The 72,089-nt window shown below is 40.8% G+C and overlaps 1 protein-coding gene across 1 annotated transcript; it reads left to right on the top strand.

Moving 5' to 3' along the window:
• The first annotated feature begins 25,652 nt into the window (after positions 1-25,652).
• LOC127786806 (cathepsin B-like protease 2) lies at positions 25,653-51,565 on the top strand. The gene is made up of 11 exons (XM_052314472.1): positions 25,653-25,817; positions 49,208-49,261; positions 49,356-49,434; positions 49,585-49,743; positions 49,841-49,845; positions 49,938-50,012; positions 50,110-50,235; positions 50,422-50,640; positions 50,857-50,970; positions 51,075-51,110; positions 51,244-51,565. The coding sequence occupies exons 1-11, from the start codon at positions 25,761-25,763 to the stop codon at positions 51,376-51,378; spliced, it is 1,059 nt and encodes a 352-aa protein (XP_052170432.1). The 5' UTR covers positions 25,653-25,760; the 3' UTR covers positions 51,379-51,565.
• The last annotated feature ends 20,524 nt before the right edge of the window (positions 51,566-72,089 follow it).

The following is a 72,089-nucleotide window of genomic DNA, read 5'->3' as shown; positions in this document are numbered from 1 at the left end:
TCGTATCTGCCACAATCTTCATCTGGAACGTTTGAATATTCCAGGGGCAAAGCGCAAGTTAGATGATAAATCATCTAAGTAAGGGTACAAAAAACATATTTCGTGCATGAATGCAATGTCTTACTCATCGTAAGGGTCAACTGCACCCTTCATGCTACTCACTATTTTTGCCGCCACCTCTTTCGAAGCCGGGGTGTATGGGTGCACCCTTGGTAAAGCAGCGGTGCTAGTTCGTACTCCTTATGGCCACAATGCTCGTGATCAATGATATCAACGTGTACATATGCATTTCATAGCATGTCATGTATGCAGCCTACGTGATGGATACATATCAGAGCATGTCAATATGATGAAAGCATCCCCAGAGTTTGAAACATAAATCACCTACAATCAATCATTTTTCATAAAACTAAATTCAGTTGGGAAGTACCACTTACCTTCTCAAGCTTATCAGGCTACCTCGATATCCGTGCCTTGTCTCATGCATTACCTTGATTTGAGTGCCAACCTCAAAATTTTCACAAGTCACTTCAACTTAAGGCTCAAAGCATCCTAATCACCATAATTATTTAAATGAGCATCAAAACCTATTTTTCATAATTTTTTTGCATTTTCTTTATTTTTCTCTCTATTTTTTCCTATTTTTCTTCAATAAATCCAAACTAAATATTTCTAAAATATTTCACTATGAAAATTCATAAAATAATATTCTTGAATTTCTAGAATTTCTAAGAAATTTTACTCACCTTGATTTAGCCCCTCAAGCTTCCTTAGTATGCGTGTCACATCCTCGAAACTTGTGCCCGAACCATTTTTCTCGCCAAAACCTTCGGGATATTATCGAAACATAATTTCTTATTTTTTGGGATTTTTCTAACATTTTTTTCCTTTTCTTTTCCTTTCTTTTTCTTTTCTTTTTCTTTTTTCTTTTATTTCTTCTCTTCTTCCCCACCTTTTTCTTCCTCGCGCCTCTACTTCTTCCTCCAACAACCATGCCACCATTTCTTCTTTTCTTCTTCTCCTTCCTTCCTTCTCCTTCTTCTTCTTCTTCTTCCTTCTTCTTCTTCTTTTTCTTCTTCTTCTTCCTTCATCTTCCTCCATTGCCTTCCTCTACAACGTGAACTAGCATGCATAGTGCACCTACACACATGGCTGCCTCGCGGCCCTCGCCACCTGCCAGCCTTGCCGCCACTTGCCCGCACCACCGTGTGCCTCCGATCGTGTAGCCCAGCATCATCGCTAACTTCGCCGCGCGACCTACTACGTGCGGCCATGGCTGTCGCATGCTTGCTGCTGCATCCGGCCTCCTTGCTCCGCTTGCTTACTGGACCTCACCCCAGCCACCCTAGTTGCCACTTGTAGCCACTACGCGGCTTGATGCTTACGGCCTTGGCCGTGAGCTGGTTGCTTCCGGCTCTCTCTCTCGACCTCTCAATCTTGCTCTCTCTCTCTCTTGGATCTCTGCTTCTTTCGTCCAAGATTGTTGCCAATTTATAGGCAGTGACGGCTTGAGCTCCACACAAAACATATATGTATATATCACATCACCTAATCTCAATCATCTCTACCTTACTTGCATAAAGAAGAACCCAATTCACGCTTACAGGGCATGGCTTCAAATTGCAGAGGCATGGATTTGAAGTTACAGGGCATGGGTTTTGCAGAGAAATGCTTGCACACACTACACGCATACATATATATATAATATATATCTATATAATTATTATACAATACACTAACATAAGGGAAATTACATTTTTAATCCCCATAATTCAGCTTAATATCACTTGACAATTTCTTTATTGCAACAATGCCCTCAAACCTCAAATTAATTTGTATTTAAATACCAAAAATTCAAAATTAATAAATTTAAGGTTACTCGATAAGGACGATTCTGCCCCAGTGTCCTCACCAGGCTATTAGTTCATCCTGAAACCACTGAAGGGTTGCTCATTACAAAAAGCCGGAGCCCTCTCAGGCTTTTGTTGACTTCCCAGAAGTCCCCTACGACAATTCGATTTTGTAGCCTAAATGGCAGCTGCATTTTAGTTATACCGAAAACTGTTCCCGATCCGATTTCTCTCGACACCATAAATCCTATCTCGGGATGCTCATCAATGCCGTATCATTTTCCTTAGATAATTTCACTCCGAGACATTCTCTGCAATCGATTCGGTACTTATAACTATTATCAAACCAATTTTTCAATATTCTAAACTTATCGAAATTACGTGGTAGCCTCATACAAACATGGGGTATTACACTCTCAAACTTTGAAATTACTTTTCAGCCATTTCAAAAAAGCCCTTGAACTTTCCAAAAATTTCATTGAGATCCTCAAGTTCTAAACTCTTCATTTACACCTCGAAGATTTAGAAATTATGTCATTTCGACATGCCTATGGCAGTTTTAAGAAATTATACTTTGGCCCAAATAAACAATTTGATTGCAAATGCTTTCGTTTCAACCCAAAACCACTTAAGGGTTATTTCTTATGCAAAATTTTGACTCCTTTAAGGGTTTGTTGACTTCTCGGAAGTCCCTTACGACAATTCAGTTTTTCAACCCGAACCATAGTTGTACCACAAATTGTTCCTAATCCGATTCCTTTTGATGCTAAAAATCATGCCTCGAGACCCTTGTTAGGTGATGACGATTTTTCGTAAGTGTACGAATCGCACGAGTAACAGAGTTGTGAGTAGAATATCGTTCCCACGAGGATTGAGTGATAATTACCAAAATTATATTAACCCAAATGTTATTTAAACAATTGATTAAGAGGAATTAATTTAAGAAAAGAAAATGATAACACAAAATAAATATGGAGAGTTTCAAGATTTGGAGAGCACTAGGGCATTTTGATTTCACCTAATTAATCCAATTTAATTTAAATGGTTGATAATCCAAATTTAATTATTCATGCAATGATAATTAACCACACAAGTCAAGTTTTTACTTCTGTTCCAATTATATTCTTGTGGTATTTATTATCTAGATCAAGTTATAGATTTTTCCTTTCGGTCTAAATCTATATCAATCAAATATTGGTCAAGTATTTGATAGCATTAAGCATAATAATAAACAGTTGCATGAATAAAGAAAATCAATCCATAAAAATCAAATTATCATAATTAGGCTACATCAAAACACCATAGTTATAGAGTTTAGTTCATATTACAAATGATGTAATCCACAACAAAACAAATGAATAGAAATATAGAATTTAAAAGAAATGGAAGTAGAGAATAAAACTCTTTTGATGTGTAGGATTTCCTTCTTCAAAAATATTGCCACCAATTCTTAAAGAAATCTTCCACCAAAAGTGTTCCAATTCTCCAATCCTTTAAGCTCTCTCACCTCTAACTCCTTCAATTTTTCATCCTTCATTCTCTATTTATACTTTCATTTCTTCTTTTCCTTAATTTTCTCCTTAAAACACGGGATACCCTGCCTCCATGTTTTCCTCTTCCATATTTTTCTCTCCATGTTTTCCTTTTCCATGTTTTCCTCTCCATGTTTCATGCCACCCATGTCCACACAAAATTTTAGGTCCCATATTCAATACAAAATAATCTCTCAAAATATCAAGAATTACAATTTAGGGATTTTTGTAAGATATGGACTTAATTTAATTAAACTTTTGGGCTAGGCTTCTTAGGTCCAATTGGGCCTAATTCTTCATGAAATAGGCATCCCAAATAACCCTTAAAAGGCCTCTTAATCCATCTACAAATCAGTCTAACTTGGAGAAAATAAAATTCAAAATTCGTAGGTAATGCTGAATTTTTGACAGCTTTGACCTTCTGTCACTCCAACAACCATAACTTTCTATACAAAATTCAGATTTATGCACTGTTTAAAGCGTAGAAAATTAGACATATATAGCTCTCACATATATTTTTTCCATAATTTTTTGACATTCCAATTGGTACATATTTTATTTTTAATTGGACCCTTGAGTAGCGAACATCAATAACTTTTGTTCTTTTTTCTCACTTTTCCTTCAAATCCTATCAACATGATAAATTACCTAAAATTAATATAGAAAACATATATAAGCATAAGAATTAAGCATAAAATCAAGTAAGGACAGTATAGAAAATATGTAGAAAATATTAGCACATCATTAGGGACATACTTATTTCCTTAGCCATCTAAGCTCCCAGGCATTACCTCCAATTGATTCAGTTATTTTTTTGGGCTATTCTGATATTGATTTTCATGAAATTTTGAGTTTCTTTCTAAATACTTATTTCAAAAGCAACCCAAAACTTATTGGTGTTACAACAGGCACCTGGAAATGTCACATTCTTGACTAGAACATTAGATATCAATTGTGGTGTAGTCAAATGGAGGGATAGAGGGATCTCCAAAAAATGTCCTAACGGGCCATGCATGAATTAATCCATCAACTTATATCGCTTTAGTGCACGATGAGTTGTATAAAGGTGTTTGATCCCACAATGCGTAATGACTCATTTTCCCGGCGGTAATACCCTGTTTGCATGTACATAAGTAAATTGTCTAATATGTTGGTCTGTTATCTATATAAAAAAAAAAAAGAAAAAACAATTTATATTATAATTCAATTCAACCATAATATCACTTAAAATTGTTAAAGAAACACTATGCAACAGTGTGTGTATACATTGTGCACAATGGCATGAAGGGGACGAGTGTGACACCCCGCTTTCACTTACGGGTGCCACTCGTGAACAATCATCCGAACTGCTCACATGCCCGGCCATTTGTGAAGGGCAGACTATGTTTCAACATGAAATGCCTTAGGTGGGAACTAGGTGTAATACCCTATAGTACATGGTATTGAAAAATAAATAATTTCTAGTGATTTGAAAGGACCTCGGGTGTTTCGGGAAGCCCGAAGGTCAATTTCAAGAAATTAATTAATAAAAATTGTCGAATCGATAGTAGTGAATGCCCCGGGACATGGGTGTCCAGGGAAGAGGGCATGAGATTGGTGAGCATCTCGAGACGAGGCTAATGACTCTGAAAGCAATCAGATTGGGAATGGTTGCAGCGGCGGCTTGAAGAAGCTGCGGCCATGGTCGCGGTGCTGGAGCTCGTGGAGTGGCGAGGGAGGCCGAGGCAAAAGCTGCTGCTAGTGATCTCATAAGCAACGGATGAGGCAGTGGCTGATGACGGGTGAAGTGGCAACCTGAAGCAGCGACATCGGCCATGGCAACAGTACGTGCAAGGGAGGCCGGCGTTGGCAGCTGGTTCGCAACGGTCCTAGGTGGCGTTGTGCGGTCGGCCGTTGTCGTTGGTGGCGAAGCCGGTAGGGGCTGGCGATGTGGCTACGCGCAGGTGGTTGTGTGTCAGGAGGAAGAAGAAGCATAGGGAAGAAGATGAAGCAGGAAGAAAAAAGAAAATAAAATAAAAAAGAAAAAAAATAAGAAAAGAAAAGAAGAAATTTTGGAAAATGCTAGAAAATTCCAAAACAAATGGGAGAAAATTTTGAAAATCATTTTGGGGCTCAAGGAGCGTGCCGGAAGCTCGAAAATGGGGTTTTGAGCTGAAGGTGGCATCTCATGAGGCAACGCCAGTGTGGGCAGTTGGCTAGATTTCTCCTCCAGATCGAGTAAGATAAATTAATTAAATTCCTTTTCGAGTTAATGCATTATGTGAGATAGTGTAATGTGAAGTGATGGTTGGATTATGCTCATGATTAGGGTTGTTTGGAAGTTTTTGATGTAACGACCCATTAGAGGGTTTAGATTTTATTTAAAAATTTATGAATTTCTTAATTAGTATTGTTTGGAGGATTTTTGCCAATTAATTGTTAATATGGCAATCTAGAGATTTTAATTGAGAAAATAGCTTTTAAATAGCATTTAATTATTTATTTATTCTTGAAATTAAATGTAAGGACTTGAAGGTCATTTAAGAAGTTGTTATTTATTTAATTTAGTTAATAAGAGTTATTAAGAGATTAGTGATTCCATCCGTGAGAGGATTGGGATTAGAGTCCTGGATATAGTAGGAGAAGGAGAAGGGCATTAGGTTTCCTATAGACATATGTATATATGTATAGCCTCATTAGCCTTAGTTTCTTCACGCCGCTGAAAGAGAGAAAAATCATGAAGAACAGAGGAGCCAAGAAGCAGTAGCAGATTCAAAGTCTTGCATAAGAGTCTCTTTTGGCGATCGTTAGGGTTCGATCAGAGAGTCTAAGGCAAGTATCCTTCCCCTGTAATCCTTTCTTACAGGTCTTGATTGAGTTTGATATCAGATTTTCAGAATTGAATTAGTTCCAGTGCATGTATATATATATATGTGCGTTACAATGAGTTATATCAGTTCAGTGCATGTTATATATATATATATATATTTACATGCGTACAGTGAGTTCACAGCAGGCATGCATAATTTCTTTCAGCGATTCTCATCAATATTGTTGTTGAATCATTCTCAAGTTTGTTTGGAATTAGTTGGGATTTGTTTTCTCAAGTTTTCTTTTGGAATGGTGTAGTAATGTTAAGTTTGTAAATCAAGATATCATCTCTGTTCGTGAGTTATGTCTGATAAGATTCCAGTCATTCGAATGAGTCTTGTGTCATTCGAATGAGTTCCAAAGCATCCGAATAATTTTCAGTGTTATCGTAAGCTTTTCCCTTATAATATTCCAGTCATTCGAATGAGTTTTTTTTGGCTATTCGAATGAGTCATGTGTTATCATATCGTTCGTATGTGTTTTTGGTTTGTCATTCGAATGAGCTTCCTTGTCATTCGAATGAGTCCTTGAAGATGTGAGTAAGCTGTTGCTTTGTATAGTCTAGCATTCGAATGAGCCTTCTTGTCATTCGAATGATCCATAAATTGATTCGAATAAAGTTACTGTTGCATTCGAATGAGTCGCTTTTTGCCAGTTCAAAAGTTGGAAATTTTCAAAATTCATTCGAATGAATTTGTGAGTATTCGAATGAGTCCCCGATCAAATCCGAATAGCCTTTGAATATCATCTATCATTCGAATGAGCCTTCTGTCATTCGAATGAGTCTCTGTCATTCGAATGAGTTTTCTGTCATTCAAATGAACTTGCTGAAATCCGTTTTTTTTCATTCGAATGTGCTGCTTTTTCATTCAAATTGCTTCCTTTTGCTTCCTCAATCATCCAAATAGTAGCAAATGGCATCCGAATGGCTTCCAATAAATTCTTGATTCAAGTCTTAAATTTAATATAAATATTCAATTATTCAAATATTGAATTTTTTATGCCAAGATATGATAAAATCCAATATGCCATGCCTATACTCAGAAATTTCAGAATATTTGAATCTCAATATAGTTGATAAAAATCATATACCATGTTTAGCAGTTAATTATGACATAATCAGCATTATTTTGTGAGATTATGTGTAACACCCCCTCTCCTAGAACTGCCCGAGAAGAGGTGCTACTGGGGATAATAAAATAAACTGACTGATAACTGAATTCTGATACCAATACTGTATATATCAATTAACTGTAATAAGACTCTGAGTCAACAAAAACTGAAATCATAATTGCATCTAAGGGAAATTCCCTAAACTGGAAAATAAAATGAATCTAAACTGATCAAGCACTAACTAATAAACTAACAACTCCCATACATCTTTGGTCTTGAGCGGCTCCACGTACACACACTACTAGACACTGCTGCTAGGCCCCACATCTAGTACTCCCCCACTAGGACCTGGAATGGTGAAGAGTACAACGTGAGCTACAAAGCTCAGCAAGTAATAAACTGGAAAGAATAACTGAAGCTGAATCGAAGAGTATCGATACTGATAAAAATACTTACTGAACTTGTACTGAGAGATATAATAATCACTGGATGGCATTTATAAGATGTAATGCACATAAGCTGTAAACTAAATGCAGGTATGCAACTTTGGCCCATAGGCTCACATAACTGTAACACATACCGGACTGATCTGAGTCCTGCAAACATAAAAACTGTAAGCACATACTTTGGGCAATATGCCCCTAGCTCCCTGGTCGACATCAGGCGAGCAACTCATAACTGAGATATAATTGTACTGATACTAGTGGGATCCCCGCGGACAAGTCGCCTGGCACGCATAATGCAATGCTCATATAAATGCTGGCACACGATATGTAGTGCTCCACATAAGTCATGCTCAATACTCATACAATGTGTATGCACATAATCTCACAAAATAATGCTGACCATGTCATAATGAACTGCTAAACATGGTATATGATTTTTACTAGAAATATTGAGATTCAAATATTCTGAAATTTCTAAGTATAGGCATGGCATATTGGATTTTATCATATCTTGGCATAAAAATTCAATATTTGAATAATTGAATATTTATATTAAATTTAAGACTTGAATCAAGAATTTATTGGAAGCTATTTGGATCCCATTTGATACTATTTGGATGATTGAGAAAGTCTAAGGAAGCAATTTGAATGAAAAGGCAGCCATTTGAATGAAAGAAAAGGATTTCAGCAAGCTCATTCGAATGGCAGAAAACTCATTCGAATGATAGAGACTCATTCGAATGACAGAAGGCTCATTTGAATGATAGATGATATTCAAAGGCTATTCGGATCTGATCTGGGACTCATTCGAATGACTCTCAAATTCATTCAAATGAATTTTGAAAATTTCCAACATTTGAACTGGCAAAACTCGACTCATTCGAATGCAACAATAACCTTATTCGAATCAATTTGGAGATCATTCGAATGACAAGAAGGCTCATTCGAATGCTAAGCTATACAAAGCAACAACTTACTCACATCTTCAAGGGCTCATTCGAATGACAACAAGGCTCATTCGAATGACAGTCTAAAAACCTCAAAAATTCATACGAATGATACGATATCTCAGGACTCATTCGAATAACAAGGAACTCATTCGAATGACTGATACATTATAAGGGAAAAACATTACGACAACACTCAAACTTATTCGGATGCTTTGAAACTCATTCGAATGACACAAGACTTATTCGAATGACTGGAATCTTATCAGATATAAAGCTTACGATAACAGAGATCATAACTTGAATCAAAACTTAGCTTCACTACACCATTCCAAAAGAAATCTTGGGAGAACAATCCCAATTGATATATAAACAACTTGAGGGATGATTTACTGATCATAACTAATGTAACGTTGCAAGGAACATGTATGAACTGGCTGGTACTCACTGTACGCATGTAAATACATATATAAACATGCACTGAACTGAAATAACTCACTGTAACGCACATATATATATATACATGCACTGGAACTAATTCAATTCTGGAAATCTGATATCAAACTAAATCAAGACCTGTAAGAAATGATTACAGGGGAAGGATACTTGCCTTATGATCTTCTTAATTGACTCAATAATCTCTCGAGAGCCTTCTATGCAAAGCTTGAACTCACTATATGTGCATGAAAAATATATACATACATACTGACTGTATTAGTCTGAATTACACTAAGAATCTTGAATCAACTGAGGGTATCACTGAACTATAATCCCGTAAGAATAGATTACAGGGATGGAATACTTGCCTTAAACTCTCTGATCGAACTCGAATGCTACTAATCGAACTGTTATGCTACTCACTGTTACTGCAATAGCTCTTGACTTATTTTCTTCTTCTATGCGATCTCTAATATCCACGGCGTGAAGAAACTCAATGTTATGGGAAGATATATATATAGAGAGAGAGAGAAAGAGAGCAACCCTAGGGCATCTCATTCTCCTAATACAACTAGGAGACTCCATAAATCCAAAACCCTTTCTCGGATGGACTTCCCATTCTCATAATAACTTTTATTAATTAATTAAATTAATAACAACTTCTTAAATGACCCTCAAGTCCTTGCATTTAATTTCAACACTTAATAAATATAATTAATTGCTATTTACTCAATAAAAATCTAAATCGCCATATTAGATAATTAAATGACAAATCCTCTTAATTAATTACTTCAATAATTAATTAACTAATTTTAAATAAATACTAGGCCCTCTAACGGGTCGTTACATTATGTGCATACATATTTGTATGAGCATTGAGCATGACTTTATGTGGAGCACTACATATCGCGTGCCAGCATTTATATGAGCATTGCATTATGCGCGCCATGCGGCTTGTCCGCGGGGATCCCACTAGTATCAGTTCAATTATATCTCAATTATGAGTTACTCGCCTGATGTCGACCAGGGAGCTAGGGGCATATTGCCCAAAATATGTGCTTATAGTTTTTATGTTTGCAGGACTCAGATCAGTCAGGTATGTATTACAGTTATGTGGGCCTACGTGCCAAAGTTGCATACCTGCATTTAGTTACAGTTATGTGCATTACATCTTATAAATTCCATCAAGTGATTATTATATCTCTCAGTACAAGTTTAGTAAGTATTTTTATCAGTATCGATATTCTTCGATTCAGCTTCAGTTATTCTTTCCAGTTTATTACTTGTTGAGCTTTGTAGCTCACCTTGTACTCTTCACCATTCCAGGTCCTAGTGGGGGAGTACCAGATGTGGGGCCTAGCAACAGTGTCCAGTAGTGTGTGTACGTGGAGCCGCTCAAGACCAAAGTTGTCTGGGAGTTGTTAGTTTATTAGTTAGTGCTTGATCAGTTTAGATTTATTTTATATTCTAGTTTAGGGATTTTCCCTTAGATGTAATTTATGGTTTTCAGTTATTATCTCAAAGTTTTATTTCAGTTGATTAAGATGTTCATTTTGGTATCAGATTTCAGTTTATCAGTCAGTTTATTTTATTATCTCCAGTAGCACCTCTTCTCGGGCAGTTCTAGGAGATGGGGTGTTACATTTGATGGGTGGGTTTTTGCGGTGAATGGAAAAAACATAGGCCCTGGTTTAATTTCTTTTGTTGTTGGGTTTTGTGTCGCATCAAGATTCTACCGAGGAGGCGGTAGTCCTAAAAGAGTTCAAAGCAGGCTGGCGTTCTCACTTTTAACATATGAGACTTCGAGGTAGGTAAGGGATGACCCTAAGGGTAGTGGTCTTGCATGCATTTGTAAATGGTTGTCTTTATGAGTTGCATATAGTGGGTAACATTTGCATGGTATGAGTTCTAGTGTACTTATGGCCATATGGAGTACTAGTGTTGTGGGAAGGGTTCGTTGATGCCTTAACCTATGAAGGTTATGTGGGCATGGAAGACTACCTATTTTGCATTGCATTTTTGCATTACATGCTCTCTCATGCTTCATTTACTTATGCATTACACCCTTACTGAGTCTTTATGACTCATGAGATTTTACCTCGTGTTATAGATGTGCAAGCCCAGTTGCAAGCAGGGATGGTGCCGGGAGGCAATTGGGGTAACTAGTGATGTTGCCTGAGTTTGTGTATTGTATTGTCTATTGTATGTATTCATGTGGTGGTATGTATATATACCCTTGTGTGAATGTAAATGTTGTTAAGTGCTTGATGTATATGACTTTAGTTGGAGAAGCCGAGTTTCGGGTTAGGTAAGGATCGAAAATGTATGTTCCCATAAATCTCCAGTACTCAGCAGATGTGTAATGTATTATTATTTTGTGTCTGGGTCACCTTTAGCTTATTGTGAGACGAGATGAAAAAAGGTAAAGCTCACTCGGGTTTCGGGTCCCATTTTGTTGTGCTTCCTTTATGTTTTGGGACCGATTCCTCGAGTGGAGCAAAGGGAAGGACAAAGGCTAGTGCCCACCTAGGGAGTTTCCTATTGAAACATAGTCCAACCCTTCAGTTGTTGGTTTTTTGTGTGAGTAATATGATTGATTATTCACCGGTAGTGCCCGTAGGTGGGAGCAGGCCGTTACAGTTTGGTATCAAAGCATGGCTAGCAATATAAGTGGGGAAGCTAGTGTGTTGGTAGGTGTTATATATGGTAGATGGTGATTGATGTGAACGATTGCTAGAATTTTGAGTTGAGGATGTCTAACATAAATGGGATGTAAGTTGGAATGTCCTTACTGCTGAGTCAGGGTCGAGAACGTTTGGTTTGAAATTTTGAGATTACATATGGCCAGAGAACCCTAGGGATTGGGTCAAGGTGATGAGGCCAATGTTGATTTGAATGGTATGCTCAGATATTCCTGCTCTAGGAATGAAAAAATACCATGGGTTCAGATGATATGCCCATAAGTGGTATACAGGTCAAGTAAAGAGGAATAAAAAACCCAAGTGTAGGTGTCGGTGTCAAGAAAACCCGAATGTGGGATTTCAAGGGATATAGAGTGTTTCAAGGATGAGAATTCCTTGAGATTGAAGTGTAGAGGCTCGTGTGGGGACACGAAGTCAAATCATGACAAGAGTCATGAAGGGGCAATGGAGCCTAAGGCATAACTAATCTGGGAAGAGATTAGTGGAGCGTCCCTATGCCGGGGGATTGGCCAAGCATGTTTGAAGGAGTAAATTTTTCCCTTGGATGTGGTGCGAGGTCATCGTATTGTTATGATGATCCCGAAGGGGATATGTCTAGGGTATGAGTGGACCCTAGTTGGTTTCATGATGAGACAAGGTCTATCCTAGGGAATGATAAGTGTGTGGCAAGTAGACCCTAATGGGAATTTATATGAGATAGAAACCCCTAGTGAGTCGAGTTGAGATATAGAAGAACCCGAGTCGGGTTGAACAAGTTCGACATGTATTGATATACGTGCAAAAGCCATAGGTTAGAAGTCCATGTTGTGAAAGACCAAGAGACTGTTCATGTGATTGACAAATAAGGGGCCAGTCAAATTCTCATGGTGACGCTTGGGGTCGGGTGGGATGCCTAAGGTTGGGAGATGAGAGGTGAATAGACCCCGTTGTGATACTTGGGGTGGGGAATGACGCCTAAGGTCACGAGATCCTTGTTGGGGTGATGAGAAGGTCACCCAATGAAGGGTGTGAACAGGTTTGTGGTCTCAGTACATTGATGGGTGAGTTGTGGTAACATGACATCCATGGGCTATGCAAGCACAGGAAATGACAACTCCAGATGCCCGAGTAGGCAGGGGCATGGAGAATGATGTAGAGGCCCCGGGTGGTAATTCCAAGGTCATGGGAGCCTGAGTAAGGCGTGTTGGTAGGCCGAGCTGGGCGTAGTGATTGAATGCATACGTGGGTATGCAAGAGGAGGCGTGAGGTCTCGATTCAACTAAAGGGTGATAGTATGTGCTCCGGACAGTGGGTGTCGGAACCTGAGGTAGTCAAGCATTGGGATAAGCTTGGTGGCAAGAGATTTATGATGGACTTGGATCCAATGTCGTGGAAAGTAGGGACTTTCAGATTTTAATTGAAAAGTTGTAAGGTATGATCTCGTGGGGTAAGATCATGAGACTTTAAGAGTTGGTTTGGTTTGAGATTCTCTTAGGGTTGTAAGAGGTGTAAAGTCTTGAGGAATAAGGCTCATGGAATGAGCCTAAGGTTATCAAGGCGAGGACAGCCTGATGAGGTTGCTTCCTTTTGATGGTGGTGGAACCATCGCAGGTCGCGGAGGCTTCATCGTGGCATGAATGTGACGAGTACAAGGCTCGTAGCAACATATATGATGCTATGGATCATGTGGCAAAGGACTAATGAGTTGGCTCGCGGTAAGGACAGGTGGACCATTGGCTGGAGCAATATAGTGAACTGCATGTGACGATCAGATGCCGAAGATCTGGAGCAGCACCATAAAAATTGTGTCGGGTAAGGTTCTAGGTTTCGTAGGACCGATAATCTTCTGTGAAGGTCATGGTGACCGAGGAGCTAGGGTAGCTCGATTAGTAATCATGTCCCGTGTGTCATGGTGATTAGTCGTTTAGTGTCGAAGGCGAGCTCAGTTGAGTAGCTAAGAATTGCGAGTTGGGTAAGTGCAAGGGGGCCAAGTTGGGCGAAGTGCACAAAGGCCCAAGTGGGGGTTAAGTCCTTTATGGCAATGAAGCGGTGATGAAATGGTTTGCCGCATGTTGAGACCATGTGATGTCTTAAGATATCTAAATAGAGTGGAACCCAAGGAATGAGGAATGGCTCTAGCATGGAATAATGCTACAGGTGATGCCTACCAGTGACGGGTCTAATGCTAGGGACCATTGATGCAGAGGTAGATGGCAGGTGGCCATTGGGTTAGCTTATGACGAGGGACTAGTGCCCTCTGTGGAGAGTAACTAGTCTGCAATGAAGACGATTAGATGCCGAAAACCTGGAGCAAACTGTAGGTTATGTCCGGGCTAAGCCTAAGTTCCATGTTGAGTGAGGACTTATAGAATCATGGCAAGTCATGTGATGATACTCCTTGTTAAAGGATCTTGGCGTATTTGTGGCTAGAGTTGATCGTGGTTGATCTCGTAAATTTGGGGTAATAGACCCAATGTGATCTTGTGCGATGCGGGAATATAGAGTTGACTAGAACAGTTGGCAAGTAGCCCTGGGAGGTCATGTGAAGTAAGTGTAGTAGAGAGCGAGACTTACAAGGTGAAAGCCAACCATGAGATGGGAATACTGAAACGTGTTGGGGTTTCAAGTATGTGGATCTCTAAACCTGTGACATGAGTTGTGATAGGTTGAGCATGTGGCTATGGCATGGTTGCGAAATCTGTGAAGGGTTATAGTTGCACAGTCGAGTGTAAACCCTAAATGTGTTGATGTGATACTGAGGAGGCATCCTCATGTAGCATTGGATGGGTTTTCAGTTGATGACACGGGATGGATTATCAGGTGAGAGCACTTGTAATGGCAATGTTGGGAGTGTGAGGCTCGAGGATTGTGAACGTAAGGCCTTGTTGATTACCATGTAAGCCACTAGTATGAGGGTTCAGCGAGATCTGGTGGTCAAATTAGTTGGTTTTGAGAAAGAGATCCAAAGTCTAGAAAGTGGTTGGTCGAAGTAGGGATGAAGCTTGATTGTGTGTTACTCCATAGCGAGGGCTTTCAAGTTTGGTTTGGGATGAAACTTGAGATGTTCTCCCAAGCAAAGCTGGTGGAAGGCCGAGTTGTCAAGCCGATGGAGAGTCGAGCTTCCGAGCTGGTTGAAGGCCAAGTTGTTGAGCCGATGGAGGGCCAAGCCACCAAGCTAGTGGAAGGCCAAGTGTCAAGCTAGTAGAAGGCCGAGTTATCGAGCTGGTGGGAGGCCAAGATGCAGAGCTAATGGCCAAGCTGCTAAGGTCGAGAGTTTTCTGCAACTAGAGTAGTGCCTAGATGAATATTGTGTTGGTTGCCATCCTGACAATTCAACTAGAGCTAATCGAGTGGATTAGATGGATGTTGAGTGCGAATTGAGATTTCACCAATGGGTGTTGAAAACTCGAATGAGTATGATATGAAATGACATTGGTCCTCATAAATGAGGTTTCGGTGCTAATGAGATCACCTGAAAGTTGTGAGTGATACATCTAGGGGGATGCCCTGGTGTTTAGGCAACTGGTGAAAATTAACCTCGTGGTTAGGGTTAATGGGTGCGAAAGAAAGCAACTAGTGGAGTCAATCGATGATAGGTTAGAAAAGGCCGGTAGCGGTCGAATGCGCCAACCGGTGATAGAGGCAACGGTGAGCAGCAGCTGACCATGGTCATGCAACGTCGTGAGAGTTGTCAGTTAGTGGCACTAGTTGCTCTGGAGCCATGGTTGCGACTGGATGCGGCGGTGAGTGACGGTAGGAGGTCGTCCGGCATGCTATGGTGGCATTAGAGCCAATGTGGTTGCCAACCAAATAAGGTGAGCTCGGTAGAAGCCAGGAGAGGCCGGAAAAGCTGGCTTTTGGGGTGTGGTTAATAAGAAGAATCTGGGAGAATTTGAAGCTTCTAGGTGATTCGTAAGCTATTCAATTAAATGACAAAGTAATGAGGAAAAGGCTAATCCAAGATTGAGGTTGTGGTGGTTGAGACGATCAGTGAGATTTAAGATGCAACAACCTTGGGAAGAGTCTTGTTGTGGTCATGGTGATGACATTATGGAGGAGGACAAAGAGTACCATTGTGCATGGTAAAGTCTCAAGTCAGGTGTTAGTTGCAAACTGAGAAGTAAGTTGTTAGGGGATGGCCATGAAGTCTCGTGCCCTGTGAGGGTGAGGTTGTGTCGAGGAATTATGGAATATAGAAATGTTCGAATGGAATTGAAAATAGGTTAGTAAAATTGGCTAAAAAATCGTTACATGGGTGGTGGTGTAACCAGGATGGCTTAAGGTAGTGGAGGTGAGACCCGAAAGCTCGGAGTCATACTACGGGTGCGATGCAATCAGTGACAGACCTGGGTCATGCTGCTGAAGACTGGTGTTGGGCCCCTATGTACCTGTATGGGAGCAACATGGTCGTGGGGACTGGGTGTTGGCTTTATCATGTGGGTGGGCAGGGGTTGAAGATTTATAGCATGCACAGTAGGGGATGACAAGGGCTGTGGTTGAAAGTTCCACAATCTTAAAGCAAAATGGTAGAATCACTTACTCGTTGTAGGGTGTGACAGCCAGAGTAAGGCCTAGTATGGATCATGATGGCAGAAATATGAGGTATGGGTGCAGAGCATTTAAGAGGGGTTGCCCGACGAGAGTCCCATATGTGGGTAAGTGACCCCAGTTGGTGACTAGTATTGGCCAATAAGAAAAACCCTCAGTATCTTTATTGAGCATGGAAAGAATCCCTAGTTGGGAGAGTGTTATAATGCGTGCACCGTTAAACTAGAGGTGTGGAATCGGGCAGCGCACGTTATTGGTTGAAGCATGAAATTAGAGTTCGATTTTGTTCACCCCCTTTAACAAGGGTGAACATAACCCCCGTCACTAGGGTTAAAAAAATAACCCCTTAACTGAAAAAAAATTACAAAACTGTTTCAAAAAAAATTAACTCTGTTTCAAAAAAAAAATATTTTTAGAACTTAATTGAAAATGTGACAGAATCAAAACTAAATGGATTAGAACTTATAAAAAAAATGACAAACTTACAAAAATAATTAACATAATTAAAACTAAGTCAAAACTAGAAAGTGGTTGTTTTCAGCAATTAATTTGTTTGAGTGGCTGAAAATGATTTTTTTCAAAAAAAAAATATTTAAATTTTTTTTTTAAATATGATTATTTTTTTAACCCCCACTGACGGGGGTTACGTTCACCCCCGTTAAAGGGGGTGAACAAAATCGCACTTTGAAAATTACCCGTTATGGTGTATGAGTATGTGGGTCTTACTCAAGTCAGCAATAAGTGAAGGTCGGCTGGTCAATGTAGCAGACCATGTGATGAATGGTCGATTATGGCTAAGGGAGCCAGATGGTTACTTCCTATTTAGTGCTAGCATGGCTATAGTCGATTGGTAATGAGATGTTGCCATGAGGATTGACTCAAGCTGTGGATGTATGTGATTGATGATGAAATGCCATGGTGAATGGGTGTTAATCTGCCTGATGGGCATTGAAAGTGACATTGTTGTGATTGATCAGTGCTAAGACATTGTTGTGTTTGATCGCGTAAAATTGTGGCCATGTGTGATTGGCAAGGGAAACATTGTCGTGTGTGATCGGCGTAAAATCGTTGTTGATTGATCAGTGATGCAATGTTGTTGAGTTTGATGGGCATTGACGTGTTGGTTTTGGATTGGTGAGGAAAATGGGAAGTCGGTTGCAAAGTAATCCTTTAAGGTAGTAGAAATCCATCAAAAGATGGACATCATTGCAGTAGACGTGACCAACGACCAGTAGTGCGATTTGGTTGTAGACCATAGTGGCATCGGTTGATAAATGTCCTCGAGAGTTAAAGGACTAAAAGCCAAAGTGGAACCTCAAGATGGGGATAACTGAGGGAAAGGTGAGCAATGATTGAGCTATGAGAATCTCAAGTATGGGAATTTGAGAAATAGCTCGAGAATGTGGTTGTCTTGGGTAGAAGAGTAAGGTGAAGTGAATTTCAAGGACGAAATTCTTTTAAGGGGGATGTAATGTAATACCCTGTAGTACATGGTATTGGAAAATAAATAATTTTCAGTGATTTGAAAGGACCTCGGGTGGTCCAGGAAGCCCAAATGTCAATTTTGAGAAATTAATTAATAAAAATTATCGAATCGACGATAAGGAATGCCCCGGGACATGGGTGCCCAGGGAAGAGGGCATGAGATTGGTGAGCGTCTCGAGGCGAGGCTAATGACACTAAAAGCAATCAGATTGAGAATGGTTTTTCAGAATAATTTCTATATAAGCCCGAATGGTTGCTTGAATCGAATGGTTGGAGGGGACCTGGTCCAGTTTTGTGAGAGAGGCAACCCTAAAGTATTTTCAGGCGAAGTAAAGGTCCTGTGTGGGCACAGGGACGAAATTGATATTTTCAAGTAAAAGTTGGATATTAATTTTTGAAAAAAAATTAAGATTTTGGGTATCTTGATGGCAATTAAATTAAGGTTTGGGGATGTCTTGCAATATTTATTAGCCTAGGAGGGTCAAATTGTAATTAATAAATTCTCAAGTGGAATTAATGAGAATAAGTGGGGTTAAATGTGTAATTTAATCTACATATTATTGTTGTCAAAATACAACAATCTATTTTTATTTGGGGGCAGACGTAAAAGTCTTGGGAGTCATGCCTTCACTAATGAGAATCTTAACGAACAACTAGATCTGGTAGAGGTCCAAATCTGATAATCCAACAAAGCTGATGGTCTGAAAGGGCTGATGATCTGGTGGCTCAAGATAACCGAGTGACCTGAGGCGACAGGTGGCCTTGGATGACCGAGTGACCTGAGGCGACAAGTGGCCTACAAAACGAGAGCACCGTTAGAACACGGGTGGGGGGTCCCCGCACAAACCCTTCGATGCTTAAGTCAGATCTCGAGAGAAAATACGAAATAATGCTTCAATAACTCAAGATTGCGTACCTTGTGATGAAGGCATGGTCTCATATTTATAGCGGAGGAGAGAGAGAAGACGTGTGAGAATCGGAGCGAGAATCTTGCAGCCTATTTCGATGATTTCGCGACCCATTCGAGAGGGAAAAGATGAGAGATTAGCCCAAGCCCACTCAACCATAACCAAGTGAGGGGCCACTCGGTCATGCCTTCTTTTACCTTTTTCCTTGGCTCGGTTTTGAGTGGTTCCCGTACCACAACTTTATGCCAGATTTTCACATTTATTGAGCTCGAATCTCTCAAAACTCAAAACATCAAAGTTGTAGATAATTCTCTTAGCTTTCCATAGGACTTTTAATTAGCTCAATCGGAGTTCGTATAAGAAAGTTGTGGCCAAAAAACCAAAATAGTGTCATACCCACTCGACATAACCGAGTGGGTCATGAAAAGTGAGGGAAAATTGGTCTCCCCATGACCAAGTGGGGGGCCACTCGTTCATGCCTTCTTTTTGGCTTTTGTCTTGGTTCGAGTCCATCTTCCTTCAATACTTGACTCTGAGCCTTAATAGTACAGGTGCATCAATTTTATACCCAATTTACACCTTGATTCAGCTCGAATTTCTTAAAACTTAAAACATAAAAGTTGTAGATAATTATCTTATCTTTCCATAGGACTTTGAATCACCTCAATATGAGCTCATATGAGAAAGTTATACCCAAAAATCCAAAGTAGTGTCGTACCCACTCGGCATAACCGAGTGGGTCCTCTCCACTTGGTCTCGGCTCGACCTCTTGCTCCATCGGCTTGTTTCCTTGATCTCCTACAACCTGTTGGGCCTTTAGGCTTCATGTCCATGTCTCGCGACTCTTTTAGGTCTTGTGATTCTCCAAGTTTACATACGCGTGGATTGGGCGGAAGCTTGCTAAAATTTTGAAATTCAAAATGCAATGAGAATTAAAGAGAGAGCTCGTGAGAGCTCATGGCCGAGAGCCAGAGCTCGGGAGATCGAGAGAATGAGAGAGATCGTGAGAGAGAGAAATAAGGAGAGAGAGCTCGCTGGCCGATTGCAGCGACGGCCTCATTAGGCATTGATGGGCTTCGTCTACTAACAACATCGGGTGACGAAGCCCGACATTAGGCTTCGTCGCCCATCAATGCCCAATGAGGCCCGACGTCTGGCTTCGTCACTTGACAATCGAGGGAGCCCGACATCTGGCGACAAGGGGGTCTGACGGTCAGGGGATGCCTGATGTCGGGCTTCCCTCGACAGTCAGGTCACCACCGTTATGTGGGAGCGCTACGACGAAGCCCAATGACCAGGTTTCACCTTCGGCGACGAAAGCTTCGTCGTCGGCGACCATGTCCGCTAGCACCAGATTTCGACACACAAATTTACACCAAAATCACACCAAAAAATCTAACCTCATTCAGCGATTATAAGATCGACGTCGGTGGTAACAATGGCGGTGGCGACGGCGGTAACGACAGTTGTCACAACGATAGTCAGACGGCCCTAGTGAGAGAGATAACCAGGTGAGTGAGTTTGTGAATAGTTTGTGAGATAGGTAAGGGTATTTTAGTATTTGCATAGTATTGTGGGTCTAAAGTGTATAAGGATATTTTGGTATTTAATTATTTTTTTTATTTTTTAAATAAAATAATGGTCAAATTTGGTAAAGTGGGTAAATCTTGCAATTAGTTTGTTTGAAATGTTAAAAATATGGTTAAAAACGAATTTTGTTTTTGAGAGGTGGTTAATTTTCGTAATTTCCAAGTTTTTGTGTCATTGGGGGAATTAGTATTAGTTGTGTCATGTTTTGTAATTTTGCCCGATGACGTGCAAAAGTTAAGTGTGGGAGAATTTGATAAACTTATAATTTTATATTTTTATTCTCCTAACATTTAGTCTATTTAGCATGTTTTATGTTTTAAGATATTCATTTGTGATGATCTTTTATGTATAAGAAATTAATGGCAAAGTTTAATAAATTATGTTAAAAAAATAAAAATAAATAAATAATTTTTGTTTGTTTATATATATTTTTATTTAATTTTTATTATTTTTTATTGTGATTATATGAATTTTATATATTAAATATTTTTTTTGTAGAAAAGGCAACCATGAAATCCATATGGGGATTGGAAGTGGAGAGTGACATGTGCATATATGTTATTAAATTGGAGGACATGCCATATTGATAGTCCAATTGAAAGTCAGAGGAAACCGCATGCAATACACGCGCTCATTTAACCACTTAACCCCCTCAACTTAAAAAGAGACCTATTAGGTCGCTTAACTTTTAATTTAGAGCCTCTTTAACACTTCAGTAGAGGAATCTATCTGCGTGCAATACACGCGCTCATATTTCTATCAGACAAACCTAAGTAAAAATTTCTTTCCCTAAAAAGAACTCTTGCCTTGCTGTTACTCTCGCCCATGCCATTGATATCGCGTTTAACTTAGCCTACTCCACTACTTTTAACTCCCCACTAGAGAGTTGGACCACTAGCCTAGCGCGCCGAGGATAAGCAGCAGCGACGACGGTTTCTTCATGGGTAAGAAGAGGGCGACGGAAGCAAGTAAGCGGTTGGGCCATCAGTTGAAGATGTCTTGAAGGCGTTCAGGATTAAGCCGTCAAATAGTATACCGATAGGGTCTCAAGCATTTGGTAAGGATATAGAACCTCAGGAAACTCTGCTTCCTCAAGCGAAGAAGTTGAAGGAGAAATAGATGAAGCAAATGATGACAAGAGGCTCTGTAAGGGAGTCCAAGAGTGCTCTTCAGCAAGACGGAGATGGGTCCAAGACACTAAGATCTAAGGCGAAGGGTAAGGAAACTAGTTCACGGCCCTCTATTTCCATCAAAAACTCAGCTCGAGAGATTGACAGTAAAATCGAGGACTCTCTAGCACATATCATGGATGATTCCTTAAACCCGACCATCATCTCGAGCATGACAAGGGAGAATATGAGCAAAGATGACAATTTGGTGGCATCGGATGACAGTTTGGTGGAGTCAGATACACGAGATGCAGCGCTGGAAACAGGGGAGAAGAAAATAGGGGGTGCAGAAGTCCCTCTTTTCTCACCTATTGAGGCCCAAGACATGAGCTTACAAGACAAGGGGATAAGCATTCGTGAGTCCCATGATCAAATGACACCTGGTTTAAATGGCAATCCAGTGGAGGGGATTTTGGTTTGTGTGGCAAAAACAAGGAAGAAGAAAACAGGGTCCTTGAATTTATGTGGTAGACTGGGCGACCCGGCTACTGTGGTGATGACCCAAAAGCATGCTTCAGTTCAGGTCCCTAAGGCGCATCTCTGGTCCTCAAATCCACTCCAATTAATGGGTGTATGTCAAGGGGATGTTGAAAAGAAGCTGATGTCGGATGTTGTTACAGGCGATGAAAATCAGAAAATAGGGCTTCTGGAAAGAGAAGAGGCATGGATTGATTTTTTCTTAATAATCTAATATGAATAAGTTGATCTTCACGTTTATAATATAAAATTAAATTAAAGTTTCTTTAACATATAATTTTACACTTGACTTGAAAGGATATAACACTTACATTTTTTAAATATTGACATTCTAAAAAATTAAAATTACAGTAAATAGTAAAAAAATAATAAGTATAAAAGAAAATTACAGCAAACAGCAAGAATATAAACTATTAGTTCCTATTTCTCTCATTCACATGTTTCTAAGTAATGTTTACTTCACGCGCCTGTTGACTGGACTATGAGGGGGTTGATGGATTTTAAATTATAAGTTAGAGTGTTTAAGAGGTTTTAAATTAAAAGTTGAGGGATAGGTCCTCTTATTTTTAAGTTGAGGGGGTTAAGTGGTTAAATGAGAAAAGGTAAGGGGGCTGCCTATGACTTTAGCCTAAATGAAATGAGCCACGGCAACATAGAATGATGAATATAATAATAATGCAAAGAGGGAGATGAAGCAGCCACGTACAAAATTGAAGTGGACTTGAAAGCCCAATTACAATATTAGAATATTGGAAGTCCAATTGAAGTGGGCCCATGAAAATTGCAGGGCTTGCCATGCGCTGCACTTAGTATATATATATATATATATATATATAATATATTAGGGCCATTTAGGAGCGGCAAGGAAAATTGGACAACAGAAGCATGAGGCACATTGGAGATTCAGAGAGGAAGAAAATTGCAGAACAGAAAGGAAGAGGCAAATCGGACAAAAACATAATGGAAGATATGTTAGATTTTTGTATTTTTATTTTATTATGTCTGGCTAAATTTTTTTAATTAATTTAAAAATAGTTAGTAAAATTGTGAGATTTTGTTTTTAATCTTATTTATTTTTCTACTCAAATATATGTATTTTTTTATTTTACATTTTAATGATTGCATGATTTGATTAATTAAAAAGGCCTATTAATTGATTTAATTGTGTGATCTATATTCAAACTGAATTCATAATCTGTAATTGTTACTAGGTTCAATTAAAGTGGCAATTAAGCAAAACAATTATAATACCAATTTTTGTTTCTTACTTAAGGCAAACATAAAATGAATTAAATAATTTGACGTTTGTTGATTATTATTCATCTTTAACTTTTTTTTAGTTCGTAATGCTATCAATAAATTTATGAGAATTATTTAATACCAATTGGTTTATTAATAAAGATTAATTTGGGTGTTGGGTCAAGATTAATTAAATTAGAGAAGGTAAAATTTGTTTCATTTGTTGACAATCTTTGGTTAAATATTTGATTATAAAAAATATATCTATTAAAGATCAGTGATCAATTTGTAGCCATGCGTAATTTTCCTTGAATCAATATTGTCTCTAATTAAATTTAATTATTCAAGTCTATTTTTTTTAAATTATTCTTTTGTCAATTAATTTATAACATTAAACCCCCCATATTTTATTTTATTTTTATTGATTTATTATCGTGATATTAAGTTTGATTAACTAGTCTATGTGAATCGACCTTTATTTGTTAATATTATTAATTGTAAGTAGAGTAAATTTATTATTTGGTGCATTTAACACGCATTAGCTATACTATATGATTGTTCTAGTTAAGAACGATTATATATATCTATGCGCCCAATTCAATAATGCACAAGATATGTGTGCATCAAATGTGAAATCTATTATCTCGAGGTTTGCAAAAAAAGATATCTTATGCGATCCAATAATCACTGGATAAAAAAATTCTTAGCAAAGGTAATATGACAATGGAATATGTGTTCCATATATCATATTAGTTAATATTGACTTTGGATTTGACTTGCTGTCCGTGATCTTGTATCTTTTCAAGATATAGGATGATGGAAGAACCGTATTGTAAGGTATCATAGTAAAAAGTTCACTATACCTGCTTTACATTAAATTGGGTAATCATGACATATTATTAGATATCACTTATGATTTATGATTGATTAATTCTCATTGACAATTTAATTATAAAAGCAGAAACTCTAACCTAATAAGAAATCACTTTTAAAAAGAAAAAAAATAAATTCATAATTTTAGAAATTACTAATATCAGTGCATTTATTTAATAGATAAATAAAAATAATAAAATAATTATATGATGAATGAAATTATTTAACTTTTAATAATTGGATCGAGCTTAATGCTAGCATATTAAGCTTGACCTATGAGCACTTAGAGTTTCATATGGTCTCCTATAACTAGGACCATAAATCTAAATCACAGTATGTGAATTCAGATTTAGTCTTAAATTTTTCAAAAAAATTATACTTCTTCTCTTGAGACACTATTGGATCAAAATTGATTTCGGTTGGACTGGCTCAACATTCTATAAGTGGAGGATTTAATGGTGGGTGACTCAAGACAAAAATTGAATTTCGTCAATAAGTATTCTTCTGTTTATTATTCGTTATTGTAAATCGTAAATTATGAAAATTGTAATACCTGGAAAATTAATTTTATTCAACTACATATGATTAGATCTAAGTTTTCTAACAAAAGTTATCCAATTTTGCGCGTTGCATGAGACCTCATCTGTATTTGGGAAAGTTTTGCGGATAAGCCGTCATTTCCTTGACGCTTAGCCCTAAGGCTATGATCCAGGCACAACAGTTCTAACCTTGGGAAGTTTACGGCTTTAAAGGTCCTGGCAGTCTTGTAAGGGTTGGCCTCTCGCAGCTACATGGTTGGGCTGTGGGGGTTGTCCCTTGAATGGTTACCTTTAACGGCCGCATGGATTACTTTCTTTGCGGCTGCCATAATAAAACAACCCAAGGTCGTAGAGGTATCTTATACGATTACTATGGTTAGCCCATGGGGGTTGTTTCTAGGGCCTAATGTGGTTGGGCCACGAGAATGCCTTTTGCAGGGTCTTTCAACGGTATTTTTTTGCTCATCTGCGAGCTGTGTTGGTTACTTGTTGTAGATCTCATGTGACCTTTTGTTATTGGGTTATCTCAGTTGAGTTAGGTTGATCAATTTATTAATTAATTTATTTTTTAATCTTTTTTTTTCATGATACACCATTTTCAAAGAATTACAAAAAATAAAAGACAATGATTGTCATCGACAATTGTCGACTAATTAACACCGAGTTCTCAAAAAGCTTAGGCTTTACTTGGATTCTTTAGCCGAACGAATCCATGTATCTTACACGAGTACTATTTAAATTTTCTTAATTTATGAGATACTATTAAGAGTGAAAAAAAAATAAAAATACTAGTAATATTGTCCCTATTAGAGAGATGAAAAGAGATATATTTATTGTAAAATATTGTGAATATTTTAAAAAATAATCACCAATAGAAGTATTTGTCTCATACCAATTTGAAAATTTTGGGGGAGGTTATTGTAATTTTATAAATTAGGGCAGAGTTGGGTCAAAGCTCCATTTACACTGAAAATTATCGTCGTTGCCGATATTATCATTAATCAATTGCCATTCAAAACCGGTCGCCCCCGTTAGTGTCTCTTTGTTTTCCCGATCAATTTGGCGTGGAAGACGAATGGCGACGGCCCAGCTGTACGTGATCTCTCTCTCTCTGCTACTTCAGCTGCTGCAGGTGACGTCCTTATCCTCTTTGCTGAACTAACCTAACTCTTAACGATTTGGATTTGTCATGAAGCTTTTCATCGTCTTCGGATACAACCCGGGTTGAGATTAAGATATTTTTTCCTTTCCTTTGCTACTTTTCATTCATTTTGTCTTTTGCAGCCAGCTTTAATTGGATCCGGTCTGGTCGTTGTTTTTTGGGCGTTAGTTTAATAATCTTATTGATGGCCTATTTAGGATCGTAATCGTTGACTACGAACCGAACCTAATTCATAAGAAATTAAATAAATGATTTTATTAGCAGACAGACAAAGATTTTACGCTGCAAAACGTTAAGTTCACCACTCTTTGTGCTACATGTTTCCGGTAGATCGCCTTGTTCATGCATTCATAGCACCAATTGTATTGCTTATATGATCCTGTGATTCTGGCATCTTCTATTGGGGAAAGTTCCATATGCGTTACTTTGTGTTTATGTGCTTCAGGAAAAAGAAAAATATAAAAGTAACAAGTGCGGAAAGCTTGTCCCTTGGTGCCTTGATGTGACATGAGGATGAAAGAGGTTCAAGAATCCGTTTGCTTTTCATAAGGGCCAAAATCAGTTATTTTGGCTTTTTACCCATATTGTAGGGTGGATCTCAAAAGATACGAAAGATCTCCCTCCAAGCTATACATATGACTTTCATCCAATACGACTTTCAGCCACAATGGGAGGTGCCCCCTTCAACTCAATTTGCCCAGAATCAACCTTCCTTGCCACAAGGCTGGTGCATTCATTCCTTTGCACTAATACCACTTGCATACTCTTCATGGCTTCGGATTGTTGGGGTTGGAATTGGACCTTCACTTCTTTGTCTTCTTAACAAGTAGTCATTCTCCACTTTTTACGTGTTTGCCTCTTCCTCCTTAAAGGCTTGTAAAGAAGCAACCTGACCATCCTACCACTCTAGGACTTGCTTGTAGGACCTTATCTAATCCCCATAGACTTGGGAACTGATGCCTCTTGCCTCCTTGCATGTGGCTATCAACTAATGTGGCAATGAGCCAAGCTTAGTTCATCAACACTCCTTGCTACTAGGATTGCTTAGCTTCAGCCTTAGCTTCCTCCTCTTGCTTAGCTGGTGCCATCCTTGATGACTCTGGTACCTCAAATCAATTGCCTTGACACACATGTGCCCTTTGCTTGCCATCTCCACTATTGTTGACTCAACCCTCATTGCATCGATTTATTGTATGAAGTCCTGTTAGGATTTGCATTAGTTAAGTTGTTAAGTCTCGGTAGAGGGCTTTGTATGGTGCTGGAAATAATTTGTATGTTTATATTTTATGTGTTTAAAATATAATGGAAATAACTTGTTTTAAGTTATTTTCGGTAGTCCTTTTATTTCTTTCTATTTGCATCTAAGTCCATGTTTTGTAACCGCCTCTATCTCTTATAAATAGAGGCGGATAGGTTCTGGGGTAGGGCAATTCAACATTCATTCTTTTTAGATTTTCTTGCACGGTCTCTAGAGAGAATTAAGAGAGAGCTTTGCTCGGTCCTTGTATTCTCGGGAGGGGAGGCTATTGTTCATAGCCAAGAGTGTGTGAGAAGGAGTGTTGTATCCTATTGTCTTTCTAGTGGATTCTGTCTCGGTCATCGGTAGTTTGGATGTAGGGCATTTCATGCCTGAACCAGGATAAGATTCTTGTCTCTTTACTTTTCTGCTATTGCTTTGATTTACTTAACTTCTGTTATTCTATTCTTGTTCCTATCGAGTGAGAGTTGGCTGTGAGATAGTGAGTTTTCTTGTGTGATAATCGGTCATAGATTAAACAAGTCCATTTGCATAATGCGCCTTGCTTTCCTTCTTTGATGTAGTAGACTTTGCCCTCATGTTATCAAGTTATTGTAGAGAGCCCATTTGCACCACCCTTTGCCTTTGGCTCTTGTTACTCTCCTTTCACCTATTGTCAATGAGTTCATTGCTTTGTCTATGGCACGACATATTATACCCTTACTTGCTAAGGTGTTGGTGATATGCCCTAATGCTATATTTGGATGACATCTATTAGGCATATGATTAATCTTTACAAATATGAAATTTTCATATCTTTATTCATAGCTCTTCAATTATATATGAATGAGTTCCTAGATATTCTGATAATCTTATTTTTAAGTTGTTAAGAATATGTGACAAAGATCTGTAATATAGGATTTCTTAAAGTGATTCTTAGCCTTAAGATTTCTCAAAAAGAGACTGTGACTAATCGATTATGAGCTAGCACATGGACTACTACCTTTGATTAGTATGAGATACTAATGATAAATGTTGGTGAATCACATGCCATTGTCATGACTCTAGGGTTTAGCTAGGGTCTAGGAAGGAATTGGGAAGGATTCAAGAGGGAAATGAGAAGAATTGGAGGGAGATATAGAGCAGAAATCAAGAGAAATAAGAGAGAATTAGGAAGAATGAGAGGGAGAAAGTAAGGAGAGAAAATGTGAATTCACTATATTATTTCAGCATACATTTCTCTACATGCTATGGCCTATTTATAGGCTGTTCAACTGATAGAACATTGTAGAACAACACCCATGTGTACTTTAACAGAATGAATAGCATCTCCTAACCAACAATTGTAACTAATGGCAGCATTGCCCCTCTAATTCCTCTTGGGTCATGACAGTTTCCCCTCCTTGAAAGGTTTCTTGTCCCTAAGAAACTTATTATCATTAAGTTGTTGTTGTTCATCCGATGCCCATCTTCACCAACTGGTTTCTTCTTCGCCATTTCTTGTTCTCCTCTTGTATTACCCTTTTATTTTGCTTTCTCTTTCCTTCTTCCTTAACAGAACTATGACTAGCGGCAAGCCTAAGTCTAGCCATCCACCTCTTCTTTATTGCCATTGAAAATGGTTCCAATGGAGTTGTCAATCCTGTAACCATCTCATTTCCAGTCATAAGAAGAAATTTAAACTTCTCTTTAAGCAAATCAACCCATTTTGTAGCTGCTGTCCTGTTTTGTGTGGCTGTGCCAACGACATACGTATGAGATGTTCCAAAATAGGTGCTCGGTGCAATCCTTTCCTCCTTCTCCTCAAGTACTTGGTAAAGAGGCTTTTTTAGGCTCCTTCCTCAGCTGCTTCCAAAGATTAATGAGATCAACAAGGTTGTCCTCCTTCCTTGCAGCTACCATTCTCGTTCTTCGTACCTCATCAGCCTCATACTCCTCCTTAGTTGCATGAACACCACCTTCCTCTTCCATGGCTACTATATCAGCCCCCTGCACTTCTTGATGAGTAGCCTTAGGAACTCCTATGATAACATTAGTTTTGGGCCTTTCTCCAAACCGAGTACACAAGGCATTTACAAACTGTGGCCAACTCCATTCTACCCTTCCCTAGCTCCAATTCTGGAACCAAACGCATGGAATTCCCCTCAGATTAGCTGCAACCATTTTTACCTTCTCCTTTTCAGCTACTCGGTGTTGGTAGAACACCTGTTCACATTGCCGGATCTACCATTTTGGCCTATCCCTGTCAAACACCAGAATAGCCAATAGAGCAAAAGTAGGCAAATCGGCACTTGGAATTGAGGTCGACAAAGTCCAATTAGCAGTCTGAAATTTATGTGAACATAGGATCAAAAAATCGTCCAGTTGCCTACGGAGGTTCTTAACTTCTTTTGTTGTAGCAAATTAGCAATTAGTCCTTCAGCCATCTCCTCAGTTCAATTCCTTGAAATTACACCCTATAACAGCTTATTGATCAGCCTCTAAGGATCCCTTTGAAAGCTCCTCCTTGTATTAAAATTCAGCAATCCTTAATTCCCAAAATCTAATTCAGCCCTGCAATGGTTGCTTCCAGTTCAACAACCTCAATTCTTGCTGCTGAACAAGATCCAACTCAGATTCTCCAAAATCCAACAGTGATTGCAATGGCTCTAATTGCTCAATTTCACTTCTCACCACTTCCCAATCTGCGTTGAGAATCACAACTGAAATCAAAGTGATTCAAGGGTCACCCCAGTCTCACCCACTCACCGAAGTGGCAGCCACACCAGATTTGAATCTCAACACCTTTAATCTGAGTCCTCTCCCTGGATCACCTGAATAGCTTGGCCTTGCTTGCTACCCAAAACTCACCACACCAGCCAGCAACCTAGGGTTGGTTGCTCTTGAAGAATCACTTCGGATTGCCCAGATAGCAGTCGCCTACAAATCTGCTTCCCAATTCGCAATTGGCTGCTTTGGATCCACCTCCTATGTTGATCGATTTGATGTAGCCAATAAAATCTGCTGGAATCTAGTCAGAAATAACCTGGAACTCGCCTCCCTCAGCTTCCAGAGAACCAAGCAGATCCACTTCGCTAGGATTACTTCTGATCAGCAATTCGCTGATGTTCCACAATCACACAAGAGATTGTTTCCTACCGTTGCCTTCCTCAAAATCCAAATTCAGCAGTATTAAGCTCACCTCAATCAACTGCACATGATCGCGTATGTTTACAATCACCGTCGGAATTGCCTTCCAAGTTTCGAACACAATTTACCAGAATTCACAGTCGGAATCAACTCCTAACTTCGCCTTCTAGATCCGTTTCCGATCCAAAACCCGCTACGCCACTCTGATAACAACGTTTCTGCTATGCACATACTTCTGGAACTTGATTGAATCGGTTCAGCCTCTAGATTCACGTCACGAAATCCACTGCACATGCACCGATTAGACCTGGAATCACACAATTGGAATCACTAGTCTATTTCACCTTTAAAATCGCGACAACCATATATTGATCGGTTCTGCTTCAATTCGCCTTAGGCCTGCGTACTTGCTTACCCAATCACCGACCAAGCTCCGTAACCACTAAAATTCCTTATCTCTGCCTTGGCTCAAATCGCAAAACAACGCTTCCAGATTACAGCTAAGATCAAGGTCGGTTGCGTTAGATTCCTCTTTGAGGAACATCGCCTCCAATTTCAAGTCAGATCAAATTACGGAACCAGCTCCGCCTACGCAATTCAAATATGAGACGAAATTTACAACCGCAAGACTGCCTTACCTCTCGACTGAATCAAGTCAGAGATCACCTGGCTACAATTCGCCCTTCCACCTTGAGCAAGACTTATCGAAATTCGCGGCTGGACGTCCTCCTCTTGCTTCGCCTTTCAAGATTGACCGATAGTTGCTTGCTCGCTTGGTTACAATCGGCCCTTGGTTCCTTCTCCCCTTAACTTCAATTCCGCAACCGAAGATTGAATTTGGGTGGCCTTCAAGTTTGCCTACTCATAGCTTTCAACTTCACTAAAATTTTCGTCACTAAACCTCATGAAGCAGCCTCGATCAGCCCTATCCTAATTCGCTTTTATCCTGATTCGCTTAACTCACAAGCAGCAACCGAGATCTGAATTTCTGCTCCCGATCGCACCTGCCTTCTCCACCCAATCACCGTCCAATGTCTTCGGGATCCCTAGAATTTACTGCTCCTTGAATTGCCTGACTAAATTACTGTTAGAATCGGATCGAAAATGTTGGCCGATCTGATCCATTGAAGCTTCTTGAGAGTTCGACAGTATCGCTGAAAATTCATGGCTAAGGATTGATCGGCCTTCTTCGCCTTCAGTTCCGAGCCAACACTCACCTCCTCGTGCGTCGGAATCAAATTCCGAGATTCAACCGAAAGTCGGAATTGCCTAGCCAAGACGCCTTCAATTCCCGAACTAGAATTACAGCCAATAGTCGATCGGAATTCACCAGCGAATCTCGGTTTCGATCAATCATTGTTTCCTTCCTACTTAGATTTGAAATGCAGACAAAATCACTGCTCGAACTCGCTTGAACTACTGGTTTCTATAATCACCTCTGCCTCGTCTTTGCGTCTAGATTGATTGAAATCACAACCGAGGAACGACGTCTCTGATACCAAATGTCACGACCCTAGGATTTAGCTAGGGTCTAGGAAGGAATTGGGAAGGATTCGGGAGGGAAATGGAGAAGAATTGGAGGGAGATATAGAGCAGAAATCAAGAGAAATAAGAGAGAATTAGGAAGAATGAGAGGGAGAAAGTAAGGAGGGAAAATATGAATTCACTATATTATTTCAGCATACATTTCTCTACATGCTATGGCCTATTTATAGGCTGGTTAACTGATAGAACATTGTAGAACAGCACCCATGTGCACTTTAACAGAATGAATAGCATCTCCTAACCAACAATTGTAACTAATGGCAGCATTGCCCCTATAATTCCTCTTGGGTCATGACAGCCATATTGCATGAAATGCAGATAGTAGACATATGGGTAGGTGTTGATTGAACATCTACTAAATGTGACACATGTAATAATAGATCACATGGCTGAGATGACTAATGATATGTTACTAGCTTTTGATTGTGTAACTGGTTCTCGGGTTAGAGGCAACCAATGTTCTAAAACACGTTAAACGCTAGTCGGGCGCCAGGCTGGGGCCTAGAAAAATTGCTATTTTTTAAATTAAAATTCATATTATTCTAAATGTACATACAAATTAAAATTCATATTATCCCAAATACATATATAAATTAAACAAAGATTATGAAATATTAATATAGATTATTAAATTTAGAGTTTAGACTCTTGACTTTGTGAAACACAATTTATAGGCATTAGAAATAATAGAATCAAATAAAGACATAATAACAAAATACAACAATAACAAAATACAACACTTACGGAGGAAGAACAACGCAACAAAACTTGGCGGAGGAAGAACAACACTTGGCGAGAGAGGCAATAGCTGCTGCTTGTTGACTGCTTACCAGAGGAGGCGCAGGGTAAGTGAGGAAGATGTGCGAGCAAGCACGAGAGAGGCGACGACGACGGTGTGCGAGCACGAGACGGCGATGGCGACTCTGCAATTGCAATAGACGGTGGCGGTGTGCGAGCACGAGAGAGGCGACGACGACTTTGCAACAGATTGTCGGTGGCGGTGCGTGCGAGAGAGAAGTGGAAATCGACGAGAGAGAAGGGGTAACGGGTAAGGGGAAACAAAACCCTAATAAATTTATACTAATCCATTCACGCGACAGATTAGGCCATAATCGGCCAGGCGGTTCACGCGGCTAGGCGTCAGCCTTGGCCGCCTAGGCGCTGCCCGGTACCGATTAGCCGGGCTGGCGCCTAAGGTGGCCAATTTGGCCATAATCGCGGTGGCCAGCGGCCGCTTAGCGCCTCGACGCCGCCTAGGCTGCGTTTTAGTTCATTGGAGGCAACACAACTGTCTTGTATACTAGTGGTAGAGATTTACCATTGAGCGAAACCATCCAGTGTGAGAAATGGGAATGCTTTTGTGGGGTCTTTGTTCAATATAGTGTTATTTAAGTCCTAAGGCGCATTAAGGTGCAAAAGGTGTTGGAGCCCAAGGTACAAGGTGAGGCACATGCCTGATAGAACTAGGTGTTTCAAAAAAAAAAAGAAAAAAGAAAAATATATATCCTAGTTGAAGAATAAGGTATAAGATGTCATAACTCCTAATAAAACATGTTATCAATGAAATTTAATATATACTAATGAAAAGAACAATAAAAAATGCCAAAAGATGCAATTTAAAAGTCTTTAAGTCAACTTAAATTAAATTTTAAAACAATTTATAGGTCTTGTTCCTACCTGACAAAAGGATGGTCGGAGGTGAGCCTACAGCGGCGAGGGACGAGCCCCGGTGATCAGTCCGTCGGGGGGCGGCTGGCACCTGCAAGCACTCCGACGCTTGAGTAAGGAGTGAAAAGTAGCAGAGTATCAGTGAGTCAGAGAGATGAACATGCCTTGGCTCTGAAGAGAACTAGTTCATATAGGAGGAGGAGAGGTCCTCCTGCATGCATGCATCGTGTGTTTGCAGGTGATGAGACTGAGTATCTGGCGTTGGTGGAGGTTCTCAGGTGGTAGCATGGTGTCGACGGGACCCTCATTAATGTGGATGAGATCCGCCATTAATGAGGATGAGATCTGCCATAAATGAGGATGGGATTTGAGCGGGCGCGTGGATACCCAGTATGGGGTTGCAATGATGTTGCTGCAGGCTGGCGTAGGCTAGGGTCAGGCTGAGATTGGGCCATGAGAGCTGGGTCGAGATTGGGCTGGGAGAGCCGGGTCGAGATTGGGCTGTGAGAGACGGGCCGAGATTGGGCCATGAGAGACGGGCCGAGATTGGGCCGGGAGAGCTAGGCCGAGATTGGGCCGTGAGAGATGAGTCGAGATTGGGCCATGAGAGATGAGTCGAGATTGGGCCATGAGAGACGGGTCGAGATTGGGCCATGAGAGACGGGCCGAGATTGGGCCATGAGAGATGGGCCGAGATTGGGTCGTGACGGTCCACAGCCACCTAGGTCGGATGCTCGAGAAATGAGCGTTCGAGCTAGAGGAGGGGAAGTTTGGACGAGTTTTGCTGTATATGTCAGTTTTTGAGAGTCGGATTGTTGTTAGGACCCGACTGAGATAGATGGCCGAGTTGACGCATGATCTTGTGTGGACGGATGTTGGTTCTAAGGACACCTAAAGCCAGCTTAGCCTCTGAGGTGAAGCAATTCTCTTTGCGCTTTGATTCGTGGTGTGCGTGGTTTCGAGATTCGAGGTATTATGTCTGGGAGGTGGGGTGTTAGCTCTTTAAATGCGTGACAAGTGGCGGTTTCATAGGGGTAGATCAGTGACAAATGGCTTTCGTCCGTTGGATGTCATAAGCGCTGCTCAATGACCCTTATAAAGATCCCTTTCAAGCTAGGGTTTCTGCCACTCACTACCTTTAGTCTTCAAGCCCGTGATTTTTCGAGCTCTCGGTGCCTTCGAGGACTCTGGTTGGGATTGTGCTTCCTGCTTGCGCTCTTCAAGCTGCTTAGTTCAGGTAACTCCCCGAATTTTGAAATCCCTTTGCTATCATAGATTCTTGATAAGGGGGGTGCGGGGGTTTTACAAACCTTGTGAGCGGTTATTTCTTTGCTCGTTCTCATGTCTATGTACTGTTTTTTTGTAGGGCAAATGGTATTCACATTTCACAAGAAAGATATTAGGGAAGAGCCTACCATTTTTGAGGAACTGGCTCTGCACAAAAAGCGGCATAAGCGTTCCAAAGGGGAGACGTGATCGTCTGGCAGTTTGAGTCCTGCTGGTCCCGGGAACTACTCGATTTCATTTCGGGACCCTGAATTCCGAAGCGACCTTTTTATCCATGCTTATCTCGATCTGCTGTCGGATCGGAGGCTGCTGGATCTGGGGCAACCAGCTGCGTTCCATCAGGTCGTGCGTCAAATGCTCCAGGTTGCTATAGATTATCGATTGCTTGAGGCGAGTACCGCGACCTGTCTTACCAAATGAAGGCGGATTATGAGGAGAAACTAAATCGGGCTCATGAGTCAATATAGGGGGAAATCAGGAAGGCTGTAGAGGTAGCCACCACTGAGGCTAAGAAATGGGCTGACGAGGCTGAACGTATAGTTGGTGTTCTTCAAAACCAGTTTGACGCTGCTGGCGCGGAGTCGAGAAGGCTGGAGGTAGAGGTGGCAGTTTCTAGGGTTGAGGTGACCGAGAAGGAGATGATGGCGAAGGCTGAGGTAGCGGTTGCTCGGTCTGAGATGGTTAGGGCGAAGGTTGAGGTGGAAGAGTCTAAAAGGGAGGGGTACGAAGTGACCCTGTCCCACATCCGAGCTACTTTCCCAGAGCTGGATCTCTCGGCCTTTAGTCTTCTTAAGGAAGTCAAGGAAGGCCCCCTCGCGGACCTAGAGGAGGAGAGCCGAGCTGAGCCGAGTCATGATTTGTGTCGTAGCGTAGGCTTTTCCGTCGAATCCTATAACCTTGTTGGATTTCTCTTGTTTTATAAGAAATTATTTCTTTTCCCCTTTTTTCGCAATGCTCTACTTATGTTGTCTTTTCTTGCTTTTGTCTTGCTTTGCCCATGTGGTTTTAATGCTTTGGTGGGCTTGCTATGCCCGGGATTTGGTATCTGTGTGGCGGGGTTGAGTTGGCCGGTGCCTTGCCGAGATGTTTTCGAGGAATTTGGCATGGGGCTCGGCGGCCTGTCGAGTTATCTGATCGGGTCTTTGATTTTGAGTTTGTAGTGTCATTTTGGCGCCTTTATTTGATTGCGCCCGAGCTCTGCAAGCTCCGGGAATTGAGGCGTCTATCCGAGAATGTGAGGCGCAGGCATGGAGTTGCCTGCTACCCTAGGTGGGGCAGGTTTGTCAGGGCATTCATTGTGGGACACATGGCGGAATCGCACTGGCTGTTGCTTGCTCGCTGGGCGTCTCGCATGACGCTTATTAATATGCACCTCTTCCATGCGTGCATTTTCCTCGCATTCGTCTTTGAACTACTCGCTTGTCTTGCCTTCTCTTGCTTGTGAATCTTCCTGACCGACTGGGCATTGTGCTAGTCTGCTTATCGATGGCTGTCTTGACCTTGAACTCCGCTCGCATGTATGACTGGGTAAATGAGGAGGTTGCACGGATTGCGTCGAAGTTTTCTACCAATTTGTCTTTGGAGGCGATGAGGAGGAAGTTTGCCTCCTGGACCAGGGATGGGGAGGAGAAATTCGTCTACCGCCCCTGTGGGGGAGAGGAGCGCGTTTGCCACTCGATTCCGGACTTTGAGTCTGTTTACATGTACGAGGTGATTTTTTCAAAACATCATCTTCGACTCCCCCTGATCGAGTTTCAGAGCTTGGTTTTACAGGCGATGAATGTTGCTTCGACGCAACTTCATCCAGATGGTTGGGGCTTCATGTGTGGTTTCGAGGTGTTGGTTGAGTTTCTTGGCTGCAGACCTACTATGACGGTCTTTTTTTCTCTATTATCATTGGAAGGGGGTTAGCCGAGGTAGCTGGATTTCCCTAACCGGATGCACTGGGAAGTCGTAGTTGAAGCCTTCACCTCCTCCCTTAAGCATTTTAAGGACAACTTCTTCAAGTTGGCCTCGACAGAGAAAGAGCTTAGCTTTTTCTTAGATGAATATGGCCATCCAAAGTTTCCCTTGTGTTGGCAGTCGAAACCAAGCCCTCCTATAGAGTCGGAATATGAGACCTTAGGTCTGGAGGGCCAAGCCCTAGCGGATGCCTTTACGTTCCTCCCCCCCCCCCCCCCCCCAGCTTGAGTTTGCAAAGCTCGTGGAGTTCGGGGCAGATCCTCAGGCTTTATCCAAATACATGAGTACGCTGTTGCTACGTGTCTATGTTTGGTTTTCACTAACCATGGTTCTTATTGGGGCTTCATGTTTTAGGGCAAATGGCGTCGGAGTTAATGACAAAGGCGGTGGCGAGGCGCGTGGTGGAGAAGAGCGCCGAGGTGCCCCCCGAGGTGACTGTAAGCAAGGGAAAGGCCGCTGTTGCAAAGTCAATGGGTCTTATTCGCGCCCAACCAATTTCTGCAGTTGTCGCTGGTACTCCCTCCTCGTCAGAGGTCGAAGAGGCTCCTCTTCAATGGAAGAGGCGTCGGGTGGCCGACGAACCGGGGCCTTCGAGTTCGAGTCAAGCTCTTGATGTGCCAGGCTTTTCGAGCTCTTGGCCGGCTACCGATGTTGTTGGTCCCTCAGGCTCAAATCTGATTGCCGATGCTCCAAGCCCCTCGAGCTCGGGCTGGGCTGGTGGTGAGCTGGCACCCTCTCGATTGATGCGTGGTCTGAGGTTGAGCTTGTGGGGTTGTGACGACGCCGAGGCCAATCCCTGAAGCCTTTGAAGCCACGCCTTCTGGCCGGGGGAGTTTGTCAAGGATCATCTCCTCCTGGATGTTGATCAGAAGAGGCTTGCCTCCCTAGGAGAGGAGGGGCTGTATCGATGGGTGGAGATGCTACAACTGCGCGTTGCTAGTGCCACCCATTTGTTATTCATGGAGTCAAAGCTGCAAAGGGCTGAGGCTGAGGAGGCCAAATCGGAATTGAGGGTGGAGAGCCAACGAGCTGATAAGGCTTGGGATACCATAGAAGAGTGGGTTGAGGCACAGTTAAGGGTTGAGTTGGGCGGCCTTTATGGGTGGACTGCATCGGCCGAGTTAGAGGCTACGAGGGCGGAGTCTAGTCTTCTAAGAGTGATCGACTAGAGAAATGCAACTCGACAGAGATCGAGCGAGCTAAGTGAAAGAGTTGGGGCGCTAGAGGCTGAATGGGATGCAGCTCGTCATGGAGCTGCCCGCCTGGAGGCCTTGTTGAAGCATGCGAGGAGGGAAGCCCTTGGGTACTATCTTGAAGGTTTTAATGCTGCGCTGGTGCAAGTGCAGCTACTATGCCCTGAGGCGAATCTTACCGATTGTGACCTCGCTAAGGAGGTCGTGGGCGGCCGTCTTGTGGACGTGGGTTCCGGGGATCCGGTCGTCGAAGGCGAAACCTTAGAGGGGGCACAAGAGGCGGAGAGTCAGCTAGGAGAAACCGCCGAGCAACCTGGCAAGGTCTCGGTTTCCACCCAGCCAGATCAACCTGTCATCGACCCTTAGAGTGGCTCTCACTTCTTTTGCTTTTTGTGCTATGTAAATGTTCGGGCATCGTAACTCCATTTATTGAATAAAGAGAGATTTTTGGATATGGTCTGGCTTTTATATTTCTCTCCTTTTGTCTTGCTTTCCCTTGCTGTTGATTCACCAAGATCGGGATAGACCCGAGGTTGGGGCGCTGGGGTTGATCGGCACCAATGGGTTAATGAGGTGTGAAGTGGCCGTGATTTATGCCCGGCCTTTCTTGGGTTGCTTGAAAGTGGCGGTCCAGGTGATGTGTTTTGAGGGTGCGTACGACACGGAGTCTGAAGCGCGTGGTTACGAAGGTGAAATGATGTTTCCAAACGTAGGGCATGCTGCTTTCCTAGGGGGTGCATTTGCGGAGGTGAGGAAACGTTTTCCCACGCGTGGTGCGCCGCTTTCCTAGGCTAGGGTATTAACTACTTGGGTATGTGGCCCAATTTCAACAATGGCTCTTTGGCTATCAAATACGAGGCATTAATGCCGGGACAGGTGGCACGATCATAGATGGGGGTGGATGACGCTAGATGTTTCCCACTATGCCTATAAAAATGGGCTCCTTCCTTTATTCTGTGCATCTTGCAATTTGTTCTTGGGTGCCTTTTTGCGGGAAACTTTAGGGTTTGAGGGTCGATATTGTGGAATCGAGTTGAGGTTATGCCGGTTCACGGGAGTGCCTCCGACGGCGATGTTAGGCATGATTGGTGGTTTTGGGTGAGTGCGGTACGAGGGTTGGGTGTTTTGGGTGGGTGCGGTACGAGGGTTGGCTTACTCCTCAGCCTTGAGGAGTTCACCTTTTACCGTCCTTGCCCTCATTCCTTCCCCGGAATTCTAGGTTCCCTAGGGTCTGCGACCATCATGCTGGTGTTCTTGCATTTCTTGGACCTTAGCTTGGAGTTCTTGCTTGTCTTTGCTCACATGGATTTGCATTAGTATGATGTGATCTACGGGGGTGCCTTTGGCCGGGGCATAGCCAAGAAGGCTTCCAATCGATATGTGCCTCGAGTTATCGGTCCTAGTGTTGCCCATGTTGTTAATTTCGACTTTGGCGGCTTTTGTTGGGAAGCCGACTTGTTGAAAGATGCTGCAAGGGGCTCTATGGAGGGTGAATGTTCAACAGTTGTGTCCGCCGCTGCCTCAACGCTGTCGGCTCGCCAGTACTCACCGCCATCACTGCCTCTAGCTCCATCATTGCTGTCAAGCTTCATCAACACCGCCTCTACCTTTTTGTTGCCTGAACGTTGTCATCGCCGCCATGTCCTCACCGTCAAGCTCCATCTTCACCGCCAGCGAGCTCCATCTCCTTCATAACCTCTCTCTCTCTCTGAGTTTCTGGTTATTGGTTTCTCTTTCTCTCTGTTACATTGTTTCTGTTTTTATTTTTAATTTATTTTTCTATTCTATTTATATATTAGATATATATTTAGTTTTAATTATTATTAATTATATATAATATATGTGTTTTTACATGATGAAGAAGATTGAAAACAAAAAATTATGAGGTTATTGGTTATTTTGCAGAAAATAATTCCTGTTTTCATTATATTATAAAACAAAAGCTATTTTGCTGTTTTATTGTTTTAATTTGATTATTTTGTAGTTATGGCATGATATGTTATTGTTATTTTGAATATTAAGCGAGGTTATTGGTTATATATATATAGGTTTCTATTGCAAGTTGTAGTTATGGCATGATATGTTATTGTGTTTTCGATATATGATGTATCTTGTAATAATGAGATGAATTAATGAAACGAATAATTTTTCGAGTACCTTGTAGCTTCGTTCTTCCTTTTCTTCAGTGTTTGGATACTTAGGATTGTGAGTACTCAGCGAGCCGAGGTTGTCGAACTTGCCTATTCTGGGGTGTGGCTCGATGAGACCGAGATGGCTCCTAGTTTGCTAACACTTGTATGTAAACACCTAATAATAAAATGAGGAAATTCTCAAGTATCTTGTAACTCCTGTTGCCTTTTTGTTTTATAGTATCCGTTCAAATGTCGGACATCTTGGTTGGTGTATCGGGCGAGCTGAGGTAACTCGAGGTTTGTTTGTGCCTATCTGATACAAGGCTTTGCTTAAGATGAGATCGAGGGGATTTGAGGTCTGCTAAGGCCTGTCTGATACAAGGCTTGATTTGAAGGGGGCCAAGGTAACTCGAGGTTCGTTGAGGCGAGACTGAGAAGATTCAGGGTCTGCTGATGCTTGTCTGATACAAGGCGTAGTTTGAACAAGGGAATTCCCTGAGGTTCGCCTACTGGGATAGAGCCGGGCGCTTGGGGGCGGATTGACCACGTCGGTTTCTTCTAGCAACACGGCTTGGCAAGATCGAGGTGACTCGAGGTCTGCTGGCCTGTTTGATACAAGGATGGGGATCATGATGTGAATGAGATTGATCTTTTCCCTCCACTTTCTGTTATCCTCTCTCCTCTCTCTCTCCCTTTCTCGATCATTCCTCCTCCCTCTCATTTCTTCCCTCCCTTAATTCAAATCTTCCCTCCAAATTTCCTAAAAACACTATTGAAATTACCTTGCCAGATCCTACAGATTTGACAATTGGTATCAAAGTGAGGTAGTCTCAGGCTAGTGTTTCAGACACTAATTGCGATCAGCAGTTGCAAACCAATTTCGATCAACAATTGGAATCGGCTCCTAAGGGCGTTAGAGGAAGTTGAGAATGGCAGAAGGAACAAGTACAGAGCAATTGGATACGAGATTAGAGGCAATGGGGTAGGGAGGGATATGCCAAAACCAGGAGGAAATGAAGGATCGACTGGAGACAATGGAAATGGGAATTTGGCAGACGCGGGAGGAGGTGAGCCATAGCCGATCTAAAAATGTGACGACTTGCTGGCGTTGTTGACGTTGGAGAGAGCAGTGATAGGCATTAGGGACGAATTCTCTGGTTTGGGCCAGCAATTGAGTGTTGCCTTGGGCATGTTCTCCAAGTAGTCGAACACGAGCCTATCGATAGATTTTCTCCCTAGGACCACCACAGCATCGATCCTATCGATGCCAAGAAACTGACAGAGTTTTCGATCCTCTGGAAATCGAGAGTCGTCTGGAGTTGGATGGGGAGATGCCGACAAGGGGAGCTTACAGAGGCTATATAAATCCCTAATGTTGAGGATGGAGATTTTGGCATTCGAATGCATTAAGCCTCAACGGTGGATCAGAAGGTGCGAGAGATTCTTTTACCAATATCGGGTGGTAGAAGGGCAGAAGGTTAACATAGCGGCCGCATACCTCAATGATATGGCAGACGCTTGATTTCAGGGGTGGAGTCAGAGTAGTATGGAGTGGAGTTGGCCACAGTTTGTAACCGATCTATACACTTGATTCGGAGAAAGATAAAAAACGAATGTCATCGAGGAGTTCAACAAATTGAGGCAGGATGGCACAGTGGATGAATACCATATCAAGTTTGAGGAATTGAGGTCCTTACTCTTAACTTCTCACCCTACATTGGATGAGTCTTGCTTCATGTCTAGCTTTATCAGTGGGTTGGATGAGCAACTCAGGCCAACGATCAAAATGCCACAACCAGCTATTGTCAAGCAAGCCGTGGAGGAAGCTCAACTTTTAGGAGATGGGCTTAGAGGCATTCACCAAGAAGCACTAACGATCAACGAAAAGCTACCAAGAGTATAGTTCTCAAAGCAGTGGACCGATGAATCCTAAAGGAAGTAATCAAATGGCTCAGAAGGGAAGGCTAGTCCCTAGAAATTCCCCTAATATGGCTCCAATGAAATCACTATCGGTGGAACAAAAGTGTCAACTAGGATTGTGTTTCCACTGTGGTGAGAAGTACACCCTTGATCACCAATCTAGAAGGCAATTATTGCAGATGGAGGGACAAGAAGAAGATGATGAGGGGGGAATGGAAGAGGTCGGAGAGCCGGCAATCATAGGAAGTGGGACAGTAGGGGAAGATGACTGGAAAATATCCATGCATGCCCTATAGGGTTGCCCCACGGGCATAATACTTAAGGTGAAACGATTGGTGGGCAAGAAGGTGGTGATTCTAATTGATAGTGGAAGTATTCATAGCTTTCTTGATGAGGAGACTGCCACAGATTTATAGTGTATAACCCAAGAAACCCCTCCCATGTCCGTTGTAATTGCAAATGGCAACAAGATGATTAGTAGGTACAAGTGCCATGGATGGCTAGGAGTTCACTGCAAACCTTCGAATCCTGAAGTTAGGAGGCTGCCACATTGTTCTATGAGTTGATTGGATGAAGGTGGTTAGTCCCTTGGTGTTTGATTTCGATGCATTGGAGGTCACTTTTGAGATTGAGGGGAAGATCACGTTGACTGGGTGGATGGAGACGGGGGAATGCAAGCTGATATTTGGTTGGAAAATGCAGAAGTTGTTAGATCAAGGGGGAACTACGATAGCTCCCTTCCACTCTATACATGCAGTGGAACTAGAGGGGAGCATAGAAGAAGGAAGCCAAGAAGTAATAACAACCCCAAATTGTTGCCAGAGTGGCCCTACTTCCACCTTGCAAGCGATCATAGAGGTAAACTCTTGCGATCCCTTATTGATTGAATTTGGGGACCTCTTTGCAAAGCCATCAACCCTACTCCCACATCAATTCCTAGACCACTCCATACACCTAAAACCAAACACAAAATTGGTTAATATTCGATTTTATAGATATTCACCCTTACAGAAGGCTGAAATCGAGAAGTTAGTAAAAGAAATGCTGTCTAAAGCCATAATTCAACCAAGCCAAAGTCCTTTTGCCTCTCCTGTTCTTTTAGTTAAGAACAAGGATGGAACCTAGCAATTTTGCGTTGATTATTGCCAATTGAACTCTTATTACAGTCAAAAACAAATTCCCCATAAGGACCTATTGGATGAACTAATTGGAGCCACAATCTTTCCCAAATTGGACCTGACCTCAAGATACCATCAAATCCGGATGAATCCCACAGATAGCCCCAAGACGGCCTTTCGAACCCATCAATGGCATTACAAGTTCCTAGTCATGCCATTTGTCTTGACTAATGCCTAGCCACATTCCAAGCTCTGATCAATCACATTTTTGAACCCTATGTGAGGAAATTTATTCTTGTATTTTTTGACGGCATCCTCATATATAGCCCAAACTTGGGCTAACATATAACCCACCTCAGAATAGCCTTTGAGATCCTCAAATCAAATCAAATATTTGTGAAGAGGTCCAAGTGTACCTTTGTTGAAACCCATGTGGAGTACTTAGGCCATATCATCACAGGTGGATGATGTGAATCAGGTTGCTAAAGCCTCACAAGATCTGTTGAGCATTCATGGAGGCCCAAGATCTGTTGAGCATTAATGGAGGCCCAATTTGAGCATTAATGGAGGCCCAATATCTGTTGAGCATTTATGGAGGCCCAATAACAAGATATGGGATTGATAGATTTGATTGATTGAGAAGATTTGCAAGGTTGCAAGATTTAGGGTTGATTGATTGATTAGTTGATTGATTGACAAGATTGCAAGATTTAGGATTGATTGATTGATTGGTTGATTGATTGACAAGATGTGGGGATGATTGATTGATAAGATCCAAGCTTCCCTTATTTCCTCCTTTGTTCTAAATCTTTTCTATTTTAGATAATTCTTGTTTCTTTATCAGATTATGTTATTTCCTTCTTGTAATCAATTCCTACTATGCCTAGGATTTGGTTTATTTCCTTCTAATTTAGAATTTGAGTTCGGCTATATAAGCCAATGTAACCCAAGAGGAATGCAGTTTTTGATCAATATTATTTTGTGAGAGTTTTCTCTTTGGTTCTTCAACGAACTATTTTGAACTTATCAAGATTTTATCTTGTGGCGTTCATCCTTGACTTATCACTCACAAATCTTCTCATCTATCTTGAGTGTGGCGTCAACCCTACCTTCTTATACCTTTGGTTCTTATCTCTTTATAGATAACGGGTCAAGGTCCTTTGTTTTCTTTATTATGAATCTGTTTTAGAACGATCCTTGGCAAAGGAACCATTTTTGATCGTCGGGTCTCACCTTCCTTCGTGGGGTTCACATCAGTGGAGTACTCAGACCTCAATGAATCAAGGAGCTAGGGGGCTTCCTAGGCTTGATCGGGTATTATAGAAGGTTTATCAGAAGATACGAGATTATCAACAAGCCATTAACTAATCTGCTTAAGAAGAATAGTTTCAGTTGGAACACTAGGGCAGAAGAAGCATTCCAGACACTAAAAGCAACCATGACACAAGCCCCCTTATACTAGTTCTGCCCAAATTTTCAAAACCCTTTACCTTAGAAACATATGCTTGTGAGACAAGGGTAGTAACTATACTAGTTCAAGAAGGCAGACTGGTGGCATTCCTCAGCCAAGGCTTAGCCCCAAAACACTTGGGACTAAGCATATATGATAAAGAACTAATTACAATGTTGCTTGCTATTGACAAATGGAAATACTACCTAGAGGGTAATCAATTTGTGATCAAAATAGACCATTAGAGTCTCAAATTCTTAACACAACAAAGAATCCACACCTAGTTGCAAAGGAAGGGGGTTAGCAAACTGTTGGGACTAGACTACACAATACAATATAGGAAGGTGAAGGAAAACAAAACGACTGATGCTTTATCTAGGAAGGAGGAATTGGGGAGTTGCCAGGCTATTTCAATTGCAATTCCTGAGTGGGTGCAAGACATATCAACCAATTATGCACAATCAGCACGGATCAAAGATTTATTAGCTTAATTAGCTATGCAACCACAAGGTAGTAGGAATTATACCTTGACAATCGGGCTTCTCAGATGTAAGGGGAGATTGGTGATTGGGGAGGATGCCTAGCTTAAGGAGAGGATCCTACATTCAATGCATGACTCACCATTAGGGGGACACTCGGGTTGGAACGTGACCTATCACCGAGTGAGACAATTGTTCTATTGGCCCAGGCTTAAAAAAGAAGTGGCACTGTATGTATTGAAGTGTGCTACTTGCCAATGATGCAAGTGTGCTACTTGCCAATGATGCAAACATAAACAGGTACCTTACTCAAGCTTGCTACAACCCCCGATATGGGAGCAAATTTTAGTGGATTTCGTGGAAGGGTTGCTAAAATCAGAGAGCCATGACACTATCTTGGGGTAGTGGTTAAGTTAACTAGATTTAGTTACTTCATTAGCTTGGCACACCTGTTCACAGCCTCTAAAGTGGCACGGTAATGGACTCAGTGTTTAAGGTACATGGCTTACCCCAATCCATAATCTCTAACCGGGACAAAATATTTACTAGCCAATTTTGGAGGGAATTGTTCAAGATCTTGAGAGTCGAATTACATATGTCATAGGCTATCACCTGAAGATCGATGGACAGACGAAGAGGGTGAGCCAATGCCTAGAAGCTTATCTTAGATGTCTTTGCTTCTCTAGGCCGAAAAGCTTGAATAAATGGTTGCCTCTAGTACAGTGGTGGTACAATTCAAACTTCTACACCTCCCTTAAGAGATCTTCTTTTGAAGCTCTTTTTGGATACAAACCCCATATACTCTCTGCAGTCATGCACTATACTCCAACAGAGACCTCAGTGGATCAATACTTAAGGAAAAGGCTGGAAACCCTATAGGTGATCAAGAGGGAGCTTACCCTGGCACAACAAAGAATGAAATAGCTGGCAGATTGAAATAGAATTGAATGAACTTTTGAAGTCGGTGATAAGGTCTACCTGAAGGTAAAGAGATTCCAATTGCATCTTTTCTCCACAGTTCCTACCACTAAGCTCAACCCTAAGTACTATGGGCCTTTTCCAATAACAACTAAAGTTGGGGAAGTGGCATATAGGCTACAATTACCTGATGGAGTGAGACTAGACCCAGTCTTCCATGTATCACTACTAAGGAAAGCAATCGGCCCTACTGATATCATCAGCGCAGATCTTCCTTCTACTATGGAAGATTTACAGGTCGTAGTGGAACCCCCTAACAATACTGGAGAAGAGGGCGACCTATCAAAATTCAACGCCCCTGATACAAATACTAGTACAATGGACTCGCCTGCACCCAGACCACACGTCTTGGGAGTACTTGCCAGACCTACTCAAGTAGTTCCCATAGGTTGCTCAACTTTTGTGACTTCTTGAGGACAAGAAGTTGTTTAAGGGAGGGGGAAGAATTGTCACAGTCCTAAGGGCAATCTTGTAATTGTGTATTTTTTTTTAGCTATTGTTGCTTGTACTTATTAGTTATGGCAGTTAGGCTATTCCGGGTTGTACATTCTGGAACAGTGTAGGGATGGCTATAAATAAGCCATATTAGAGGATGAGATCATGATGTTAATGGGATTGATCTTTTCCCTCCACTTTCTATTATCCTCTCTCAATCATTCCTCCTTCCTCGTTTCTTTCCCTCCCTTAATTTAAATCTTCCCTCCAAATTTCCTAAAAACACTATTGAAATTACCTTGCCAGATCCTATGGATTTGACAAACATTTGTGGATTCTAATGATTAGTTAGTTGAATTATTTACCAAATGACTTAAAGGCCCGTGTGTGAGTTACATATTTGTACCAAATTAGGCATGTTCAATATAGATGCTCTAGCTTGAGGAGGAGTCTTAGGCTATTACAGTAATTTATGTATATATACCATACCACTTATATATGTGTTATACATAAATAATACAATACAATATTTTTTGAAGTATACACTAGCGAGAGCAAGAGAGAAAAATAAGAGATTTAAGCCAAGTGAAATGCATGAAAGATGAAAACCAAATAGTATTTGAAAATTAGGGGGCGATTAAGGAGAGCTGGAAGGAGTATTTCTTGAAGTTGTTAAATGAAGGTAGAGAAGAAACAAGTTTTATGTTGAGCTAGCAACTCTTAAGGAGATAGAAATTACATGTTTTATAGATGTGTATGTCCAGATGAAATAAAGCAAGAATTGAAAAAGATGAAGAATAGTAAAGTAGTTGAACTAGATAATATACTGATAGAAGTGTGGAAATGCATGGGAGAAGGGGGTGTTTTTTGGTTAATGAAATTATTTATATGATCCTTAAATAAAAAAGGATGTTGGATGACTGAAGGAAGAGCACTTTAGTTCTTATTTACAAGAATAAAGGAGATGTTCAAAATTATGGAAAGTATAGTAGAATCAGGTTAATAAGCCACTATATGAAACTTTGGGAGGGAGTGATTGAGCAAAGATTGGGAAAAAAAAATCAAGGTATCTGAAAACCAATTTAGTTTCATGTAAGCAATTTAGGTCAACAATGTAAGCAATGTATTGGTTGGGATGCCTAATGGAAAAGGTACAGTGATAAACAAACAGATCTAGCTATGGTCTCTGTAGAAGATCTAGAAAAAACTTATGACAAAATTCTAGTGAAATCTCATGGAGGGTTTTAGAGAAGAAAGGAGTCGACAAAATTCTAGTGAAATCTTATGGAGGGTTTTAGAGAAGAAATGAGTCTTCAAATTGTGTATATACAAGTTAGTAAAGACAAGGTTCAGCTTTTTATGTATAAAAAATTTCTTCATTTTAATCAAGTGTGTATTTATAGAAGCTTCAAAGGGTGATCTTTTTGAACTTTGACAAAGTGGACAAGGAACCTTCCTGGCAGTACTTAGATGTTTGAGTTTAACTCAGTCAGGCGAGTTGCTTGATTTTCGTAAGCCTATTGCATTTTGTCCATCCTCTCTAGTCTAAGTAATAAACTCATTCGGTTGGTACATTTTATTATATTTTGAGTTCAGCCTTCAGCAAACTAACCCTTTTCTCAGAGGCATCCAAGCAAAAACTCAGTTGGCCAAGTTTTGTAAATCAGTTTGCTGAATTACCTTAGTTTGACATTGTTTGGACAGTTTCAAAACTTGTTGCCTGAGTTCAAACGCAGTAGGTTGAGTTTCTTGTTTTTGAAAAATTTGTTTTCTTTAAATCCTTAAAACAAGAATAAAATTGTATTGAAGAAAAATTCATTGTTCCATGGATTTTTTTTGAAGATCATTGAATTTTCCATCGAGTGACAAGGCAATTTTTGTTTCGAAGAATTTGTCATTTAAGTTCATAATGCAATGATGTATTTGAAAAGACTTTTCCGCTTGTCCCTTGCAATCCTCAACTTGAGTACGCCAATGTGACTTGAAATTTTTATCCTTGAGCTGGTTAACCTCTCAAGTAGAATTGTTTTGTTATCATCAAAACCTCAGGTTGTACCTTTGGGGCTAATAAAATCCTAAGGGGGATTTCAAGTTGCTTCTTTCCTTTTTGGTTACTTAGGTTCTTGTTGCAATTAATCAATCATCCACTTTGCTATGTTATTGAACAAAAAAGGCGATTTATTCGCAACAGACTGGAGGCCCTTCATAAGTGTGACTTCCCTCTTGAGAGTCTTGCCCATGTTGAGACTAGCTTTACCATGTGGCATTTAGGATCCCTACTCTAACTGCATATCGGATTCTGCAATATGCCTCTAATTGTGCCTTGATTTTAAAGGATGTCATAACAATTCGTTATTGAATTTCTTCAGGATGTTTTAGGAGCCCTCCTTCATAGCCTATAAATATGTAGGTGGATGTGGGGTCATTCCCTCTAGCCATCACTCTATTGGAATTCTACACCTCAACATAGCCTTTAATTCTTTTCTTATTTTTATGCTATAATTATGATTTTTCTTTTATTTCCTTGTTTTTATACCATATGAATATATAGTTATGCGTGCATTGTGGTTTTAAGGCATAATTTATCTGTGAATTTTCCCACCAATAAGCTCCATTTCTTTCCCTTCGCATTCTTTTCCATCTCTCGTCTCCTCCTCCTCCCTTTTCCTCTTTTTCCAATTCTAGTGTTGCTTCAGTAACTTCACAATTCTTTATTTTGCTTGATTAATTTTGTTGGAAAGCCGAGTTCAGTTGACTATACAAGTTGCACCTTCTTTCTGTTCATTGATAAATATAAATATTAAGTTTTAGGATTTCTTATATCCAGGTTGTTGCAGCTGAACCAGCACCTGTCCTTAAGTCGAACTCTAAGATTCTTCAGGTAATATGCTTTTGTGACATGTTGAAGCTTTCTGATTGAAATTTGGGCTTAATTCTAGAGTATGAAAATTCTGATTATCCCTTGGGATATGCAGGAGTCAATCATTGAGATCATAAATGGAAACCCCAGATCTGGATGGGAAGCTGTTATGAGCCCCCGATTCTCTATTTACACTGCAAGTCTTCTTAACCAGCTAACCTTTTCTATGTTAAATTATTCATGTCCTCTTACAAAACATGCTAACTTCCAGATTTCTTCCATCAGCTGTTTCCTCAGATTGACCTTTCTGCAATCTCCCCTGCTCCCCTCCCCTCCCACTTTACAGGTTGGGCAATTCAAGCGCCTACTTGGGGTCAAACCAACACCACAACATGATTTAAAAAGTATCCCTGTTGTTGTCCATCCAAAAACCTTGAAATTGCCGGATCAATTTGATGCCAGGACAGCTTGGTCTCAATGTAGAACTATTGGGAAAATACTTGGTTGGTTACTTGTATTATCTGTCTTTGTTTTTCGATTTTTTCATGAAGGTACTAATATGTTTTTCTGTGTTAACCTCTGATATACTGTGCCTTAAAGACCAGGTGATCCCCTTTGCCATTTTTATGCATTTGGATTTTTTCCCTTCAAATGATTCTTCTGGGTTTCTCAGCTGATTCATCTTTCTACAAATCAGGGCCATTGTGGTTCTTGTTGGGCTTTTGGTGCCGTTGAGTCCCTTTCTGACCGTTTCTGTATCCATTTTAACATGGTTGGTTCTCCTTTTTAATGACATTGAACTAAGAAGTCCTAAGTTTTGTTATAAGCATATATAAATGCAGATTAAAATCCATTACTTTTTATTGCAGAATATATCTCTATCAGTTAATGATCTCTTGGCGTGCTGTGGCTTTATGTGCGGTGATGGTTGTGATGGTGGTTATCCTATTTATGCATGGCAATACTTTGTAGACAAGGGTGTTGTCACTGAGGAGGTAGGGTTTTCTTCAATGTTTGTACAATAAATTATGAATTGCGACATTGGACCTGTCTCTTGTTGATTATTGTTAGACCACTTCAATCTGATTTAATTTTCCTTTCAAAGATGTAGTTTCTTTTCCTGCCAATTTGACATTAATGGCCAATTTTATGACTGGATGTCTGAAAATATCTTCTGGCAGTGTGACCCGTATTTTGATCAGACCGGATGTTCTCACCCAGGTTGTGAACCTGCATATCCGACACCAAAGTGTACGAGGAAGTGTGCAAACAACAAGCTCCCCTGGAACAATTCGAAACACTTCAGTGTCAGTGCATATAGAATAAACTCAGATCCCCAGAATATCATGGCAGAAGTTTATAAGAATGGACCAGTTGAAGTATCTTTCACTGTTTATGAGGTAAAAGAAAACTCCTGCCAACTGATGCGGATTATTTGCAAAAGTAATACCTATTTGGCTCTCCAACCTATTGTTGTAAAGATGTGCCACATCCATTAATTTATATGAGTTTGTCGTTTCGTTATGTTATATCTTGATTATTATGTATATGTGTTTTTCTTTTTTGGGTTTGGGTGGGGGGGGGGGGGGGGGGGTGGTGTTGGGGGTTACAAACAGGATTTTGCTCACTACAAGTCTGGAGTTTACAAACACATTACAGGCGATGTCATGGGAGGTCATGCTGTAAAGCTAATTGGATGGGGAACTAGTGAGGATGGGGAGGACTACTGGGTACGTACCTTTTGCCCCCGCCCATCCTGATATATATATATATATATATACATATATGAATGGTCTCTGACACTCAACTCTCATCATTCCTTGTTAATTTGCAGCTTCTTGCGAATCAGTGGAATAGAAGCTGGGGTGACGTGCGTTTTAAATATTATACCTCTTTTCCAAATGTGTATAATAGTCTTTAATAGTCTTTTCCAGCCTGCCTCTCTTAACTAGCGTTTAGAATTTGAATTTGAACTGAATGGATGTGGCTGCACTTCACTGCAGGAGGGATACTTCAAGATCTTAAGAGGTAGTAACGAGTGTGGCATTGAAGAGGATGTGGTTGCTGGCTTGCCTTCAACCAGAAATTTGATCAAACAATTGCCCAACACCCATACAATTCTCGATGTGTTATTCTGATGATAGCAGCAGCAGTAGCAGCAGCATTATTCTATTCTATGTTATGTAAGCATGACGCGCGCGCGCGTGTTGGAGTCAATGCTTAACCTAATAATTATATATACTAATTAACTTATGTACTATTAAATATTATGTAAGTACAATAATTAAGATGAAATAGAGGGAGATGCAATCTGCGCTTCTTGTTTGTTTGGCATTAAAAGATGCCATAATCTACTCTATTGATTGTTCAAAACTTAGCAAGTATATTACTTCCTACTAAGTAATTAAAATGTACTCTATTGATTGTTCAAAACTTAGCAAGTATATTACTTCCTACTAAGTAATTAAAATGATTCAAACGACAATTCAAACAAGAGAGATTAATAGATTTTGATAACTAAAGCACATGTATTAACTTAGTTATGAAGTACAACTTGTGGATTTTATAGGAATTAATTGGTGAATTAAGTATGCAATGGCAAAATCTTTTAATGCATTTGTTATTCTATTTTTAGGTTATAATGAGTTTATTTTTATGTAATAACTTTATATATCATAAATCTTTATGAAAGTTAATTAAATGAAAATGCATTACGATTTTTGAAATTCTTAGTTTTCGATGAAACTTGTGAATCACTTTATCACTAAAAGTTGCACAAAGAAGTAAAATTTTATCAATAATCGATTTTACTTTGTGGTATATGGTACATATGATGCATTTTTTAACTTATTGAAAGGTGTGCTAACTTAACAGCGGATGCAAGATAATAAATTAGTTTTTAATTTTTTTTTCAAAAATTAAACATAAACAATTAGTAAAAATCGATGGATTTCTTGCAAGACACGGTAATAACAGTCATATGTATATAACAAAATCATACAGTATGAAAATGCCTTATACTGATGGTTGCTTCTGTTGTGCATCTCAAATTTGAACCTTTCGATCTTTTTTCACTCTCCCATAAACAACTTCACGAACAACTACCCAAACTAGCTTCTTTACCTATTCTTGACTGATCAAGCCACCTCCACAAGTGTAGGGGGCCAAGTTAGTCTACACCTAGGCAGGCACTGGAACCCTTCGCCAAGTTCAGGCTAATCAAGTCTCGACAAAGGTGACTGAGAGCTAGAACCGTTCTTCACGGACAGTTCATCTCATGAACTAATGAAGCAAGATCCAATGAAAAGGGGTAAGGGACTATAAAACAACCACCAACAACTCTTACTAGAATAGGCGTCGAAAAACTCGTCGTTGTCACTATCATCAACTCTTACCTACGTGATAAGTGATTATGCACAATTAATTCAGGCGATTGTACCTTAGTCAAATATGCATTGTAGCGCCCCCTCTGCTAGAATAGTCGGGGAAGAGGTGCTACTAGAAAAGAGATAAAATAAAAACTCACGATAAATTTAAAAATCTGGAATCATCAATAAATTGACTAACCTAAACACATCATGATAAACATCTCAAACCGTACTGTAACAAAATTCTGAACTGTGAGAGTTCAATATAAACTAAAATTGTAATACTTGAGAATTTTGTAAAACATATGCACTTAAAATTTATTTTGAATGTTGTGAAATACACTGGGGTAAAAGTGCTGTTGACACACATTTTTGTAACACCCTGCATCGAGGGATAGAAAGGTCCGGGACAACTTATCCTGATGGGCCTACGCGAACTTTCTAGGGGGGTCACCCATCCTTGAGCTTCCCCAAGTCAAGCACGCTTAACTCTGGAGTTCTTTGCCTGCATTCAGCTCAAAAGGTATCCAGCTGATGTTGTTTCCCTCCTTACTTATCTTCGATGTATACTACCATTTCTCTGGGCTCTTGGGGTGTTACGCACATCATGTCATCATGGGCCCACAGCCATAGGTCAGCTTATAGCTCTCGCCCTTCAACGGCCAAGAGCCCCATGTCACTTATGAACCTCTCAGTTGCCCTTTGGGCGACCGAGGTGGGACGAACCCGGTACAACCACACCATCCCCCCTGTAGGTGTGGTGGGGCTTTATCGGCCCCTTCCTTATCAGGGGTTGTAGGGACCATTAGGGGTTTTCCCACAGACGACGTTAAATGTTGACACACATTTTTGTAACACCTCGCATTAAGCAATAGGAAGGTCCGTGACAACTTACCCTGATGGGCCTACGTGAACTTCCCAAGGGGGTCACCCATCCTTGGGCTTTCACAGGTCAAGCACACTTAACCATGAAGTTCTTTGTCTGCATTCAGTCCAAAAGGTATCCAACTAGTGTTGTTTCCTTATTTACTTATCTTCGATGTATACTACCCTTTCTCTGGGCTCTTGGGGTGTTCTGCACATCATGTCATCATGGGCCCATAACCACGGGTCAACTCATAGCTCTCGCCCTTCGACGGCCAAGAGCCCCACGTCACTTGTGAGCCTTTCAGTTGCCAGCGACCGAGGTGGGACAAACCCGGTGCATCCACAAGTACAATTTCCAAAACACTTGGGAGAGTAAGTGCAATTAACCAGAAGTATTGGGGGTCGATTTGCAACATATATACTTCCTAAGGGCATTTGGGAAATTCAAGAATAGCCTAGGGACCTAAATGTTATGGATTTCAAATTCTTATTAAATATAGTTTTGGATTTCAAAAATTTATTCAATATAGCTTTGGATTTCAAATTTAGTTTTGAATTTCAAATCTTATTAAATCTAGGTTTGGATTCCAAATTACATTTCAATATAACTTTGGATTCCAAATATTATTTCAATCTAGTTTGGGACAAGTGGCACAAAGTGATAAGCCACAATTTGGAATGTAATTATGAGTCATGATGAGGGTGCTTGGGTGGCAAGACACGTGGTGAAATATGATTGGCCGAAGGTGTTTATAAAATGAGAGTTTGGGTTGTAGAATTGAATGTTCAAGCATTCAAGGGAAACTTTGAGGAAATTTTGGTGGGATTGAGAGAGAAGAAAGTAAGGAGTGTGTTTTTGAAAGTGAGGGGAAAATTTTGCAAGAAAAATGAGTAAATTTGGTAAAGAAACGAGGAAGAAAACAACCTCGTCGGAGTTTTCAAGTTATCACAGGAGTTCGTGCCAAAATAGCAAAAAAATAGCAAGGTAAGTTCCTGTTGTAGTCTGAAAACTACGATAATAGAATTTGTTTGGAGTGGAGGAAACTGTCGTCCGATGCCGTACTCGATGTCAACGACCGAAGGAATAGCCACTAGATGAGTTCTTCCTGAGTGAGGGAATCATCTTGGAGAGAACTGGGCCTGTCGGAGAGAGGATCTACCAGAAAGGGTTCTTGCGGAGTGAATGACCAGCCTCGCGGAGTGACGTCTATCCTGAAGAGAAGGATTGATCTCGGAGGGATGGTCGCCTGGCTCGACAGTAGCTCTCGGAGAGGGTCTAATACACCATTCGGAGATGAGTAATCGTCTTCTGGAGATAGTAGAGGCTCTTTCAGGAAGGTGCTTCGAAGGACCCGAAGAGAACAGATGCTCTCTCGGAGAGGATGGGGAGACTCGGGCTCGTCTTCCAGAAGGGCTGCTACCTGAGATGAAGGTTAGAAGGCTTGCGAGAAGGATATCTCGCAAGACCCTCCGACGAGTAAGTCAATAGACCGAAAGAGAAATAGCCACGTAAAGGAACTCAAATACTTTATAAAGAAGTCTAGTATTTTCTCGATCATGTTATGCTTCGCCTTTTATAGAAGTCTAGTATAGGGGAGGGTGATTCATCTCTCGAGGAGCAACTCTCCGAGAGAGCTCCCTTCCTTGAAAGGATCTCTCTGAGAAAACTTCCATCTGTCGAATGAACTATCTCGGACAGAGCTACCCTCTCGGAGGGGACACCTCCTAGAGAGTGTAACACCCGGTGTTACCGGTGTTAAGAGAATGAGAATAGAAGTGAGAAAATTCCAAAAATGCCTTTGAGAATGTGAAAGATTTTGAGAATGATGGTGCCCTATGAGAGAGGGGCATTTTGGTAATTTGGATAGTAAAGTCCAATATAAAGGGTATTTTGGTAAATTGGAAATAATTCCTATGTAGAATTAGGTAAGTAAATGAATTAAATCCCAATTTTGTATTTATGTGGAGATATATGGGATTAATAATTCATAAAAAGGTATTTTGGTAATTTTGGAACTAATTCCATAAAAGAATTTAATTATGGAAAATAGGGAAAATGGTGGATATTAAATTATTTGAGAAAATAATTATGTTTTTCCTAAATTGGTGAATTAATGTGGTAATGCCACATGGAGGGATGAGATTAAAATTTGGAAGCCAAGGTTAGTGTCTTATTGTGACACTTGGCATTTTGTGGTTCAAGTATAAATGGGGTGATTTAATTAAATGCAAAAGAAATGCTAATTGGTCTTTCAAGCATTTAATGAGAGGCATGATTATATGGATTAAAGAAAATCCAAAAGAAAATGGTAAATGATCACCATTAATGCCTTGGAAAATATGAGATTTACTTAAATACATAAGAAAGTATTTATGTCTCTCAAATGTGATGGATATGAAAATAGTCTCATTAATTTAAATGGGAAAGAAATAAAAATTCAAGGGATGAGATTAATTCTTGGATTTGGAAAGTGATCAAAGGGCCACCATTAAATCTTAGAAGTTGGCATAGATTGCCAAAAGGGGTGGAGAGATTTTAAAGAGAGATGATTGGAAGGTGGAGATTTAATCTCCAAATTAAATCAAAGGCTAGGATTAAAACCTAGCAAAGCACATGGATTGTGCTTCCTTTGGATGGCTAAGATTTTGTTTTGTAAAGTGAGAAAAGATCCAATGGTAGATTTTAAGCAAGACTTAATGCCATGGATTGTGTTAGTTTGGAGGGTGAGGATTTATTCTCACCAAATAAATCCAATGGCTAGGATTTATTCTTGAAATATGGAAAACTAGTATATAATGGCAAGTGAGGAGGTCTTGGTTTCCTTTGGCCATTTGGAGAAAGAAATGAAGAAGGAAAGAAAGAAAGAAAAAGAGATAAGGAACTCTCTCATGGAAGAAAAGTGAAGAAGAAGAAGTAAGGAATTCAAGGTAAGCTTTGTTCCTTCTTCTCTTTATTTTAAGTATGCTTGAATGTAAAGTAAGTTTCTTTTGGGATGCCATCTTAGATGGGAGAAAATGAAGATGGAAGCTCTCTTGAAATAAAGATTTAAAGATTCAAGAAGAGATAAGGGATGGTCCCATGGGAGGGTGGCCTTACAATGTGTTGTAAGTATGTTTCATAAATGGGTATGTTGCATTTGGCATGTTCTTTTATGTTCATGAGACTTATGGCCATAGGTTAGTTTGGGAACATGGTTGAAATGGTGGGTTGATGCCTCTAACCTTGGAGGGTTGTGAGGGCAAAGAAACCTAGCCACATTTGCATGCATTTGGCATCATATAACCTTGTTATGTTCATATTTATTTTGCATTGCACCCTTATTGAGCTTAATAGCTCTTGAGGTTTTTACCCTCACATGTAGGTTGTGAAAGCATGGTAAAGTAAAGGCAATGGTGGAATGGCATGTGGAAGCATCGAAAAAAGATCCAAGAATAGTGTGTAGCATATGAAAGGCTTATGTTGTTGTGATTAGTTCATGCCTTGTAATGTGTTTGGTTATTAATGGCTTGTTAAAGCCTAAGATCATGTGTGTATTTGTAACACCCCGCCTCACCGAGCGTGTCACTATAAGGGTATTTCTGGGAATCTTTTTTTTTTTTAAATAACATCATTACGCACAGTGCTTCATGAACAACCTTCACATGCACACACAAGATCCCGAAAACTCCATTCTTGCCCGTTTAACTAACAAGATCAATAATCTTAACAATTATACGAGAGATATCATAATGCAGCGGATACATTAACATTAAACACCGTGATTCTTACATAACATTTCCATAATGAAATACATATTACAGATAACCAAATGATAACAATGTTATCGTACAACTATTTATACACACGCTGGAATACATACCAAAACTCCACAGTTTACAACGACTATCAATCTAAGCACCGTTGACCTTCAACCGGCCATGTCCTTGTCCTCGCAACAGTCCCTGACTGGAACATTGAACGTTCCAAGGGCATAACCCAGGTTAGATGACAAAATATCTAAGTGACGGCATGAAACACTTTACATAATGCATGAAAAATATACGAGCATGGCATACACAGACAAACGACACGTGCAAACATGTCTACCTTGAGAAATCTCCCTGACATACTCAACCTCCCATGAAAAATCCATTCCACACACCGTTGGGGTTGACCTTGCCGCGACATACTTAATCTCTCGAGTGCCTTACCGTGTCACTCGTTCACCATGATTAACCTTGTCCCATTCTCAAGAAGATCCCATCCCGTCCCATATGGACCCAATAACGACACGAAAATCAATACCCCGATGATATGAAAATCACACGCCATGCACCAACTCTTTTGAAAGTAAAAACAGTTGATGCAATATACCACATGATTAATATGTAAATGATGCCATATATACATGAATAAAACGAATAAACATAGCATTTCGAGTTCTGGTCTCGAGTGCCCTACCGTGTCACTCGTTCATCTGAACTCACACCAAGACATATCCAAAATAAAGGTAAAACTAGAGTCAAACCACTCACCTGAATATATTCGGATCACCTTGATCCTCATGCAACGCCTTGATTTGAGTGCCAAATCATGAACACCTGAACTTGCGGTCAACCTCGAACAACAACATTTCCTAAACACCATATTTAATTAAGGAGGCATTAAAATCCATTTTCCTCAATTTTTTCATAATTTCTTCTATTTTTTCTCCCAATTTCCACCTTGATAATTCTAAAATAATTATCTCCTCAAATATTTTCCCAAATATTTAAATATGATAAATCCTAAAATAAATCAATAAAAATACTGGAAGAAAAATTACCGGAATTGCCTTTCTCACGCGCCCTCATGCGCCTAGCACGTGGGTGAGGGTGGTGTGTGGCGCATACAGCCACGTACCACCTTCTTCCCCAATTTTTCGGTCACCGCCGACGTCTCCGATGCCCAAACAAAAGGTACCCCCTTGAAGCCCTTGGAGAATCGATCCTAGTGGCATGATTTTGGTGCCGAAAAGTCACCAGAAAACCCCCGAAACGGGTAGTTGCAGGTGGCGGAAGGCGGTCCGCCACCCTTGTTCGGCCAAGCTCCAAATAGCTTCAAATGTGCTCATTTCGACCCAAAATTCTCCAGAAAGAAAGCCCACACACCAAAGAGAAAAACCCCTCTATCCACTCTCCTCGATTCATACCAAAACACGGCCTATTTTTTGTGCAAAGTTTCGGTCGAAACCCTTGCCCCTTTTATAGACGATTTCCAGCCAAAAATCGGCCAATCAGTGGCTAATCCTTGGCCACCAAGCATCCTTCAGCCGTATATGACCTCCCCTAGGTCCTCCCCGGCCGTCCCATCACTGAGATCGGCCTCCATGTGCGTGGATTTGCGGCGGCCGACTTTGGCTTTGTGTTCACACTGTTGAAGTTTTGCTAAATTGCACTATAGCCCCCTTGCTTCTTCCATTGGCATTTTGGCCCTTTTCCTTGTGCCCCCGAACTATCCAGTTATACCACTAAGTCCCACAAGTTTAGTATTTCTCATTTGACCCTTGAAACTTCCGAAAAATTACCGTTTTGACCTCCCTCAGGCAAATTTAGAAATTTGCACTTAGGCCCAGCTGATCGATTTGATCTCAAATCCATTCATTTCAACCCAAAATCACTTAAGGGTTGTTATATGCATAAAATATTAGTCCTTGACGCGCTCCATTGAGTTTTTTGATGATCCCTACGTTGATTCGATTTTCTCATCCCGATCAACAGCTGTACCGAAAATTATTCCCGATTTAATTTCTTTCACCACTAAAAATCATAACTCATATTACTCGTCGATGCTACACCATTTTCCTTGGCTATCTAAGGTCCGGGGTACTCCCTCCAACTAATTCGATCGTCCAAAGCTGCGATAGTGTACCTTATAGCCTCATTTTTCCAAAAATTCCATTTATGCCCTTCATTAAATATTATTTATGACCTCAAATCATTCCCGGGTATTACAGTATTTCATATCTTGGGAGTATTTGATTTTATTTTAAAATGAGATGTTGGCTTATGGCATGTTGAAGCCTAAGTTGTGGTGTAAGTCTCATTGTTGGGTGTGTTGTGGGAAGCAATCAAGATGTAAAACAAAATGATTTTTGTGGAGAAATGAGGCTTTGGGAGGTGAAATGTGAAGATTTTTAATACTTTTATTTGGGGTGTGAAAACTGTAAAAATTTGGGTTTTAAAGGCCCAAGAAAAAAAAGAAAAAGAAAAAGAAGTGAAGGAGCAGCAGGGGGGCAGCCAGCAGCGGCAGCTAGCAGCAGGGCCGCAGGGCGGCCGCGCGCTTGGGTTGGCGCTTTCGCGCGCAGGCGGGCCCATGGGCGTATGCGCGCGGCAAGCCCTCGCGGCTAACACCTAGCGGGGCCTCGGGGAGCGCCGTGGGCCCCGTCAGTCATTTTTTTTTTAAATTTCAAAAAAATTGGGGAATTAGGGGAATTTTTTAATTGAATTTGGGTCCCGGAGGAATTTTCAAAATAAAGGGATTTTTCGGGCATTTTTGGAGAAAATGCCGAAATTCTGGAAAATTGAAAATTTGATTTTTCCTCTAAAATTGGTAATCAATCAATGGATTGATTTTAATGGTGATTTATGGAGCCCGGTAAAATTCTTGGATGAAAAAGAATTAAATATAAATAAGAAAATCCGGGTTGGGCACCTTCATGAGTTTTCTTTTAACTGAATGCGACGTGGTTGAAATCCAATTCTACTAGTGAATCCTGGGGTTGAGGGAAGGGAAGGACGAGCCTAGTTCCCACCTAGGACATTTCTTCTTGAAAGATGGTCCACCCTTCACCAAAGGCTGGGCAGGTGGACAATTCGGGTAATTGTTCACGAGTAACACCTGTAAGTGGGAGCGGGGTGTTACAGAGAGCCTTTCTGAGAGAGTCTCTCCAAAAGGGTATCTCGGGGAGGTAGGGTACCACAATTGCCCCCCACTCTCTGCTTTTACCTTCAAGTAAAAGCGGGGAGTATATATTTTTTCTGAAAGACATCTTTTTGAGACTTGTGCTGAATGGTGTTCCTGAGGGCCTATTTATAAATAGGTCGCTATCGCACCACCTTCTGCTTAACGCGTATGTTAGGCAGACTCTTTGCTCTCTGTGATTTTCTCTTCGAAAGGTCCCCCGCCTTCTCTTGAAAGGACTACCTTCTTTCAGGTAGAGCGTTTCCTTCTTCCCGAGAGAGATTTCTTAATCTCTGAGAGACACTTATCCCTCTTCGAGGAATTCTCGCCTTTTTCCCAAGATATTTTCTTCTGTCTGAGAGATTTTAACCTCTTTCCGAGGGAATCTCTCATTCTCTTTGAGAGATCTCTTTTCTCTCCAAGAGAATTTCATACCTCCCTTGAGAGATATCGTCTTTCCGAGACATTCCCTTATGTGAGCTACCTCTCCGAGAGAAAACTTTGCTTCCCTCATCTTGCCTTAGACTGTTAAATCTCAATTTTGGATAATGGCTAGCATAAAAGTCTATCATAGGGAGACTGATGAGAACGGGGTAGTGTGAGCTTATTTTAAGGGCACGCGTTCTCGTATGTCGGAGGACGATATGGCTCTTTTCTGCGCTAACCATGGGATACTGCCTCAATACCAAACTAGGATCCCCAACCTAGCCTTGAATTGCATAGCTAATGCTGAGGAGGGCTGGGTGAGCATCTTCGAGGCTAGCTTCCATCACGGCTTTAGCCTTCCCCTACACAACTTTGGCCTTAGGTTTATGAGAATAAGCGGCTTGGCCCCGGCCCAACTGCATCCTAACGGTTGGGCCCAACTGGTTGCCTTTTTTGTATGCTACCAAGAAAAAGAGATAGTCCCTTCGATTGAACTTCTATACTGCTTCTTTTATCTTTGCTTAGTGAAGAATAGGTATCACCTATATACCTTGCATCGCCTTCGCCTCGAGGATCGCATATTCCTTGACTCCCCGGCTAAAACTAAATCCTTTGACACTAAGTAGTTTTTGTTCCAACCACCTATCGGCATGTGGAATGCTCCCTGTAAGTGGGTCACTGACCCCGAAAGGGTGGTGAAGCCACCCTTCGGCAGTCTGTCCGCCCTCTAGGAGTGATACTGCAAGGAGTATCGCGCTGTTCTTCAGGGCGGCTCATCGTATCTCTATGACTACCTTGTGGTTGACAGATTAAAACTGGCTGGGTGGATTCATGGGTTCGCTGGACCGCCCCATCATTGGGCTCCTAGAGCCATACCATACCGCCAGCCTACCGCTCACATGAACACAGAGGAAGGGGACATCCCTCTAGGGGAGGAGCATTCCCCAAAGGGTGTGAACCACCTGACTACTTTTTCCTCTTTGGCTCTTTCTTTTCACACTTTTTTATGCTTTTCATGCATGAATCATTACTCTTTTCTCTGCCTAAATGTTAATCACTCATTTTTTCCTTTGCAGGGATGAGGCGAATGGCGCTGGGCTCGCAAAGGAGAGTAGGCACTGCCACCGCCCCCGAGGGTCAATTCCTTGAGTCGACGACCCCTCTTCCCCACCGAGCAGAAGAGATTGGTGAGACGGCGACAGCTCTTCGTCATATGAAGAAAAGAAGGAGCTAGAGGGAAGCTAAAGGAGATGCCACTACCTTTCTTCCCATTACGAACATGACTATCCTTGAGGAGGGAGAGAGCCCAGCCGCCGATGAACCTTTCCCTCGGGCGTACGCGTCTCCAACTTAGGCTTCTTCTGGTGAGGAAAGTCACAGAGATCCCATCCCATGGTACCAAGGAGCCGCTGGGACTGGAGTGGGCACCAGTCGACGCCATATCGAGGTAGTGGATGTCGAAGTGGATTCCAGGCTAGACCAGCCAGTGAGCAATGTTGCCCAGAAGTGAGGGCCCGATCTCTTTAGATGAGCCGTGATTAACCCCTAACAACCAAGTCGACGTGTAAAAACTCATATTTTCATGAGCTTGCCACGTAATTTAAATAAGTTTAAAATACCAAAAAATTGGCTTGATAACAGTTATAAGTACTGAATCGACTGCAGGGAATGCCTCAGAATGTAATTATCTAAGGAAAATGATATGGTCTTGATAAGTATCCCGAGATAGGATTTATGGTATTAAAAGAAATTGGAATTGAGACGATTTTTGGTACAGCTAAAATAAACCTTCGATTCAGGTTGAAAAATCAAATCATCATAGGGGATTCCCAAGAAGTCAACGGGACTTTGAAAGGGCTCCAATTTTTCGTAAGGATCAACCCTTAAAATTGATTTGGGGAAAAACAAAAGGATTCGTGATTTAATATAAATTCGGGGTTTAAGTATAATTTTTTGAGGGTAAAAGTGTAATTTTTCATAAGTCAAGGGGATGAGGATGATTTTCAAAAAACCAAGGACTTGAGGGCAAGGGGCCAAAGTGATAGGAGGTGAAAGAGGAATGACCAAATAGCAAATTTGAAGCTCAAATCATGGCAGACAACCGAAAGGATAGTCAGCCACGGGTGGGTGGCGTCTCATCGCCACTTTCGGTGGTGTGATGATCATCATGACCTTAGTGGTTGGTCGGGCAACTCGGGGCGACCTAATTGGTAAAAAAATCAATGGAAATAGCTATAAATAGCCAAGTGTAACACTCGGTGTAACCGGTGTTAAGAGAATGAGAAAAGGGAGTAAGAAAACTTCCAAAAATGCCCTTGAGGATATGCTAGATCCTTGAGATTGAGGGTGCCCAATGAGAAGGGTATTTTGGTAATTTGGATAGTAAAATCCAATAAAAGGGTATTTTGATAAATCGAAAATAATTCCTATGTGGAATTAGGTGAATAAGTGAATAAAATCCCAAATTGATATTTATGTGGAGATATGGGATTAATAATTCATGAAATGAGAATTTTGGTAATTTGGAGTGATTCCATAAAGAAATTTAATTTTTGAAATAGGGAAAATGGTGGATATTAAATTATTTGAGGAGAATAATTATATTTTCCCTAAGTTGGTGAATTAATGTGGTAATGCCACATGGAGAGATGAGATTAAACTTGGAAGCCAAGGTTAGTGTCTTGTTGTGACAGTTGGCATATTGTGGTTCAAGTATAATTGGGTGAATTAATTAAATGCAAAAGAAATGTTAAATGGTCTTTCAAGCATTTAATGAGAGGCATGATTATATGGATTAAAGAAAATCCAAAAGAAAATGGTAAATGGTCACCATTAATGCCTTGGAAAATATGGAGATTTTATTAAATGAAAAAGAAATTAATTATGTCTCTCAAGTGTGATGGTTATGAAAATAGTCCCATTAATTTAAATGGGAAAGAATTGAGAAATTGGGAGATGGTGGCTAGGGACACGTGGCATGATCTTGTGAATTAAGAATAGGCATTTAAAAGAAATTTAAATTGGTGAATAAATGGTCTTTCAAGTGTTAAATGCAAGCCATGATGTTGTTGCCTAAAAAGAAAATGCAAAAGAAATGGAAATTAGTCACTCATTTATGAGTGAAAATGGGAGGATTTATTTAAATGAGAAATAAATGGAAATTTCAAGAATCCAAGGGATGAGATGAATTCTTGAGAAAGAGAATTAATCCAAGGGTGGAGATTTAAAGAGAGTGAATGGCATGGATTGCCAACATATTTAAGAATGTGTTTTCTCCAAGAGAGAAATCTTGTTCATTTGAAATGGAGGGTTGAGATTTAGTTTTCCCCTAAGCACATGGATTGCGCTTTTTGTGAGTGGCTAGGATGCATTCTTGAAATACGGGGGAACTAGTATAAAATGGCAAGAAGGGAAGTCTTGGTTTCCTTTGGCCATTTGGAGAATGAAATGAAGAAGGAAGGAAAGAAAGGGAGATAAGAAAGTCTCCCATGGAAGAAAAATTAAAGAAGAAGAGAATAAATCAAGGTAAGTATATTTCTTCTTCTCTTTAATTAGTGTTCTAGTATGCAAAGGAAATAAATTTCTTTTGGAATGCCATTTTAGATGGGAGAAAATGAAGATGGAAGCGCTCTTGAAATGGAGATTTAATATTCAAGAATGAGGTAAGGGATGGCCCCAAGTGCTGGAGGCCTTGCATTGCATTGTAAGTAGGTTGTATAAATTTTTATGTATCTCTTTGCATGCTTTACTTGTACATGAGACCTATGGCCATGGGGGTGGGAAAGAAATGATAGGTTGATGCCTCAAACCATGTTGGGTTGTGAGGATGGAATGACCTAACCATGCTTGCATGCATTTGTCATTACATAGACTTGTTACGCTTTTATTTACCTTGCATATGCACCCTTACTGAGCTTTTGAGCTCACGAGGTTTTATCCTCTCCTTGTAGGTTATTCTTATGTTAAAGAAGAAAAGGGAAAGTGCAAGCTTGTGGTCGGAAGCTCTTGGTGTATTTTTCCTTTGTTTGATGTAATTTATGGCTTAAAGAAGCCTAGACTTGTGGTATTTAATTTGTGGCATTATTGCTTAGGGAAGCCTATTTGTTGTTGTTAATCATGTGTGGTATTTATATATGAATGTTGTTATGCGAGCAACAATAAGATGTGTAAGGCTTATGTGTGAAATGGAAGCAAATTTTGGTGTATGTTGTGTAATATTCAAGAGGTGGTTTAAACCTTAATTATGGAGAAATAAAGGCAAATTTGAAGGAAGGTGAGGTATTTTATTTATTTATATTTCTAGAAATTTTTGGGTTAGAAGGCCCAAGGAGAAAGGTGAACAAAAAAAAAAAAAAATTTTTTTTGGAAGCAGGCAGCAGCCTACGCGTGGGCAAGGCCGCATGGGCGAGCGCGCGCGCGGCATGCGCGGTCAGCCCGCGCAGCCAGCGCCCAGCGCCCAGCGGGGCCCTGGGCGTGCCAGCGGGCCTCGCTACCCAATTTTTTAAAAATTTGGATTTTTTTGGGGATATTGGGCCATTTCTTAATTGATTTTGGGCCCCGGAGGAATTTTCAAAATAAAGGGATATTTCGGGCATTTTTGGGAATAATGCCGAAATTTTGAAAAATTGAAAATGATGAGTTTTTCCTCCAAAATGGGTAATAAATCAATGGATTGATTTAAATGGTGATTTTATGGAGCCCAGTAAAAATTCTTGAATGGGAAAAGAATTAAATATAATTGAGAAAATGACGATTGGGCATCTGAATGAGATTTTCTTTATAGCCAATGCGGTGTGGCTAAAGCCCAATTCTGCTAGTGAATCCTGGGGTTCAGGGAAGGGAAGGACGAGCCTAGTTCTCACCTAGGGCGTTTCGTCTTGAAACATGGTCCACCCTTCACCAAAGGCCGGGCAGGTGGACAATTCAGGTGATTGTTCACGAGTAACACCCGTAAGGGTGTAAATATAATTTGATAATTATCCAAACGAAATAAGGATAAAATTAAGAGCTTATGTGGTAAAATATTAAAGTTGAGGACTTGAAATAAGGGCCAAAATGTTATTTGGGAGAAGTTGGGGGAATTAGCTTGGATTTCAAAAGTTAAATTCATTCTAGCTTTGGATTTCAAAAGCCATTCATTTATATCTTCAAGTCTTTGGAGTCCATGGCTTAGATTGTGACAAGTGGCATAATGTGATTGGTTGACGAAATCTATAAATAGGCACCATGGGTTGTTCTCAAATCATTCGAAGCAAGCTTGAGAGTTGAGGCACTCTAAGAGGAGGAGCTTGCTCTAGAGAGAGAGGAGAAAGTTTGGCAAGAAGCCGAGAAGAAATTGAAGGAGAAGCCGGGGAAGAGAGGGTTGGTAGGTTCAAACGGGGGTCGAATCGGAGTTAAAACGAGAGAGATATGGCTGAAATACGAAAACGACTCAATGCTATCCGAATTCTACTGTGCAGCGCGTGAGATACACGCGCCGGAAGTGGCTGCGCGTGAAGGCACATGGGCCACCTTTCCAGGGCACGTGAGGGCGCGTGATGGGCCTATTTTTCTCCAAATTTTCTAGTTTTGTCCCTACTTTAATACTCCTCAACCCTATATAAAAATATTTGAGGTTAGGTTTACCAAAACATGTGTTTTCTGCAGAAACCTAGGCCGTTTACTGTGAAATTATACCGTCGAAGAGATAAACCAACAAGGTGAGACTCTTATACTCCAAATCCTATTTTTATTCTCTTATGAGAGACTTCTATTGCATGAGACGTGTTTCGGGAGGTTCTTATACGCAAACTCTTGTTATTCTCTTACGTGAAATCATGTTGCATATATGAAATGTTTTTTTTTTTGAAAATTATATGCTATTGGCTTTTTAACTGTTGTATTTATAAAATTCGTGTGGCCATACTGTTGTACCTATTTGTTGTTGGCCGAGGGCAAAAGTCAAATATCCCCCGAGAGGCGCTATGCGTGCGCCATCGAGAAAGCTCTCGTGGGGAAGACTGTGAGTCTAAGGAACAACAGATGTGGTGCTTGCATGAGTTCTATAAGATTGGGCCAAAGTGACATGGTTAGGGACCTCCCGAGAGGCGCTATACGTGCGCCATTGAGAAAACTCTCATTGGAGGAGGCTGATGTGTTCACAAGACACTTTAGAGTAGTTCTCGTTGTCTTCTCATACATTTTATACCTGATCATGCATCAATATAAACTGTTTTTGGAGTTTCTCACTAGAAGATTCATCTTTTAATTGGACTATGTTCTTAGAATATTCAAATGTTCCAGGTTCGATGAGTGGCTCTAAGGGAAATGAGGTAGCGGAAGAATTAGCTTAAATTACTATCTGTAGCATGATTAACATATTTTTCTTTGTGCGAGCCTATGTAATTTTGGATATGTTTAAGATGTTCAGTTATCACTTGTTGATGTCCATGTAATATATTTTGTAGACGTCTTGAACAATTTTATGATAAATAAAGTATTATGGTTGTGAACCATATCAGGTTCGATCTAGCTTCCACATTCGAGATTTTAACGCCTGTCTTAGTTATTCGATTATTGGGTTTGTTAAGCCGAGAATGTGAAAATTAGGGTTTTTGGAATATTGTGTGATGTATGATAGCTATTGTGATGTGAAAAAATTTTATATTCCCGAAATCCTAAGTTATAACATGCTCGAGAAATTTGGGGTGTTATAGTTGGTATCAGAGCGAACCTAAGGAAAAGTTCGCATATGGCTAGATGAGTAAAGCTACCGTAAGTTTTGGGAATTAGGTTAGGATTTTTGAAATATTTAGTGGCATGCTCTTGTTGCTTATTCAAATTGAATTGTGCCATGCCGTGATAAATTAATAGATCGCCCTGTCTTCTTGCCAGATGGTGAATACAAGAAGGAACAGGCGTGAGAGAGGCAATGGCGAAGAAAGCAACACCAACCCGCACCTAGGAGGCGGTGTGGAAGGTGAAAGAGATGCAAGAGCTGACCTCGGTGAAGGCAGAATTGATTGGATCGACAGTGTAACGCCCCACTTTTCTTTTTCCAAGGTACACATACAAAGGTGCATGATGACGCTAGCAACCACATGGTAATCAAAGGGAGTTTATGGAAGCCTTTTCCAACGGAAGCAAATGATCGAACTTGAAAGCTTTATAAAACCATAAGCTAGATATTTAAGGCTTCCACTATATGCTTTTAACACAAAAAATCACATGAAAAACCATAATACAACTTGAAAATCTAGGGATTATCTAGGCTCCCTTTTACAACAAGTAAAACTCACACTAAAGTCACAGTACAACGCTTTTACAATTAAAACGTAGAATAACTAGCTATCCGAGAACCACTTCCTTTCCTTTCCTCTGACTTGATTCCGGGGCATCTGTCACGATTAACCCACCTGGAACGTTGAATGTTTCAAGGGTATGAGACACCCAAGTTTGATAGTTATATCTAAGTGAGTGCAACAAGAAGAGATAGCATGCATGTAAATGAGATATGTAAAATGATATGAAACCGCCTGTGTGGTAGTGAGGCCGAGGTGTTGCAATCACCCCCGCTGATCAATCATGTTCTCACATCTCCAAGACTTTTCACCAGTCTAACACGAGATCCTGACTTCAGTTAGCCACACACACCAAGTGATGCATGACAAAGAAAGAGAAAATGCTTGGTTTAAAGGAAAGTCATGCTTATGCAAGTAATCACCCTTACGCACATGAAGACAAAATATTCGGTATGTATCATAAAGATGCAAGAAGCACTCACCTTGCTGGTTCAGAAGCTCTAAGGTATTGTTCACAGGGTTCGAGGAAGCTTTTCTGCAAAAATAACATAACTTCGAAACTCAAACATAAAATATTTTTATATGGGGTCCTAGGGAAAAATTTAAGGACCAAGTATACAAAAGTTGGGCCCAAGAGAGCCTCTCACGTGCCTCATGCGCTGGGGGAAGGATCCCCACGCGCTCTACTCACGGCAGTCAGGTGGCGCGTGAACTGCACGCGCCGCCCCTCCAGCTTTGACGTCTTGAGGTTTTTCGGCCCGTTCTCCCTCATCTGGACTCCGATTTGACTTCCGTTTGAACCCACATGATCCTTATTCAATTATCTATCGAACTACAGAAATAAATTAGAATTAAATTTCTGTTTTTTTGCTGTTTAACTCCTTTTACGGTGGTGGTCCAACTTTTCCGACGAAGTGTTTTACCACTCTATTTTTGGGCAAAGCTTCTCCTCTCAACTCACCTCCCATTTTCCTCTTGATTAATGGTGAGAATTTACCTTCCAAGGCCTTGGTATTTATAGGCATTTATCGCCAATCCAAGAGTGCCATGTGTCACTTGCTATGTGTCACTTAGATAAGGTTGTAATCATCACTTTCGTAGGATTGCACCAAGTGTCCCTTGAGATTTGAGCCATTTCTCCCCCTTGTCACATGTGTCCTTTTAAACATGTGCCACCACATGTTAATTTGATTTTTCAAGATTCCTCATGATTATGTCTCCTAACTAAGTTAGCTTACTTGGTTCCTTTAACTAACTAGTCACAAGATATTTTAACTTCTTACAAATAACTCTTTAACCCAAAAACTTCTTTTCACTTATATCCCTTGAGCCCTATAACTCCTTAAACTTCTCCAAAATATCTTAGATGATGTCCCCTTGCGATAGTTTCCATGATTTTTTAGAAAACCCTTCATTCGTTCCTCGGCGATTACCTCGAAACTTCACGTGTATCCTTCGATTTCCAAGGAAATGTTTTATTTCTTAAACAACAATGCCTAGGAAAACTTCGGGTATTACAGAGAGAATCCTAGAAGGCATGGCTGGGCGAATTTTGGAGTTGCAGCCCAAGCAAAGAAGAGTAGATGCTTTGGAGAGGTATCTATAACAAAACCCGCCAGTGTTTCGAGGAAAACTGGCAAATGACCCCGCAATCAGTGAATACTGGTTGGACCAAACAGAGAAGATCCTACAAAGATTCAGAATCTTGAATGAGGACAAGGTCGAGTGTGCAACCTATATGCTAGAAGAGGAAGCTGCCCAATGGTGGAGGTCTATGCAGCGAGCGATACCTAATTGGATAGGATCTCAGGGGTCAGCAATAGATGTAGAATTAGGGGAGGCACCCCAGATGTCGTGGGAATGGTTTAAGGAACTGTTCAATGGGAAATTCTTTCCCACTTGCTGGAAGTTAGCTAGAGCTCGAGAGTTTATGAACTTATGCCAAGGGCCAAATATGTCTGTGGCCCAATACGAGGTTGAATTTTTATGGTTAATCAAGTATATGTCGTTGTACGGGATGGGTGATGTGGAGAAGGGACGAAAATTCTTATAAGGCTTGCGAATTGAATTTTAACAACTGATGAGCTTGGTTCACGTGGAGTCTTACGCGGATATAGTTTTCAAAGTTATGGCGACCGAGGAGAATATGACGCAGGTGGCAGAACTAAAGCCCACAATTGTTCAAACTAAAGGACAATAAGAGAAATCCTACTCGACTATGGGATCTCGGGATGGGAAGATCATGAAAAAGGGTAAGGCGTGCTTTAAATGCAAGAAGAGGCACCCGGGCAAGAGGTGCGATGGTCAAAGCATTGTCTGTTCACCTGTGGATAACCCGGGCATACTTCTAGAAATTGCTCGAAGGGAATGGTCCAAGAAGGCAAAGCTATAACAACAACACCAGTGAGCGTGATCTGCTACAATTGCAACCAACACGGGCACATCTCGAGGAATTGCCCAAAGAAGAAAGAGCAACCGCTAAAGATTGAAGAGGGAAAAGGGACTAGACAGGGGCGAGTCTATAATTTGACCAAGGAGGACGTAGAGGTGAATCCTGCAACTATCCAAGGTACTCCTTTCATTTTGGATACTCCTGTGCATGCATTGATAGATCCAAAGTCTACTCATTCTTTTATATCGAATGCTTTGGTTGGGAGTTTGAGAGTATAAACCGAGTCTATGGGGTGTCTTATGGTGATTTTGACACCTATGGGTAAGAGTATGAAGTCCTCAGAAATGGTGAGGGGATGCAAAATTAGCCTGAGTAATGTTCGGTTCCAGGCTGATCTGATTCTGTTAGAAGTATATGACTTCGATGTAATCTTGGGGATGGACTTCTTGTCCAAGTATGACGCTAATATAGACTGTCGTAGGAAGATAATGACCATAAGAAAACCCGAGGGAGGGTGGGTCAAATTTCAGGGGCAAGGCAACCCTGAGATTGAAAAGATGATTTCAGCAATAAAGGCAGCGAAGTTGTTGAGCCGAGAAGCTCATGGATTCATAGCTTATGCTCAGTTAGAAGAAAGAGGTACCGAAGCTCAATGACGTGCGAGTGGCACGAGAATATGAGGACGTGTTTCTAGAAGAATTACCAGGACTACCTCCACCTCGGGAAATAGAGTTCTTAATTGAGTTAGTGCCAAGAACCCAGCCGATATCAATTCCGCCATACCGAATGGCTTCGACAGATATGAAAGAATTAAAGAGTTAGATATAGGAGTTGACTGATAAGGGGTTCATTAGGCCAAGCACGTCGCCATGGGGCGCACTAGTGCTATTTGTAAAGAAGAAAGACGGGAGTCTAAGGATGTGCATTGACTACCGTCAGCTAAATAAGGCCACTATAAGGAACAAGTATCCGCTCCCAAGGATAGACGAATTATTTGATTAACTACAGGGAGCGAAGGTGTTTTCGAAGATTGATTTGAGATAAGGATATTATCAGTTGAGAATTAAACCAGATGATGTTTCGAAGACGACATTTCAGTCGAGGTATTGCCATTTTGAGTATTTTGTAATGCCATTCGGATTAACTAACGCTCTAGCAGCGTTTATGGATCTTATGAATAGGGTGTTCAAGCCCTACCTGGATCGGTTTGTGATCGTCTTCATAGATGATATATTGGTGTATTCTTCGAATGAGAGTAACCACAAGGAGCACTTGAGAATAGTGCTAGGAACACTCAAGAAACACCAATTGTATGCCAATTTCTCGAAGTGTGAGTTCTGGCTATCCCAAGTGGCGTTTCTTGGGTATGTGATCTTTGCCAAAGGAATCTCAGTGGATCCAACTAAGATTGAGGTTGTTAGAGGATGGAAGCAGCTAACGTGCGTGACCAAAGTACGAAGCTTTTTGGGATTGGCAGGCTACTATCGAAGATTTGTGGAAGGGTTTTCAAAAATAGCTGCACCTATGATGAAGCTCATACGGAAGGAGGTAAAGTTCGAATGGACTGCAAAGTGCGAGGAAAGATTTCAAGAGC

This window comes from Diospyros lotus, chromosome 12, assembly GCF_014633365.1.
Source record: "Diospyros lotus cultivar Yz01 chromosome 12, ASM1463336v1, whole genome shotgun sequence".
Taxonomy (NCBI): Eukaryota; Viridiplantae; Streptophyta; class Magnoliopsida; order Ericales; family Ebenaceae; genus Diospyros; species Diospyros lotus.
The sequence above is the reverse complement of the archived record's forward strand: the minus strand, read 5'-3'. Positions and strand labels throughout refer to the sequence as shown.

Coding starts and splice junctions, on each gene's coding strand:
- LOC127786806 (XM_052314472.1), top strand. CDS start 25,761: ATGGCGACGGCCCAGCTGTACGTGATCTCTCTCTCTCTGCTACTTCAG. Junction 49,262..49,355: donor CGAACTCTAAGATTCTTCAG/GTAATATGCTTT, acceptor TGGGATATGCAG/GAGTCAATCATTGAGATCAT. Junction 50,971..51,074: donor AGGATGGGGAGGACTACTGG/GTACGTACCTTT, acceptor GTTAATTTGCAG/CTTCTTGCGAATCAGTGGAA.